This window comes from Gossypium raimondii, chromosome 5, assembly GCF_025698545.1.
Source record: "Gossypium raimondii isolate GPD5lz chromosome 5, ASM2569854v1, whole genome shotgun sequence".
NCBI lineage: Eukaryota > Viridiplantae > Streptophyta > Magnoliopsida > Malvales > Malvaceae > Gossypium > Gossypium raimondii.
The window spans coordinates 24,622,992-24,695,080 of NC_068569.1; the positions used below are offsets into that span (position 1 = coordinate 24,622,992).

At 32.1% G+C, this 72,089-nt stretch overlaps 3 protein-coding genes and 2 long non-coding RNA genes across 5 annotated transcripts in view; 1 reads left to right on the forward strand and 4 right to left on the reverse strand.

Moving 5' to 3' along the window:
• The window catches only part of LOC105770265 (laccase-14), a 1,723-nt gene extending 807 nt beyond the window's left edge, over nt 1-916 (forward strand). The window contains exons 3-5 of the mRNA XM_012591390.2: nt 1-82; nt 186-296; nt 395-916. The exon at nt 1-82 is cut by the window's left edge and continues 139 nt beyond it. Of these exons, the coding sequence (XP_012446844.1) occupies nt 1-82; nt 186-296; nt 395-696 (495 nt within the window). The 3' untranslated portion in view covers nt 697-916. The remainder of the gene's footprint in view (nt 83-185; nt 297-394) is intronic.
• A 5,353-nt stretch (nt 917-6,269) lies between these two features.
• LOC128041389 (uncharacterized) lies at nt 6,270-7,439 on the reverse strand. The gene is made up of 2 exons (XR_008196395.1): nt 6,902-7,439; nt 6,270-6,756 (listed from the first exon to the last, which is right to left on the reverse strand). It is a non-coding gene; the product is annotated as an uncharacterized LOC128041389 (long non-coding RNA).
• A 20,243-nt stretch (nt 7,440-27,682) lies between these two features.
• Nucleotides 27,683-28,651, reverse strand: LOC128041280 (uncharacterized). Its single transcript, XR_008196017.1, has 2 exons — nt 28,152-28,651; nt 27,683-27,910 (listed from the first exon to the last, which is right to left on the reverse strand). It is a non-coding gene; the product is annotated as an uncharacterized LOC128041280 (long non-coding RNA).
• Nucleotides 28,652-47,452: 18,801 nt separating this feature from the next.
• Nucleotides 47,453-48,375, reverse strand: LOC105771102 (uncharacterized). Its single transcript, XM_012592504.2, has 2 exons — nt 48,038-48,375; nt 47,453-47,843 (listed from the first exon to the last, which is right to left on the reverse strand). The coding sequence occupies exons 1-2, from the start codon at nt 48,323-48,325 to the stop codon at nt 47,751-47,753; spliced, it is 381 nt and encodes a 126-aa protein (XP_012447958.1). The 5' UTR covers nt 48,326-48,375; the 3' UTR covers nt 47,453-47,750.
• A 13,230-nt stretch (nt 48,376-61,605) lies between these two features.
• On the reverse strand, nt 61,606-66,572 carry LOC105770274 (hypothetical protein). Its single transcript, XM_012591397.2, has 3 exons — nt 66,325-66,572; nt 65,131-66,243; nt 61,606-64,200 (listed from the first exon to the last, which is right to left on the reverse strand). Exons 2-3 carry the CDS (start codon nt 66,230-66,232, stop codon nt 61,955-61,957), a joined length of 3,348 nt encoding a protein of 1,115 aa, XP_012446851.2. The 5' UTR covers nt 66,233-66,243; nt 66,325-66,572; the 3' UTR covers nt 61,606-61,954.
• Between the last annotated feature and the right edge of the window lie 5,517 nt (nt 66,573-72,089).

The following is a 72,089-nucleotide window of genomic DNA, read 5'->3' on the forward strand; positions in this document are numbered from 1 at the left end:
CATGGCGCCTTTGTCATTTTACCGGCGGCCGATGAAGAGTATCCTTTCCCTACACCTACGTCAGATCAAATCATTATATTCGGTAACATGGTTTTTAATTCTTCCATTTATGGTTGCAACTTTTTGTTTATTATATATATTCAAGGCTTTTGAATCGGCAATTGCATGGCAAATTATTCTTTCAGGAGAATGGTTTAAACAAGAGTTAACGGAAGCTAATGAAACCATTGCTGCTGGCCAAGCAGACGGTTACACAATCAATGGCCATCTTGGAGAAACATATGGATGCAGTAACGGTACATACTCGATACTCACGCCCGAATCCGAATAATATAATTTCATTGTTAAGCCATCTTTGTAATAACAATATTCATAATTTTGTGTTTGAGAACAGATACAACATATCTGCTAGAAGTGGCTTACGAGGGTCTTTACCTTCTTCGTTTAATAAATGCCGTTGCCAACGAAACAATGGTGTTCGCCATCGCGCAGCACAGTTTCACGACCGTCGGACAAAACGCGACATATTCCCAACGCTCTTTCTCAACTTCTCTTACGTTAGCACCGGGCCAGACGCTCGACGTTTTGCTCAGCGCAAACCAAAATGTCGGCCAGTATTACATCACTGCTCAACCTTCCTCTGGCAGGCATAATACCACCGGAGTTATACAGTATCTCACCAGCACTGGTGTTTAATTTAGTTACTTGGTTTTTGGGATTCCATTGTTATAGTTTGTTTATGAAATAAGACATTCAGTAGGGCAGACCACTATATATATATATATAATAATTTCGATGCCCTTTCAACAATCCTGCTGGTGGAAAAAATTTGTGTTTTTCCATTAAAAGGTTGTTCGTTGGTTGTAACATATGTATTTGTTCTTTGAATGATTAATGTCTTATATTGCATTCTTTATTTTTTTCTATCTCATGCTTATATTTTAAAAATAATTAATATGATGCTTCTTTTATTAAATTAAGTGGTACTTAATATATCTTATATAAGACGATAACACAATATCCATTAACGATAGTGATTAAAAAGTTGAACTGATATGATCGATTTTATAATCGACATGGTGATAAGTAATTTTGTATTTCAATCAAATTATTAATGTAAAATGTAAACTTTTAGAATGTAATTTTTTATCAACATGAGATAATCCATTTAAAGAAAAGGATAACGAATAATCTAACCAAAGTAATAGGAATTAGACCTAAGATGATTCCAAATACAAAACTTCAATCATTTCAATTTATTTGAAAGGAGAAAAGAAAGATAATATCTATCCCTAAATATTAATTTCTATTGCCTATGAATATCAATACTTAATAATTGATAATTAACACGGTAAGGAGCTATATAATATATGGAATAGGACAGAAAGTTTTGTTTTTATGAATTGTTTGTTCATTGAATTAATTTTCAAATAAGTCGATCTTACTCAGATCAATAAATAAAGTTGAAGTTAAAGTTAAAGCCGCTACAATAATAAAAATATAATTTTTAAAAAATTAAATTAAAATTTTATCATTTTAAAGGGACAAAAATATACTTTTCAAAGGAGAAAATGAAAATTTTTACATTTTAGGGGCTGAGCCCCTACCATCCCCTAGATTCGGCCTGAGTACCAGTTTCTCATTTACACTCTTAGCTCTAGCAAAACAAGCAATCCAAGGATGCCCGAGAAAATCCTTCACACACAAGGCTTGCAAGCTTGCGTCAAGGAAGAAGCGAGTACAAACCAACTCGAGAGAACTCCCTCAAGAGAGGAACCACGGGAGACCCTAGGCTAGATATATTACTCTGAACAAACTCACTGAAAAAACAGAGGGTGGTCGGCAAAAGGAGGAGGTAGGAGTGGAGGTAAGGAAGGAGAAGGAAAAATAAAAAAGTGAAGGGGGAGAAAGCGAGAGAGCTGTTTCCAGCGAGGTCAGCAACGGTAACCCATTCAAAGACCACACCGAAAGCAACCACGAGAGGCAACAAGGAAGGGGAAAGGAGAAAAATGAGGAGGGGGAAAGAGGAAGGGATGAGAAAAGAAAGTGAAGGAGGGAGGAGGAAAAGAGGTGATCGACACCGACCCTAAGGTTGACAGCCGGCATAATGGAGCAGAGAAAAGGAGCAGGAAGAATCAGAAGGCCAGCAATCGACCTTAAGACCGCTGCCCAACATCACAAGCTCTCCTCGCGATTACAAAATGGGAGAATAGAATAGGAATTTGTAGAGAGATATACAGTAATGCAACCAACATGTTTAGTCCCTACAAAATTGAAGTGTTTAAAATGTCAATTTAGGTACCTTTTGCTTCATCTATCATTGACAGGGGTGACTTCCAGGTAAGGTAGGGCCTTTCCCATTAGGTTCAAATGATTAAATCGTTCTTTTAATCTTTAAAAAAAAGTTACAATTCAATTTAAGTCTTCTTTTAACACGAATTTTATTCCTTTTCCCCCTTAGGTTAAAAAAGTTGTGTTCTTGCATGTTGTTTCATTCTTTAGCTCCTGTTGGTTCTTCGAAAATTCTTTGAAAGTGTTGTTTATTTTTAACATGGTTACTTCATCGTCTACTCCATGTATAAATGATTGTTTTAATTTTTCTAATTTTGGTGCAAATAATAGTTCTGGTTGTAATGGAAGAAGCGGCCAATGAGATATTGCATTGTGTTAGCCCATGAAGAGCGACTTCACATGGGTTTTCTTGTGGAACATCAAAGCTTGGAGTTGTAGCAATACTAGGAGCCTAACAACCTAGTTTCTAAGATGTTATATCTTGATTAAACTCTAATGAGTTTATATTTGAACCCAATGTGTTTGGAAATTCGTTTGTTTTACACTGTAGTTCCTTCTTTTGAAAATGATCCATGCCTTATCGGCGGTTGTGCACTTGGAAATTTTCTTGAGTTTTGAGATTATACATTATTGAAGATCGCATTTAGAGCATTGTAATTATAACTTGTAGCTTTGTTCTATTTAGAAGTCCACATGATCTTTGGTTTAAGAGTGCTAACACCATTTACTACAACTATTGGTGGATCCTAACCAATAAGAACAACTTTTCATGCTTTCACATCTACGAGAATAATTTGATCTATCGGGTGTAGGTGGTTAGGAGATCGAAGTTCCTTCTACAATTTAGCAAATCAACAATAGGATGTTTACCAAATTTGTATGGTGTCACTCTGGTATCTGTTCTAAGTATTATGTTGTTGGTGAAGTTGTTAGTTGAGATCACTAGAAACAACTTAAAATTGGAAAATTAAAAGGAAGAGCACAATCAATTAGTTATGCAATTCAAATTCAATTCTCTAGGTTGTGGGGCTTTATACAAAGAGAATAATCCACTATAATATCAGTAGTACAAGAGATGATTTAAGTTTAATTTCACTCAAACTCGTTGCAACCTCACTCCCATGCTGCAACAGCCCGTTTTTAGTGAAATTGGAATAGTGATTTCGGGACCACAAATCTAAGGTCAAAAAATTTATTTTAATATTATTTTAATATCTAAAGCATGATAGAATTATAGTATAAAAATTTCGTTAAGAAATTTTAGTGTTTACATGTGCAATTTGCTGAAAAGGACTAAATCGCGTAAAGTGTGAAAGTTGTGTTCTATTAGCTAAAGGTGTTAAATAACTATAGAACTTTAAATTGGAGGTTCTTATATGGTAATTAGACCATTAAAGATGATAGTGGATGAGCATGGCTTGACAATTTTGTTATTTTTAAAGTTAGGTAAGGTTAAAATGGTAATTAGGTAATAAATGAATAAAATTAAATAAAACACAAATGGTCATCTCTTTTATACTTGCATGCACAGAAATTTACAGAAAAGAATGGCCATTTGAGAGCTTGAAATTGTTGCAAAGAAAATCCCTTGCATGTAAGTGATCTTTTGTCCCGTTTTTTTTGTTGATTTTTATGTTTTTGGGATCGTTGTAGCTTAATCTAGCTAAATAGGGGACTAATTTGCATGAGAGAATTTTATTTAAACAACTTTGTTAAGTGATTTTTAATGAAATTGTCAAATAGGGATTAAATTGAGAAATATGAAAATTATGTGTTAAATGTGAGAAATTGTGAAATGTATGGGCTGCTATAGGCTTATAAGATATTCGGGTAGGCTTGGATGTGGTGAAATTGCATGAATTTTATTTTTACGAGCCTAGGGACTAAATTGTAAAGAAGTTAAAAATATAGGGGTAAAATAGTAATTTTTCTAAAACTTGAATTTTGGATTGAATTAAATAGAATAAACATTAAATCACTTAATTTTGATTATATAGATCAATAAAAGCAATGTACGGAATTAGATTAGGGGAAATATAAAGTATTGGATTGAACGATCGTTTTTTCGTTGTATGAGTTCGAGGTAAGTTCGTGTAATTAAATCGTGTATTTATATGCTTTAATTGAAATATATGTATGTGAATGGCTTAATTATTATGTATAATTATTGAGCGCATAACCGACGAAGTACGAAAAAAATACCGAGCCCCGTTTGAACCTTAGGAATTCGTAGAATACAATATCGATTCCAGCTCTTATGAGCTTACCGATACTCAACTCGTACGAGCTTACCGTTATTCATCTCAGAGGAGCTTACCGTTTATCGCTCGTATGAGCATATGTGCGTGTGAATGGTTTAATTATTATGTGTACTACTAGTGTATCTAACGATATTCTAAGTGGTTCAATAGGCATAGTGTTATTACGAGATTATACAATTTCGATATGAACTAGTACAAGTATTTACATGGAAATGGTTTATATATTATATACGGATACACGATATAGATGTTACATGTACATGGAATTTAATAATTGTTGAATTCATACATGATTCTCGATTTTTATATGAATACATGGCTAACTTGGTTATTGATTATGTGATAGACTTTGGCCAAATTGAATTGTGTTATGTTTTGAGTTACTTACCTAAATTGTGGTTAAATGGTAAGTTTAATTCTGTGTTATACGAACTTACTAAGCTTAATTGCTTACTCTGTTTATTTTTTCATGTTTTATAGTTATTTGGAAGCTCGTTCGGATTGGAAGTCGTCAGGGATCTCATCACACTATCAAACGTTATTTTGGTACTTTTGACTTTATATTTTGGGTTAAATGGCATGTATAGGTCATTTTGGCTAATGGTAGCCTATATGTTTTGTTGTGTATTTAACCATTCGATTTGGCTTGAATTTGGTATATTTTGTTATGTAAATATGTAAATGGCTTTATTTTATATGATGTATGGTTGTCATGTAAATGCCTTGTTTGTGAATTGGTATTTTGGGTACCAAATGGTTGAGATTGATAAGTGGCATGCATGATAAGTTTTAGGCACAATGATGCATATATGTGTTTGACCATTTAGGTAGATTTTGGAGGCATAATTGGCAAGTTTTAAAGTGGCTAATTGAGATGTCTATTAGTATTATACTTGTATGTGTTGATATTAAATGTTTTAAGCTTGATGTTGGTTGGTTTTGAATGTCTAATTATGCCATGGTTGTATGTAAATTGTTGAGCTTAGGTTGGTACCAAATTGGGTGAGAAACATGGCTTGGAAAATTACCTATTTTTGTCCACACGGGCAGAGACACGGGCGTGTGTCTCAGCCGTGTGTGACACATGGCCAGGTGACATGGCTGTGTGTCCCCTGTAACTTCTATAGAAAGCAAGTTAGTAGCTTCACACAGCCTAGCACACGAGCGTGTGGCTTGACCATGTGGCACAAGTCAGTATACCCTCTAGTTTTCACACGGCCCAGCACATGGCCTGGCACACGGGTGTGTGGTTTGGCTGTGTGACCCAAGTCAGTGAGTTACACGGGTATGGACATGGGCTGGGACACGGCCGTGTGTCCCCATTTTGAATGCCTACACGGGCTGGGACACGTCCGTATGTCCCCATTTTAAATGCCTATTTTGAAAAATTTTAATGTTTTCCTAAAAATTTCTTGAGTACTCGGTTTAGTCCTGAACCACTTTTAATGTCTATTTTGGGTCTCGAGGGCTCGTATTAGGAACTATATGAATGAATTTGAATGATTTTTTATTTGAATGAGAAATGAACATGAAATGTATGATTGTTTGATCTGTAAGTCCGGTAATGCTCCGTAACCCTGTTCTGGCATCAGATACGGGTTAGGGGTGTTACACATTCAATTATAATGATAGCACAATTTGAATACATCACAAACTCACTCACTAATGTTCCTCACAATGAACAGGTTGAGCTTTTTCAAATATGCACCAGAGGCGTATCTAGGGGAGCTAGCATGGCCTCGACCCCCCTAAATTAGAAAAATTTCATTTAGGCCCTTTATAATTTATAGAATTTTAAATTAGTAATGATAAAATTGCACATTGGCCTCCCAAAAATGATAAAAAAATATTTTAGTATTCTAAAAATTATAAAAATATAAGCTATCAAAATGATGAAATTGTATTTTTACTATAATAAAAATATACAAGGTAATTCTGCCCAAAAATTTTTCCTAACTTCACCCCTGATCTGCACCGAAATCCGTAAATGTGTTCGCGTCTCAATCTTGATGAATTAAGCTAGTATGATAAGAACAAAATCTAAAGAGTTCTGGTTCATATCAATCACCTTCAATGTCTGCTTGAGATAAACAAAAACACACCTTTGATCGCGTATCTCTTAAATATAAAAAATAATCGCACTAAATCACTTCAAGTTTTCTTGCTTGATGAAATATCATCTTCAATTATACTGCAATATTTACTACACAAAATCCTTTAAATAATTAAACATAATCAAAAGAGGCCAATAAAAATTAACAAATCTAAGCATCTCAATTACTAATCTAAGCTGCAACTTGCTGTATCAACCATAATAAAAATATAAATGTCTGCATTAGCAAATTCACCTTTTAATCTTTTAAATTAAAAACAAAATGCCGCTGCCAATAGTTTATTCGTTTCTTTCTTCACTTTTGATTCACTGCCTGGCTTAATATCCAATGATTAGTTTTTAGGTTTAAAAGAATAAATAATTAAAATATAACAAAAGTACACAAATACATAATATATTTGACATTCATGATTTACATGAGTAGGCTATAAAATATAACCGTTGAATTGTTAAAATATTAATCATATAAATAATTATGAAAATGTGTAAAATTATTTTAAATATTAATCATATCGACCTTTCCTCGTATAAAAATGATATAAGTACATAAATATTTTTGAAATTTAGATAATACAATCTAGTAATGTACAAGAATTTAAATATATAAAATACTTTTAAAATGTTTATGGCGCTATATATACATATAGAAACAAATAAAATAAAATAAAATAAAAATTGCAAAATGAAAACCGAAACAAATAAAAAGAAAATGTATTTGATGTTTAACCCAGCCAGTGAATCTAAAAAGAAGAAAGCAAAGAAGCTGCTTTCAAATTTCTGAGGAGGAAATTCGCAATGCCTTCCTTGATGGGAACGTATGTATATGTAAACACAAATTGTGGTAACTGCATTAATCATGATTACAAATTATGTCGACATATGGAAATTTTGGTACGCCGCAATTTTTTCCCACATATGGAAATTATGTCGACATGTTTTGGATATACGAGGTTTAAGATTAAATATCTTTTATCTTTTATATATATTTGATTCTTTTGGAAAGTGTTGTTACTGTTGAGAGATTTGTTTCCCAATTCTGCAATGATTTCAAATGCTTAAGAGATTGCCTAAAAATGCAACGGATTTTATAGAGTGAAAACGCCTCGTCGGATGTTTAAGGAGATGATTTGTGTGTGTTTCACGACTATCTATTAAGGAAATCTTAACATTTGTATTTGTAGGTTTTAAATCGAATCTTATTGTATATACCAACAAAAGACATTTTTTTTGTTGAGGGAAGACCAATTTTATCAAGGAAATGTTTCAAAGTGTTGTTTGTCCGGAGCTAGAGAGCTCCTCAATGGGTAGGTATTGTCTCCCAACTCTATAGAGAATTTGAATGCCTGAAAAGATATCAGGTTCAATAGAGTGAAAGTGCATTATCAAGTGCATGAAAATTCTAATTATTTAAAAAAATATATTAATTTTAATAAATTATAAGTATATTAATTTTAATATATAAAATACTCGAAAATTATAATAAAAAAATAGGCGTTAATCCTTGAGCAATGCCTTGAAAGGTTCCCTCTTTCTTTTCTTTTTTTTCCTTTTTAAAATTTTTTATTGTGTGAATTTTGCGTATTTGTTTTTTACTCGTGGTTTTACAAATTGTGTTCAATGTACATAAATGTGAAGATATTGTAAGAAAAGTTGGCAAAGAAGGTGGCATAGGCGACGGCCAGAGGGAACCATTAGAGAGAAAAGGTGGAAAGTTAAAACAAAAAATAACAGTGGAAAGATGGTGGGGGATGAGATGATTTTAGATTGCAAGGTAAAGAAGAGAGTGTAATATCCCAAACCCGACCTAGACATTATAGTCGAATCTTGAGAGTTACAATAATACGTTGAAATCTTTACTTTCCAAAATGTGACTTGACACGAGACCGAAAATCAAAGTTATATAAAACTTGTAATTCTGAATAAAACTTTGCAATGGAAGTTCTAGAGTTGATAATTTGGAAATCGTGGTCTTGATAAGTGAAGGAGTATAGTTCGCCAATTGGGCATATTTTAAAACATTCGTTACAAATTTTCATAAAACTCATTTTAAAATTGCAGTGGAAAATCCTTAACTTGTTTTAGTTTTGAAAACCAAATTCTAATTTGTTAGCCTACCACATGGTCGTGTGTCACTGGACAATTCTGAAAAACAACCCTGTTTCGCAGATTTTCCAAATTTCTGATGAGTTTTTAGGGTTAGGTCACACACCTGATTGTTGAGTTGATAATCTACACAACTAACGTACTCCGAAACCTACGATAAACGTTTAAATGGACTAATTACAATATAATTAAATCCCAAAATCTCATTCAAAAACACCCATTTTTCCTTAAAGAAACTGTCCCAAAAATAAGCTAAAAATAAAAACAATTTCTATTTTGCACACATAGGGACTCGAACACAAGACTAAAAGATAAGCTAAAGCCTTACCACTAAACTAGCAAACTCATTCTTGTTGACACCATTTTTTGGATTAAAAACGGGGTCGACTTGGGTTTTGAAAAATGAAACGAAAACGGGAGTCGCCACCAATCCTTTTTTATAAGGTGTGATTGGATCACCTCGAAAAGTGGTTGTTTTTAATAAACGGTTTGATTTTATTAAAACAACAAGTTTGGTCCACGAAATTCAGAAAAATAGGTTCAAGAGTCGGTTACGCACGAGGAAGGATTAGCACCCTCGATACGCCCAAAATTGGTACCTAGTTGATTACTTAATGTCAAAAATTGAAAACTTTGGAGAATTTTAAAAATACGATCATTGTATTAAAACGTTGAAAATTTTCAGGAAAAGGGCATGTTTCACGTTATTCGAGAAAGAGAACCATATCCAGTAAGTTAGGACACAATGTCTCGAATTCCCGATACGCGAATGAAAATGCTTATTTAAAAGATATTTAACTATCTTGGATTAGAAAAGGGATCACGACCAGTAAGTTAGGACACGATCCTTTTTAATTCCCGATATCGTTTAAAACTTGAGTTTGAAAAAATTTGTGTAATAAAGTTTAAAAGAATATTCAATTGCTTAAATCAAATGAAAAAATCGCAACCCAATACGCTAGGGCACAATTTCACAAAATATTAAACATTGAATATTGCATTTATTTCGAAAAATCCTCTTCTCGAGAAAACAACATGTCACATCCAATGCGTTAGAATACAACGTATTGAATTCTCGATAACGAGCTTTTTATCATTTTTTTTAAAAGAGTAATCTCGATTATTTAGGTTCAACGAAGAAAATCGGAACCCAATACGTTAGGGCTCGATTCTCTCAAAGATTCCAAATACCGAGTATTACTTATATTTTTTTAAAATTTCGCTTTCTTACGAATTTGAATAAAAACTATATATGACAAAATAATTATGATGATGGAAGTAAAAATAATACGAGCAGTAGTAATAAAATGAATGAATAAAAGGACAAATTAATGACATGTAAAATAACAAATACGTGAACGAATTAGATTAAAACAATGATAAAGACGTGAATAAATAATCAAAATGAACATGAACAAAATTATAAAAATAATAAAGTATAAATATGTATGCATACGCACGAGGATATAAAATTTAAAAAGCAAAACAACAAAGATATACGTAAATGTACCAAATAAACATTAAGTAAAACAAAGATACAACAATGAAAGAAATAAATAAATTATAGGAGTATGTGTGTTTATATATACATTATAAAATTATAAAATAATACAAAAATATATGTATATATAAATTATAAAATATATAAATAAAGAAGGAAAAAATATATAAGCGTATATATGTATGTAAATGTTAAATATGTATATATGGATATATATAAATATAAATATATATATATATATATATATATATAGAAGCAGTTATATAACAATAATAATAATAAAATTTATAAGTTTTAATAATAAAAATAACCAAAATGCAAAAACAGGGCCAAATTGAAACTAAGCAAAATCCCAATGGGGTGGGGCTGAATTCAAAAGGAAAACATAAGGAGGGACCCAATTAAAACGCTCAAAAGAATGGGGACTAAATGAAATTTTCTTTCCCAAAACGACATTGTTTCAACGAGGACTAAATCAAAATCGGGAAGAGATTACTGGGCCAAATTAAAAAAACAGAAATACTTAATTAAAAACATTAACATAAGCGGAAGGGCTAAAAGTGCAATTAGCCCTTCCGTCAAAACAGGCGGATCCCCTTAAAACGATGCCGTTTTATGTTTAGTATAAATATTAAAAAAAACCAAAAAACAATCAGTTTCTTCATTTTACAAAAAAAAAAACAGAGAGAGGGAGAGAGAGATGCTCTCTCAGGCCACAAATCTGGCCTGGGACTCCGGCGAGCCTCTACCGTAGCGTCACCGTGGGCGGCAGCCAGAGGCACAAAATCAAGCCTTTCCGGTCCCTTATTGAAGCCGGTGGCCTCTAGAACACGGATTCAAGGCTGAATCTCCTCGAGAAAGAAAGGGGGAACCGCTCGCCTCCCCTCCTTCCAGCGTGATGCAGGTACGTATTTTTCCCTTTTCTTGTTTTTTTCTTTTATTTATCGTATTTGAAAGGAAAATAAACAAGAACCAAACCGAAAAGAAAATGAAAAATCGAAAGATAAAAATCACCTTTTCAAACTGTTTTTTGTTTTTTTTATTTCACTTGATAATGTGTTTTTTTTACAAAAATCAGTAGAAGACCCATACAAAGATGATATTCAGCCTCTTTATAGCCGATTTTGCTTCTATTTTTCTCTGTTATTGCTGCTTGCGTGTTTGCTTCTTTGTTGCAGGGGCTGATGGGACTGTGGTGGGTGGAGAGGTGGCGCGACGTCAGAAGCAGGTGGCTGCCAGGAGCAGGTGCGGCGCTAGGGTTTCAGTCTGGCTTGGACTTGCCTATTGGGCTGGGGTGATATTGGGCCAATTGTATTGGGCAATTTGGGTTAATTTTGGGTTTAAATAATTTGGGTTTTGGGTATCTGCTTGTTGGGCTGTAAATGGGTTTTATGTTTGGGTAGTGGGCAAAATTGGGCTGTACAGCTGCCCCTCTTTGCTCGTTGTCGTGTAACGAGAACAGAGCAAAGGCTAAGAAAGACCAATTTTGCCTAGTCCCGCCGAGTCTTCACTTATTTTGGTGCTTCTTTTCTTCAAGTAGCTTCGTTTCAGTCCATTGTGTCTTGTTGCTTCAATCCATTCCACTGCACTTCAGAGAGATGCGTCTTGTAGCTTCAATCCATTCTGATACAACTTTAGGGGGACGAGATTTGTGGTTTTAGTCTACTCCACATCTTTGATCTGCTCCTCTACTGCTTATGGGGGACAGAAACTGCAATCTTTAACCTATTCCACTACTGCTTAGGGTGATAGGACTAATGGCATAAATCTGCTTCTCCGCTGTATTGGGAAGATAAAAGTCACCATCTTCGATCTGCTCCACTACTACTTAGGGTGACAGAATCTGCAATCTTCAACCTACCCCACTGCTGCTTAGGGTGATAGGACTAATGGCTTAAATCTGCTTCTCCACTGTATTGGGAAGATAAGATTCACCATCTTCGATCTGCTCCACTACTGCTTAGGGTGACAGAATCTGCAATCTTCAACCTGCTCCACTACTGTTTAGGGTGATAGGACTAATGGCTTAAATCTGCTTCTCCACTGTATTGGAAAGATAAGATTCACCATCTTCGATCTGCTCCACTACTGCTTAGGGTGACAGAATCTGCAATCTTCAACCTACTCCACTACTGCTTAGGGTGATAGGACTAATGGCTTAAATCTGCTTCTCCACTGTATTGGGAAGATAAGATTCACCATCTTCGATCTGCTCCACTACTGCTTAGGGTGACAGAATCTGTAATCTTCAACCTACTCCACTACTGCTTAGGGTGATAGGACTAATGGCTTAAATCTGCTTCTCCACTGTATTGGGAAGATAAGATTCACCATCTTTGATCTGCTCCACTACTGCTTAGAGTGACAGAATCTGCAATCTTCAACCTACTCCACTACTGCTTAGGGTGATAGGACTAATGGCTTAAATCTACTTCTCCACTGTATTGGGAAGATAAGATTCACCATCTTCGATCTGCTCCACTACTGCTTAGGGTGACAAAATCTGCAATCTTCAACCTACTCCACTACTACTTAGGGTGATAGGACTAATGGCTTAAATCTGCTTCTCCACTGTATTGGAAAGATAAGATTCACCATCTTCGATCTGCTCCACTACTGCTTAGGGTGACAGAATCTGTAATCTTCAACCTACTCCACTACTGCTTAGGGTGATAGGACTAATGGCTTAAATATGCTTCTCCACTATATTGGGAAGATAAGATTCACCATCTTCGATCTGCTCCACTACTGGTTAGGGTGACAGAATCTGCAATCTTCAACCTACTCCACTACTGCTTAGGGTGATAGGACTAATGGCTTAAATCTGCTTCTCCACTGTATTGGGAAGATAAGATTCACCATCTTCGACCTCCTCCGTTGCTAAATACATGAAGATAAGATCTGCTATATTCGATCCCATCTGCTGCCAAATACAGGAAGACAAGATCTGCCATCTTCGATCCCCTCCGCTGCCAAATACAGGAAGACAAGATCTGCTATCTTCGATCTCCTCCGCTGCCAAATACATGAAGATAAGATCTGCTATCTTCGATCTTCTCCGCTGCCAAATACAGGAAGACAAGATCTGCTATCTTCGATCCCCTCCGCTGCGAAATACATGAAGATAAGATCTACTATCTTCGATCCCCTCTGCTGCCAAATACAGGAAGACAAGATCTGCTATCTTTGATCCCTTCCGCTGCCAAATACAGAAAGACAAGATCTGCTATCTTCGATCCCCTCCGCTGCTAAATACAGGAAGACAAGATCTACTATCTTTAATCCCCTCCGCTGCCAAATACAGGAAGACAAGATCTGCTATCTTCGATCCCCTCCGCTACCAAATACAGGAAGACAAGATCTGCTATCTTCGATCCCCTCCGCTGCCAATTACAGGAAGACAAGATCTACTATCTTCGATCCCCTCCGCTGCCAAATACATGAAGACAAGATCTGCTATCTTCGATCCCGTCTGCTGCCAATTACAGGAAGACAAGATCTGCTATCCTCGATCTCTTCCGCTGCCAAATACATGAAAATAAGATCTGCTATCTTCGATCTTCTCCGCTGCCAAATGCAAGAAGACAAGATATGCTATCTTCATTGATCTGTTTTCTAGGGAATATGACCGTATGTTCTATTTTATAAACCTAATTATGCCTAGTGATTAGGATGACATTATCAGAATGAATCAAATGCTCCTAACTAGATGTGTATGAATGACATTTGGATGAATGCAAAATGTCATGAAAATGATTCATTTTAATGTTTAGGTTATCAACACTCATTGCTTATTAAGGTTATATCAACGTGTTACAACGCTTTCTTGCTCATTGGTATTTCCAAAGAAACATTTAATCTGATTGCCCCCACTATGAACGTCAAAGTTCAATCCATTGAGGCATAAAATTTGTACCATCAATCTCCCACTGTAACCTAAGGGTAGAAAGATATGGCTTTTCTCAATCTTCTTCTATCGCAATTCAAGGATCTGAAATGTGAAGCTCTTTGGTCCTTTATCCCATTCCCAAGGTGTCATACCAAATGCTCATGCAAAATTTTCTTGAAAACCTTTTCTTATCATTTATCATTGTTTTTGTTCATTGAAGCTTTGTCACGAACACGACATTTTGTCATTTTGTTCAATCAATGTTTGGACAACAAAATCTGAAAGGATAGTCTTTAACTTAGACTCTTCCTTTTTAGATATTTCACCCTTTAAACTTGGTGTTTTCTAAACAATAGTCTTGTTTCAGGTTCCTATATTATTTAGAAACTTCTAGAGTAATATGCAAAACTTTCATTGTGAAAGTATCATCATTCCAATGCAACATACTTGCAAAAAACATATAATGATGGATGAAATAGAATTGATTTGAGAGCAAGCTCGAAATAAATGAATTATCAAGGGTAGCAAGAATAAAAGAGGAATTGATTGGAACACGTATCTTGAAAAAGAATGAAGTATTCCAAGAACAACAACAAATTCAATATATAAATAGTATAAAGGTTAGGTGCCCCAGATATCGCAGCTTGAACTTCTCTGTACAAACTTTCTAAAGACTTTCCTGAGTTTGACATGTGTTTAGGAGATCTACAAGACTCTGTCGATGCCCCAAGATGTCGCCTTACCCTTTCAGGTATAGTAAGATCACCACATGCCCTAATCCGATCACTTCATGCACCCATTCTGATCAATATTTGAGCCGCCCTTCGGGTTTTCAACTCAAATCCCCTTTGGCCTAGGGTGCCCTTTCCGGGTTTTCCCCTTAGCCTCTCCATTTTTACTTTTTCATTTTTCATTTTTTTCATTCATTTTTTTCATTTTTTTTTCTTTTTTTCATCATTTTTTTGTTTGAGTCAAAGTGCCCTTTGCAGGTTTTCATATTGGTCCTTCCTTCTTCTTTAAACGAAGTGTTTATTAACTGGATCTGAGTTTATAGGATTGGTAATCTCACTCAGGATCAGTGCTCCTCTGAAAATGGTCTTCTTTACAACATAGGGACATTCCTGGTTTGGCATTCATTTCCCTTTAGAATCCTTTCGTTAAGGAAGAATCTTTTTCAACATCCAGCCCTCTCGTGGAATCCTCTGAGACGAGCCTGTTTATTATGGGCTCATATTATTTATTTATGGTACATCTGACCCTGATGAATAGCTTTTAACCCTTTTCCTATGGCCACCTGATCACATCGCGATTTGATCCCTCCAACAAGCAATGAGGGGATTTTAATAGGTAAAACTACCTCAATCCTGTAAACCAAAAAGAGAGGTGTTGCCCCAGTACAGATGTTTGACAAACAATGAGGGCAAATGGTAATTTCTCATGCCAGTCCTTGTTCACCTCTAGGTAATTCGGTGACAAAACGTGATGTCTGCTTCTGAATTGATTTAAGACCTCAATTATCGTGCTATCATTTAAGTTCAATGCATTTTCCAATACCATCCTCTCTGAAATTCTGTATCGGTATAGGATGATTTTGATCCGTGAAGTAGCCTCTCAAAAAAATGAAGCAATGCCCATTAGAAGTCTTCGATAATGGTGATGTCCATGCCCCATTTTGCTCAAAATTTGAGTCGCCATTTTTCGAGTTTTCAACTCAGATCCACCTTTAGTCAAAGCGCCATTTGCGGGTTTTCGCCTTGACCTCTCCCTTTTTTTAAAAAAAATTTTTGACTTTGATTTTTTTTGATTTTTTTGATTTTTGATTTTTATTTTTTATTTAGTCTGAACTCATGAGATCAGGCAAGTCTTGGTCATGCTTTTCGACCAGAATCAATGTTATTCTAAAGTCTTCCATATAAGATCTTCCACTTTCATCTTGTATGTGAAAAACCTTCTTTGGTACCAAATTTCTTTCATAGAGCCATTTTGGGACGCAACTACGACAGAAACTTTGGATCTTTCTCTTTAATCAGGATAAAATCCAACAACATCTTGAAAGGATGGAAACTCAACTTCAAATGGGTAGAGCTATGCTGACTCAACAAGAGAGAGCATTGCCCAAGCAAAGAATTGCATCTTTCGCACTGTAAATTTCTAACATCGTGCTGTTGTGCAAGTTTTATTATAAGAATCGAGGCATACCATGATATGATCATACAAAGACATCTTTGAACTCTAGAGGTAACTCAACAAGGTCTTGCTTCGTCTCTATGAGCAGGTCAATTCTAGTCTTCACCAAGCTCACAATTTCTAATGATTCATTGAAAGGTAGGATCTGTTTATCCTCTTATTCTACCATCCTCAACAAGTTTGGAGATAAGCTACGATCTATGTCATCTTCAAAGTCGTGAGATCCCTCTAAACACATGTCTTGCTCAAAAGGAGATTCTAAGTCTGTAGCAGTGTCATTCATGTCGTTGATATCCAGGGACCTATTGTAGGTGCAAGAGAATATACAAAGAACATATGAAGTTATGTACGATATGATTATGAATGAATGAAATAATATTTTGGAAGGAAATCTAAAAGAACAAAAGAGTCAACAATAATTATTCGTAATGAATGAAAGAATATTGGCTCAAAACGATTGTAAAGATATATTTCATTAAAATAACGGTGTTCAGACATGAGCCTATTTCACAAAAGAGTTCTTGTTGCCTCTAGGCTGAAAGCAACAAGTGTGTTTTGGATATTACTCTGAGTAAGCTCTAAATGCTACAGGGGTTTCTTTAGAACACTCTCAAGTTTATAAGGGTGAATATCTAATAAGGTCCGTTTTCAGTTGTCTTCATGTATGACATTGATATGAACATTTTTGACCCCTTCACAAAACTCTATCTTGCTGGACCTTAGATTACTGCTCTTGTATTTGTAGTTGTAGTTGGTCTTGCTTCCCCCTTTGGAATGGTTCAAGTTTTTTAATCTTTGGTCCATGTTTTTCTTCGGGTACCACAAGAATGTTGATTTTCCAAATTAGCTGAAGTAATTTTACTCAATTAGGATCTTTTAATGGTCTTTAATGCACATGATGTTATGTAATGCAAATGCATGAAATGAATGCAAAAAAGAGACGTTGATTCTTGGTTCAATTCTATTATATGAACTTTACTAGAAAACAAATCTCTTTACATAAAGCGAATATATATATACGGCTTTGCCCTTATATTCCAAGACAACGATCCTTTTCTTCATTCGTGCGTTAAGATGAATCTCACGAACTCTTCAAAAGGGACATCTCTTTTATCTCCTTTTTGCTTGATCCGGGCCACGACTCGTTGCTCGCTTATCCTCATGATACTCGTTGGCTCCTCTTTAAGAAAGTTCAACGGTTCTTGAATAATCTTCATCATCTTGAATCTTCGGGCATCAGAGCAATAGTTGTGTTGTCCTCTATCATCTTTCTCTTGTTGTGTTTTCTCGGAACATATTCGGGTAACCGTATTATTTTTCACTTTATCAAAAGACCCATTTCCTTATGACAAGCTCTCTATTTAACAATTGAACGTGAATCAACACCTCTTTTTATGATGAAAATGCAATGCAATCATCAAAAAAGGAAAATAGATTAGTATAAAGCAAAAGCAAGCAAGAATAAATAAAACACCTAGTCGGGTGACTACTAGGGGTTTGAAGTGGTTCTACCTGGGGTGGGCTCCTAAGGTTCACTATATGAGGTTTGGCTCTAAAGTAAGGGTACCCGAACCAGCAGATTCCTCGATCCTCACCCATTATAGGCTCATATAGACCGAGTTCGGTTCAGGGGAATACATTTTCCTATGGCTACACGGAGATGAAAATCTCACAAAGACAAAGGTACGGATGTATCCCGAAAGCGATCCACTATCCTGCACGGAGGTGAAAACCTCACGAAGGAGTAACTTCTCACTCTCACTTAAAGGGTGTGACCAACGACATGCAATGCTATGCGAAAGATATAAAATTTAAAATAAATAAAGCACAATGATGACAATTGTAACTCAAAACAAATGAAATGCAATGAAAGGATCATATATTTAAACCAAATTTTCAACTTTCGACAAAAAGACAAGAAATAATCAACTCGTGGCTTGACTCTCTTATTTTTGGTCCCCAATGAGTCGCCAAGTTGTTGACACCATTTTTTGGATGAAAAAGGGGGTCGACTTGGATTTTGAAAAATGAAACGCAGTCGCCACCAATCCTTTTTTATAAGGTGTGATTGGATCACCTTGAAAAGTGGTTGTTTTTAATAAACGGTTTGATTTTATTAAAACAACAAGTTTGGTCCACGAAATTCAGAAAAATAGGTTCGAGAGTCGGTTACGCACGAGGAAAGATTAGCACCCTCGATATGCCCAAAATTGGTACCTAGTTGATTACTTAATGTCTTAATGTCGAAAATTGAAAACTTTGGAGAATTTTAAAAATACGATCATTGTATTAAAACGTTGAAAATTTTCAGGAAAAGGGCATGTTTCACGTTATTTGAGAAAGAGAATCATATCCATGAAGTTAGAACACAATGTCTCGAATTCCCGATCTGCGAATGAAAATGCTTGTTCAAAAGACATTTAACTATCTTGGATTAGAAAAGGGATCACGACCGATAAGTTAGGATACGATCCTTTTTAATTCCGATATCGTTTAAAACTTGAGTTTGAAAAATTCGTGTAATAAAGTTTAAAAGAATATTCAATTGTTTAAATCAAATGAAGAAATTGCAACCCAATACGTTAGGGCACAATTTATCAAAATATTAAACATTGAATATTACATTTATTTGAAAAATCCTCGTCGAGAAAACAACATGTCACATCCAATGCGTTAGGACACAATATATTGAATTCTCGATAACGAGCTTTTATCATTTTTTAAAAGAGTAATCTCGATTATTTTGATTCAACAAAGAAAATCGGAACCCAATACGTTAGGGCTCGATTCTCTCAAAGATCTCAAATATCGAGTATTACTTATATTTTTTAAATTTTCCATTTTGGATAAATTGAATAAAAATATATGTAAAATAATAATTATGATAATGCAAATAAAATAATACAAGCAAAATAATAAAATAAATAAATAAAATGGCAAATTAATGACATGTAAAATAAAAATACGTGAACGAATTAGATTAAAATAATGATAAAGACGTGAATAAATAATCAAAATGAACATGAACAAAATTATAAAAATAATAAAGTATAAATATGTATGCATACGCATGCGAGGATATAAAATTTAAAAAGCAAAACAACAAAGATATACGTAAATGTACCAAATAAACATTAAGTAAAACAAAGATACAACAATGAAAGAAATAAATAAATTATAGGAGTATGTGTGTTTATATATACATTATAAAATTATAAAATAATACAAAAATATATGTATATATAAATTATAAAATATATAAATAAAGAAGAAAAATATATAAGCGTATATATGTATGTAAATGTTAAATATGTATATATATGGATATATATAAATAAATAAATAAATATATATATATATATAGAAGCAGTTATATAACAATAATAATAATAAAATTTATAAGTTTTAATAATAAAAATAACCAAAATGCAAAAATAGGGCCAAATTGAAACTAAGCAAAATCCTGGGGCTGAATTCAAAAGGAAAACATAAGGAGGGACCCAATTAAAATGCGCTTAAAAGAATGGGGACTAAACTGGAAATTTTCTCTTCCCCAAAACGACACTGTTTCAGTGAGGACTAAACCAAAATCGAGAAGAGATTACTGGGCCAAATTAAAAAAACAGAAATACTTAATTAAAAACATTAACATAAGCGGAAGGGCTAAAAGTGCAATTAGCCCTTCCGTCAAAACAGGCGGATCCCCAGCGGTCGGGTTGGGTCAATACGCGGGTCTCCCCCTAAAACGATGCCATTTTATGTTTAGTATAAATATTTAAAAAAAACCAAAAAACAATCAGTTTCTTCATTTTACAAAAAAAAACAGAGAGAGGGAGAGAGATGCTCTCTCAGGCCACAAATCCGGCCTGGGACTCCGGCGAGCCTTCGCCGTAGCGTCACCGTGGGCGGCGGTCAGAGGCACAAAATCAAGCCTTTCCGGTCCCTTATTGAAGCCGGTGGCCTCTAGAACACGGATTCAAGGCTGAATCTCGTGAAAGGTGAGCCCAAACTCGAGAAAGAAAGGGGGAATCGCTCGCCTCCCCTCCTTCCAGCGTGATGCAGGTACGTATTTTTCCCTTTTTTTGTTTTTTTCTTTTATTTATCGTATTTGAAAGGAAAATAAACAAGAAACAAACCGAAAAGAAAATGAAAAATCGAAAGATAAAAATCACCTTTTCAAACTGTTTTTTGGTTTTTTTTATTTCACTTGATAATGTGTTTTTTTTTTACAAAAATCAGTAGAAGACCCTACAAAGATGATATTCGGCCTCTTTATAGCCGATTTTGCTTCTATTTTTCTCTGCTATTGCTGCTTGCGTGTTTGCTTCTTTGTTGCAGGGGCTGATGGGACGGTGGTGGGTGGAGCAGGTGGCGCGTCGTCGAAGTGTGGTCGCCAGGCAGTCTTGGCGCTAGGGTTTCATCTCAAACCCTAGTCCAACTTGACTTGCCTATTGGGCTGGGGTGATATTGGGCCAATTGTATTGGGCAATTTGGGTTAATTTTGGGTTTAATTAATTTGGGTTTTGGGTCTCTGCTTGTTGGGCTGTAAATGGGTTTTATGTTTGGGTAGTGGGCAAAATTGGGTTGTACAATTCTTGTTAGTAATCAAGTAAAAATAATTTATAAACCAAATGTTCAAATATAGGTTTAGACAAAAATAACAAAATTTTAAAGAAGGGATTTGAACACAAGACCTCACACACACAAACACTACACTTAACTACTAAACCAAATCAATTAACTTGTTATAATTTTCATAATCTTAACTCAAAAGTTGGACGTAACCACTCATGGTTTCACTAACTCAGTTTTTTCTAAACCGATTTTTGGGATGTGACAGAGAGAGCTATTATATTAAATAGATTGGAAAAATCTAATACTTGTATGTTATTTTAATAAATGCTTGGTGTGCATTTGTTTTAAGTGATTTGCAGTAGAATTTGATTTCCTAGTTAGTAGCATTATCTAATTAATTAATTGCCTTTGAAATTCTAAAAATTCATAAATTCCCCAATAATTATTTTGATTTGAATAAATAATCCAAATTGACAATGAAAACTTAAACGAAAATTTAATCCATCTTTACAATGACAAAATAAAGTCGAATTTATATAAGCTCAAAATGACATAAAATATTTGAGAGAACGAGGAAGAAAAATTGGCGTTGATCGAGAAAAATGAGAAAGAAAAGTGTGGATTTTGGGAAGGGAGGTGTAAAAATATATTAATTTTTAAACATATTTTTATATATTTTTTAAGTATTCTATTATATATATTCGTTATAAATTTTAATAATTGTGTTGTAAAAGTTTTCAATGATTTTCTTTTTCTTGTTTGGAAGGACACTACAAAATATTTTACTTACTAAATCTTTTAAAATTTAGGTTTCTTTGCCATTCGAAATAGATTTCTTAAATTTTCTCACTTAAAACTTTTTATATATAAAATAATAATTCTCAATGTTTTTATAACTTAATTTTCGAATTTATTCTCAATGATGTTTTGGTTAGTAGAGAGTGAGATGTTTTGGCAACCTTAAGATGATGTTTTTTTTTTTTTTTTGTGAATTGCAAAAGGGGGTAAAGCCCTAACAGTAACGTGATTAGCACAACTCAAACTCAGGTTACACTTGAGGCAGTGAACATCCTTACCATCAGGCTAACACACAAGGTTTAACTTTAAGATCATGTTTAATTTTTAGTATGTGTGGATTTGATATTTGTAATTAAATCTACCTTGTGTTAATCTTTTAAATGGTTAATTCTATCTTAAATATTTCGTTTTTTTGAATTTTTAAGAATATAAAATTAAAAACTAAAAAAAAAGCTTACCTGTGTGGCTCACACGGCCAGGAGACACGCCCATGTTTTAGGCCGTGTGGGCATTCGATGTGAGGCACACGGTCGTGTCCTTACTCGCGTAACTCTTTGACTTGGGTCACACGACCAACCACACGCCCGTGTGTTAGGCCATGTGAAGGGTGCAGGGGTCACACGGCCAAGTCACACGCCCTTGTGCTAGGCTGTGTGCAAATACCTGGGCATTCTGTTTTGAAATTTCAAGGTGCAAGGGACACATGGCCAGATTACATGCTCATGTGACACACGGCTAAGACACACACCCGTGTCTCTGCCCATGTGGACGAAAATAGACCATTTTAAGGCCACTTTTCTCACCCTTTTTGACATCAACCTACATACAACATTTAAATACACTAATATATCCCAACCAAGCAATCAAAACCAACCAATACATGTTCTAAACATAATATAACATTACATATACATCAATTACTTATACTTACCCATTTAACTCATTTCATTGATTTATCAGATTCTACTACTAATTACGCACATACAAACATTTAAGATTCACAACCACAATTCAAACGATTTCATTGCCAAACCAACCATATACATGTCATATAAACCAAAATTTATATTTCAAAAACTACCGGATTAAATTGGACAGTGTGGCTTGATATGTTGATTCGATCTTCCGATCACACGTTAATCTACAAGAACATAAACAACACGAGTAAGTTTAATGAAGCTTAGTAAGTTCAATAGATTAAACATTGATCTTACTGAACTCAATATATTCAACTAAATTGTAAATAAATCATACATTCTCCCTCTCAAATACAACATAAGTCAATGAACACATTTCCTTTAGATCAATATCATTAATAATCAATATATCTTTCAATTCATTCACATAGGTCTTTTACCAATTCTTATTGAATCGAGGAACGACTTATGGATATGAGTACTCGTTTTCTTTATGCCATAGTCCAACTATGGTCTTACACATGCATTGCCATGGCCCAGCCATGGTCTTACATTCGTAGTGCCATAACCCAGTTATGGTCTTATCATCAGAATGCCATAGCCCAGCTATGGTCTTACTTATAAATACTGCCATGGTCCAACCATGGTCTTACGTTCAAAGTGCCATAACCCAGATATGGTATTTTCATTAAAATGCCATAGCCCAACTATGGTTTTACATATAAACATTGCCATGGTCCAACCATGGTCTTATCCGTCAATTCATCCTTTACTATAAAATGATTGTACACTATCCTGCGTTTTACTTGTTTTAAGCATTCATTTCAATTTCATAATTTAACAATAAATTTTAGTTTCAATAATAAGAATATGAATAAATAAATTATATCATTCATAAATTAATAAATAATCATGAAAGTTTAACCATACGAACTTACCTGGGTTAAATTGTGGAATTTGTAGTGGTTCAAAGATTATTCGGCTATTTTTCCTTTTTCGTGTTGGTCTAAGGGCTCTTGATATGTAGCAAAATATGAAAACCAGCTTCTTAAGGGTTCTTCAATGGTGTTTTTGGATGAGAATTATGAAGAAATTTTCTAGAATTCTCTTATTATTTCAATTTGTAAGCTAAATTTTTTATTTTTCTAATTTTGCCCTTATTTCACCTGATTTTTTGATTTTTCTCTGCCTATGCCGCCCAAGCCATCATCTTTGGGCTAATTTGCCTTTTATGTCCTCCCTCATTTAACACTTGAGCTATTTAATCATTTTAGCAAGTTTTGCACATTTTTCAATTTAGTCTTTTTTAATTAATTAACTATCAAAATGTTAAAATTTTCTAACGAAATATTAATACTAACTTAATGACACTCTGTAAATATTTATAAAAATATTTACGGCTCGGTTTATAAAATTGAGGTCTCGATACCTCATTTTTAAACCATTCTACCTAATAAATTATTCTAAAATACAAATCACCAATTCAAAAATCTTTCTAAAATCACACTTGACTCGTAAATAATAAATAACAAAATTTTCAAACTCACTCGTCGGATTTAGTGGTCTCGAACCACTATTTCTGACACCACTGAAAATTGGGCTGTTACATCTACCACCTGTTTTGCTTGCATTATTTTCCTGAAACTAAACAACATTGGCCTATAAAGGAATGCTCGCCACAAACTCCACCTGTCGTGTCTCACAATCTAACAACATCTCAATAAGCACATCCAGAGAAACATTCATATCTGAAGCCACCATGCGAACTTACTCATACTCCACTGGTAATCTTGCCAAAATAAAGTTGACTTATTCGGGATCAGGTACCAATCTAACAACTGCAGTGAGAACATCACATATGTTCCTTATCTTAGTCAAATATTCTTTAATGGACAACTGTCCCTTTTTTTCTGAGAATAAAGACTATGTCTCAGACTAGAAATCTTCATGCTTGACTTAGCAACAAACCGTCTTTCAACTGCGAGCCAGACATCTAGACTCGTGCGAGCATTAGTAAGATAAACAAGGATCTCATCACACACAGTAGACAAAAGCCGAGATGCTAAGAGTTTGTCTTGTTGATTATGTTTCAAGAACACAGTATTTTCCACCAATTGACCATTGTTGTCATCAAGAAACTAAGATGGAACACTGATAGTGCCTAAAACAAAATCTTGCAAATTACAGCCTTTAAGAATCAAAATAATTTGATGTTTTTACAAAAGAAATTTTGTTTCATTGAGCTTAATAGTATTATGCTTAGGAAATTGAGGAACACGTTTACTCACTATGCAAGAATTGCACCCAGGATCCAAATGACAAAAAGATACCTGTGTAGCACCATTATCATCATTAGCAGATTGTTATTGACTACCGCCATCTCCTGAGATTATTTTTAGAGCCATGACTCACCAACGAAACTTCAACGACTTTCCGCACACTACCATCAACAAGAAACCGTAGCTCTTGATACCATGTTGAAACATTAATAGATAGAGAAAGAACACATGAACCTTGTACAGCCCAAATTTACCCGGGTCTCACCAAATAACAAGCCGAAAAATTTAAAACCTACCCAAGCCCAATTACAAAACCCATTACCCAAAACACAAATCAGAAAAAAAGAAACCCTAACCCTAGGTGCACCGCACCTAGGGCCTTCTGACATTGCCGCTGCAACTGCCACCACCGACTCACCCCACTTGCGCCGCGCACGTCCCATCGTCCTCACCTGCTCCATCTTCAAACACGCAAGCAAAGAAGGACAAAACAACAGTAGAAACAATAGAAAAATCGTAAAATGGCTATTTAAAAGCCATTCAAACAGATCTAAGGGGGGATGCTCTTCTTTTTCTTTTTGTAACATTTTCAAGGAAATAAAAGTAAAAAATCAAAGGTGACCCTTTTTTTTTTTTTGCATCTCTTATCATTTCGTATCTGTTCATTATATTTTTATACATATATATATTTTATAAAAATATAGTTTATACTTGCGAAAAATACAAAAAATAATATTTTTTTACCTTCTTGATTTTTCCGGCCACCGCGTGCGGTGACCGGCGTGGCGCCAGTGCGGTGGGCTGACGATCGGCGCGACAGGGGTCTTAGAACCCCATAGGCCGGATGTTGGAGAGAAATAAAATGGATTTTTTGTTTTTTTTAGAAAAACTGTGGCTGAAATGATTTTTGAAGAAAAAAAGGGTTTAAATACCCTGAACAAAATGGCGCTGCTTAAGGCTCCTCTGACCGTCGGCCCGACCCGACCCGGAGGATCCGCGTGTTTTTAAATTTTGGGCTATTTGCGCGCGCAGTCCCTCCTATTTTGCGGCGTGTTGCAATTTGGCCCTTTTTCATTATTTTCTTTTATTTTTAATTTACCCCCATAATTTTATTTTTGCTTCAATTTGGTCCATTTCGACGCTGCGTTTTAAGGCCTGGATAAGTTTACTGTTTTGGTCCCTCCCTTTTTGCGCGTGTCGCAATTTGATCCTTGTCGTCTTTTTATTTTCGAATCAGCCCTGTATTTTTTTATTTTATTTCGATTTAGTTAATATTTTTAGCATTTTTATTATTTAACCTTATTATTGTTATTATTATTACTATTATTAATTATTATTAGTTTTGTTTTCCTTTTTCTTTATTTGTTACTATTATATTAATATATTAATTAGTTTAATATTATTTTCAGCTTTATTTTTATTCTATATATATACATATATGCATTATGCATGTCCATATTTTATAATAACTTATTTTTACATACACACAAACGCATTCTTTTATATTTTATAATTTATATATATGTCTATATATATCTATATACCTTTTATTATTTTCCTATATACATATAGGTACATACATGTATCTTTTATATTTATAATTTCCAAAATATGTATATATACACATATATTTTAAAATGCATACATGCTCGTACATACACACTTTTTATAATGTACATACTTATATTTTATATATCTTTGTATTTTATAACCTATATATATATATGTAAATACTTATATTTTTATATATTATAATTCATGTGTATATCTTTTATTTATTTTCTTCATTTATTTATTTATTTACATGTCCGTTATTATTATTTGTTATGCTTTATATTTGTTTATTATTGTACATACGTGATTGATTTTATTTATATATATATATGTGACTTCTTATTTACTTATATTTTGTTTGCCTCGTGATTATTTTGCTTACACCATCATCATTCCATTACGCCCATTTTTATTTAGATTTCAAAAAAGAAATTTTAAAAAATAAATAAGTAATAATCGATATTTGGGATCTTCAAAAGAATCGAGCCCTAACGTATTGGGTTCCGATTTTCTTCGTTGAATCCAAATAATCGAGATTACTCTTTTAAAAAAAGCTCACAATCGGGAATTCGATACGTTGTGTCCTAACGCATTGGATATGACATGTCGTTTTCTCGAGATGAGGATTTTTCTAAAAAATAATAAGGCAATATTTAGCGTTTGGAAATTCGAGGAAACGTGCCCTAATGTGCTGGGTTTCGATTTTTCTCGTTCAACCAAATAGCTAAATATCCTTTCAAAAATTTCAAAATAAGGCAATGTTTCGCGTTTGGTAATTCGAGGAACGTGCCCTAATGTGCTGGGTTTCAATTTCTCGTTTAACCAAATAGCCAAATATCCTCTTGAATTTTAATCCATGTTATTCGAATTTTTTAAGGATCGTATTTTAAATTTCTTTAAAGTTTTCAATTTTCGGCATTAAGACATTAACTAATCAACTTGGTACCAATTTTTTGGGCGTTACGAGGGTGCTAATCCTTCCTTGTACGTAACTAACTCCCGAACCCATTTTTCTGAATTTCGTGGACCAAAACCGTTTTTTAATAAAATCAAATCGTTTATTAAAAACAACCACTTTTCGAGGTGATCCAATCACACCTCATTAAAAAGGATTGGTGGCGACTCCCGTTTTCATTTTTCAAAATCCAAATCGACTCCGTTTTCATCAAAAAATGGTGTCAACAAACCTCAAAGAATCAAAGAAGAGAGAATATCAAAGAGAAGAAAGAAAGAATGATTTCTTCACTAAGTTCAACATGAAGAACCTACAACCATAGTATTTATACTAAGTTTTAACAAAGAAGATGAATAACAACCTGAACCAACTAACTCAATAACTTATTAACAACCTAATTGTTGCAGCAGTTCCTTAACATTCATCGAACCTCCTGGCTGCTGCTATTGAAGCTTGCGAACAGCTCAACTGTGAACACCTAGACTGCTGCAAATCAATCCTTAACACATTAAAATATTTAAAAGTTTCACTTAACCATAAATTAAAATTAAGTAATAAAATTCAATAAAATTTAATGTTTAGGAAAACCGAATCCTATAAAACTAAAATGAAAAAGTTACTTTATACCAAAAAATATGGAAATGTTTTGTTTATTGAATAAAAAAACAAATATTAAACAAAATAAAATATAATTATGAATTTGGGTATCCGATAGAAAATAATTCACCTTATCATCCTTTAAAACTTTAAAATAAACAAAATAAAACAAAAGAGACTGTCTATTATTTATTCATTTCTTTCTTCTCTTTGATTCATTAGCTGAGTTAATATTCAGTTATTTGGTTTTAGGTCTTAAAAATATGACACAAAATCTCGATGACTTTGACGATGTCGAGTTTAAAATTCTTTTAACCAACTTCTAAAAATAGACAAAAAAACAATAAATTAAATTCCAAAATAAAAATAAACAATATTTGGGTAGAAAGGTTTTTTAATCGCATATTTAACTTTAAAACACTAGCGTTTTCCGTTATTTTTGCGGAAAAAGAATATTTTTAAGTTAAAAGTGGTTTTTCACCTGCATATAAAATCCTTGACCCCGAAATTTAAAAAATAAAAAAAAGTGCTTCTGTTTTAACTCAGCCAATGAATCTAAAGAGAAGAAAGTAAAGATGTATGTTTCAATTTTCAAAGGAAATTGGCAAAGGCTTTCTTAGTAGAAATGGATATTTATACCACACAGATTGTACCATATTTCTTTCTTAATTCAATTTTATATCACAATATATTAATATTAAATTACAAATTATGTCGACATTTTTGGTAAAAGTACATTAGGAAATTATGTCGACATGTTGTGGATAATCAATAAATGCATTTCTTTCTTTTTGACAGTTGTCCAAGTAAACAAGTAACTCTTTTTAGATTTTATACGAATGGTTTGAATTTTAAATTTAATCTTTTAACTTTTATAATGTCATAGTTAGTTTGAATATTTTATTATGATTAAAATGTTGATATATATGTGTCTAAATATATAATCTTTTACTTTTTTTCTTTGAGATTATATAATAATGATTAATTTTTAATTTTGGTCTGTATATTACGTTTAATTTAAAATTTAATTTTTAAACTTAATTTTTAAAATTTATTTTGGTACCTCAACTTTTATAATATTATTGTTAACAAAATATTTTATTTTGAATATATTGACGTACACATATTCAAATACATAACCTTTTACATTTTTTGAGATTATTTAACAATCAGTCCTCAGTCTCATATCACATAATAACATTTTATACAATCTATTTCAGTTCATACAGACCCTATAGAAGATATGCATTCGTTTCAAACGACGCAAGCAACCTGAGGGCGAAGTCCAGTTCTTGATCCACATGCCCATGTGGTTCCACACGACCCGGACAGCTGGCCCGTGTGGCATTACACGACCTAGCATATGCCCGTATGCCTACCCGTGTGTCGCACATGGCCTGACACATGTCCGTGTCATCTGTTCGTGTGGTCCTACTACGTAAACAGTAAATCACACAGCCTGAACACTCGCCTGTGTCTCTTGCCCGTGTGTCTCTAAGTCATAAATCAATAAGTTACACAGCTTGGACACACGCCCGTGTCCCTGGCCCATGTGAACCCTGTATTAAACATTTCCACATACGGCCTGAACACACGCCCGTGCCCTTGGCCCGTGTGTCTCTAATTCATGAACGGTGGATTACATAATCTGCCACACGGCCATGTGGCATCGATAGCCATATTTTTTGGCATCTAAAATTCGTAGAAGGTCTGGTTTTCGATACGCACCTGAAGTAGTTTCGAAGTAGGATCAAGGTAGAGTACTCTTGAGACCTAAAACGAACATTCAATAACTAATCAAACAACTAAAACGACAAAAATCACACAATTTAATACTCAACCACTTATATCAAAACTTTGATGCAAACTTCCAACAAAACCAACGCTTATCGACAACTCGACGGAACTATCTCGAAACAGTGTGAGGAGGATTACTTCTTTCGATATTCTCGCCTAAAGAAAAAAGATCAACGATCACTTAGCAGAGAATTCAAGTGAAACAAACATAGAAACCCCATTTCTACACATAAACAAAAAATCAACAAAAACTTCACGGAACCACAAGAATTCACGACAAAACTTACACGGAGACCTTCCAACGACACAATGAACAACTTAAACCCTCAATTAGCTCTGATAGCCACTTCACTAACGAAATCAAAGAAGAAAAAGAAAGGAAAAACAAGAAAGAAAAAGAAAGAGAAAAGAAATGGAAAAGGAAAGGAATACGTTAACTTTTATTTTAACCACCTATTAGACTTCTAACATTTAGTAAAATATTTGTAACGCATATGTTAAGACTTTAACACACTAAAGAAATTAAAAAAGCTTAAACATTGAACCGACAAGCTTATTCTTGGCATAAATTCGTACAAAATTAAAGTTAAGTCAGCGACTTAGAATTAGAGGTTAATCTAAAATAAAGTAGCACAAAAACTTCCTAAAAACACTACTCAAACCCCTAATCTCAAACACATACACAGAACACATAACCATAGATATAGAGACTTAATTATGATAGAATTCAACGGTCAAACATTTAAATTTTTGGAGCTTTACACATCAATTTTTAATTTTTGTTATCTATTTAACTTTAATGACTAAACTATCACTTTTCGTGTTACTCTTTTTATTATTTTGAGCAATGAAGCTTATTCAACATTTCAACATGCTTAATTCAATAGTTGTCATTAATTAGGAAATCATTTAAAATTATCTTTTAAGAACTTAATCTATGAACTATATATAAATGGAAGTTCTAAAACATTCTCTATTGATACCGCCATTCCTCATATTTCAATTTTGATTCTTATATTAATTTCTAACATAAATTAGTTCCTATACTTTTATAATATTATTAGTTAATCTAAATAATTAACATCATTAATTATTTAAATTAAAATAATGATGTAAATTCTTATAAAAAATACTATTTTAACAAAAAGGGTTATATTTTGACATTATGAGTTGGAACAAGTGTTTTAAAAAAATCTACGATAGCTACTAAAATCATTAAGGATGTTAATTATTTATACTAATTGATGATATTATAATAATAGTGGGAGAAATTTAGATAAAGGGTTAAATCATTATTTTGGGCCTGAACTTGACAACTATTCCTGTAATAGCCCGATTTTTTAGTGGTGTTTGAAACAGTGGTTCAAGGCCACCAAATCCGACGAGTAAGCTCGTAAGTATTATTATATATATTTACGAGTTAAATATGGATTTTAAAATGGTTTTTGAATTGATAATTTGTGTTTTATAGTAATTTATTAGGTCAGGTGGTTTTAGAAAATGAGGTATCGAAACCTCGTTTCTATAAATCGAGCTGTAAATATTTTTATAAATATTTACAGAGTGACATTAAGGTGCTATTAAATTTTTGTTGAAAAGTTTTAACATTTTGATAGTTAATTAATTAAAAGGACTAAATTGAAAAATATGCAAAACTTGCTAATTATAATAATTAAGTGATTAAATGACATGAGTAATAAATAAAAAAGGACCTAAATAGAAATTATGCCTAAATGAAAAGTTGAGCCGCCATATGAAAGAAAAAAAATTAAATAAAGCTATTAATGACAAAATTGTAATTAATTGAAATTAAAGTAAAATAAATGTGAAATTAGAAAATTTCTAGGCATTTCTTCTCCCATTTTCAGTTCAAACAGACCCCAGGAGAGCTCCTTGAGCTGGTTTTGCATATTTGTTTCATGTGAGTTCAATTCTTACTCGTTTCTTGTAATTTTTATGTTTTGGAGATTCTTACAATTAGGTCTAACTAAACTTTACCTTAGTTTTTTATTTTATTAAAAATTTTGGAAGTTGATATTGATTAATATTAGATGTTTTTGATGAATAACATGGATTTAGAGCTTTCATTATGTTGTATGATGATTTTATAAAGTGATTTTGTTAAATATTGATTTTAGGATTAAATTGTTAAAATAATACAAATACAAGGGTTTCTTGTGAAATTATTGGAAAAATGGGTGTATTGAATGCCATGAATAATCATCTAGCATGGGTTTGCATTAAAATGGCTAATTTGTATGTTTTGGGCTCAAGGACTAAATTAACTAAAAGTAAAACTTTAGGGCAAATTTATAAAATGTAAAAATGACCAAATTGCATGAAATGAATTTTTTATTGTTTAAATTAATATATTAAATGAAATTATTAATTTATATCAAGGTCGAGTAGAAAATCGAGGAAAATAGAAAATTTCCAAAATGCCTCTGAACCTTGGTATTTTGGCAATTTAACTAGGTAAGTTCATACAGTTAAACTTTAATATTTATATTGATTTGATGAATGGTATTATGTATTTATTCTATTGTTGAAAATGAATTATTGTTGGAGATATAATTTTGAATTGAATATTCGAGTTAAATGGAATGCGAGATTTGAGTACATTTGTTTTTTGGCGCATGACGACATTGGAGGAAAATGACGGAAAATTACTCAAGTAAACTGAGGTTCAGTATTTTTTGCGAACTCTCGTGTATTACTTTCCGTTTAGCTCTTACGAGCTTCTGTTTAACTCATATGAGTTTCCTGTTCAGCTCTTTCGAGCTTCTGTTCAACCCTTATAGGTTTCTGTTCAACTCTTACGAGCTACTGTTCAGCTTTCAAGCTTCTTTTAACGATGTACTCATATCTGTAAGTCATTCTTGAAATGGTAAGATATCAAGAGTTGTCTTGGATGATATATGTGTAACAACCTGATTTTGACCCTAATCGGAATAGTGATTTTGGGACCATAAATCCGAGTCTGAAAAATATTTTAACATTATTTTCTGTGCTAATTATGTGTGAATTTACATGTGTGAAATTTTCGTGAATTAATTTTATTGGTTGTGTGATTAATTTGAGAAAATGGCTTAATCGCGTAAAATGAAAATTTGATGGTTAAATATGAAAGTGCCTAATTGTTGTTGTCTTTATAATTTGGAGGTTTTATGTTGTAATTTAGCCAATAATAAAGGTAGTGGACGGTATTATGGTTAATATATAGTTTTTATATATTAAATATAAAATTTAAAATAATAAATAACATATTATAAAGTTATTATAATAAATAAAACATGAAAATCTTGCATGCCCATTTTCCTATTGCCTAAACTTAAAAGAAAAAGAAAAGAAAAGAAAAACACTTCCTAGGGTACGGCCTTGTTAAAGCTAAATTAAGGTATGTATTTTACTCGGTTTTTGATAATTTTTACGTTTTTGATATCGTTGCTAAGTTATCTTCGAAGCCCATGTCTTAATTTTTGAATTTGATGATGATTTTGTGTTTAGCCATTGATGATTGCTTTTGATTTTTGTTGTTTGATGGTGAAATATTAAAGATATGTGTTAAATTAACATGTTTTGTCTTGGAATTTTTGGTGAATTTGAGTAATTAGGGCTAAATTAAAAAAATAATATTTTGAGGGACTAAAATATGAAATAAATGAAATGTGTGGACTTAGATGGACTAGAGGAAGATTCGGCCTAGCTATGGTATATACAAATTTTGTGTATTTTGTGTTTTATGCAATAGGGACTAAATTACAAAAAGTGTGAAATGTCAGAGGCAAAATGGTAATATGCCCATTTATGTGTTTTTGGGATTAAATCGAATGAATGTGTGTTTAAATTAGTTAAATTTAAATTTATTTAGATAAAGAACGAAAGAAAATAGAATTAGATCGGGGGAAATCAAAAGTAGTTGAATAGTCAATTATACCATACGACAACATCCGAGGTAAGTCTATAAGCATTTAAATGTTGTTAAGTTGAGAATATATAAATGTTGTGTGATGAATTGAATTATTCGAATATATATATATGTGTGTGTGTGTGTGTTTTGGCCGAATGTGATTATGAGATAGGAAACTATGTTTCGAGTTCAATTCGATCGAGATTTAATGTCTGAAAGTCCTGTACGAACCCTAGGAATAGATAGGATACATATGTCATGACATAGGATCTTCGATATGTGCTTTCGTGTAAGACCACGTTTGGGACGTTGGCATTGACTTGTGTTTACGTGTAAGACCCTGTCTGGGACAGTGACATCGATATGTGATTACATGTAAGACCACGTCTGAGACGTTGCCATTGTACGAGCTTTCTGATTATCCATGTATCCTTTTTAATTCCGAACGGTTCAACGGGCAATGTGAAGTAAAGACCAAATGTGAAATTGAATTACATGTTTAGGTATGTGTTAGTTAATTGTTTATATGAAAACATGGTAAGTTGGTTACTTAAAATGATAAAAAGTTATGTGAATATGAATTATGTGTTAACATATTTGAACATATAAGTGATTAGGCCTATTGATGTGTTTGTAATAATAAAAGTGAATATATATATATATATATGTATATGATTGATTATATTCGGCCATATGGTATATGCATGTGAGGTTAAAATGTGATATAGTAATAAATGATAACTTGTATTTGATATTATGCAAATTCAGCCTTGTTAACAAAATGTTAATATGTAATTGTTGTTATATATGTTTTTGCTTAAGACTTACTAAGCTTAAATAGCTTACTCTGTGTGTGTTCTTGTTTACCTCTATTTTACAGATTTTGGAGTCACGTTACGAGCTCGGGGATCGTCAGCAAAGTCTATCACACTATCGACTTCTTTTGGTATTTTGTTAAAGTTTGAACTCAATCTTATGGCATGTATAGGCTTGATTATGTTTTTGGTTAGTTTTGGATCATGTATATATAAATAACCATGCAAAAATGGTTTAATTTTCATACTTGTGTTCGGTTTGGTTTAAAAATGTCTTGTCCATGATCATTTTGTTTAAATTGGGTTTTATGTGTTTTTGAATGGATGCTTGATGAGTTTAATTTTTATGCTTGAATTTGACTACATTTGATCATGATTTGAGCTTGCATTCAAATGAGATATTCAAGTTACATGTATGTGATAAATTTGGTTTATGTTAGATATTAAAGTCTTGTGATATGAGTTGAATAAAAGGTGATATTTAGTTATGTGTTTCGCAATAAGATTAATATTGGATGTTAGTTGAATTAAGATTATGTTATGTGATAATCGGTATTTAGAAATATTGTATATACATGTGGTGTATTTAAAATATGTTTGATTGGAAAATGTAAGTGATTATATGCTTGGTTTTGGTGTTCATATTTATATTGATAAGTATGTGTTTTGGAGAATATTAAGAAAACATAAATATGCTACGGTTTGAGTGTTATAATGACCGAATATGTCTTAATTAGTTTTGTAGTGATAATGAAATAAGGATGTTCCGAAATGACCCATTTGGATTACACACATGCACAAGCTTGTAATAGGTTAATAAGTGTTTAATATGTACATAATAAACCGTTATGATTGGTGTATTAAGCCTACTTACATACGGCCATGTTATATATATATTAGTGATGAGTTTGTTATAAATTGCTAATTATGGAACGATATATTTTAGTTCGGTACTATGCAATATTAATTAGTGCGATGTAATTTAGTTGAATGAAAATAGATATTTACTAAAACATATGAATTAACATGTTTATTTTCGACTCTTGTATTTGGGTTTGACCATTTGAATAGTGACTTGTGTTATAATAAAACTAGAAGGGTATATGTGTTTTAAGTAAATTGGTTTTTTATTTGTATTTTAATGACTAAGTTGTATATAGAAATATAATGATAAGTATATTAATTTCGGTCAATGTAAGTTATTGAATGTAAACGCATGATGTGCCGATTATGACAAAGTGATTTTTCATTTATTTGATATTTTTGCTTATGATTTATGTGACTACATATATGTTCGTTTTAAAATATGGAATAATTCATAAAGAGTTTATTTTAGCTTTATGATTTAAAATTTGATTGATTTAAGAGACTTGTTTATGTGTACTTGTAAATTGTTCGGATGTGTGCTTTGTTTAGTAATGCCTCGTAACCCCATTCCGACGACGAATACGGGCTAGGGGTGTTACATTTGATTGGTATCAGAGTTATGGTTTAGTCAGTTCTAATACTACCATAGCGTATGTGAGTCTAGCTATACATGTCATATTTTATATTGCAGTAGTGTGATGACTTCTGACATATGAAAATGTGTTTTCGTATCTGAGTTATGGTTTAGCTGATGATGTTGAGAGTATAGCGCCTACTCCTGCGCAAGGGACAGCGCCAGTTGATTCTCGACTGACTTCGAGTAACCAAGAGGGAGAGGCTAGACAAGTCTTTTACCAATTGATGAACGACTGGTTTACTCAATATATCTGGACTAATCCAACTGCACAACAACCTCCACCCCCGACTAATCCACTTCGATACCTGTTATACCTCAAGTGAGTGATCTGTTGAGACTGCTTAAGCCTTCTCTTGATAAAACCAGAACACACGAGGCTGAAGAGTTTAGAGCCACTGATGATGATGATGCTGAGCGAGCTGAATTTTGGCTCGATAATACTATTCGAGTGTTTGACGAGTTATCTTGCACCCCTGACGAGTGCTTAAAATGTGCCATATCTTTGCTATGGGACACTGCATATCACTGTGGAATACACTAGTATCGGTGGTTCTGAAAGAGCGAGTGACTTGGGAATTCTTTCAGACTGAGTTCTGTAAGAAATACATCAGCCAGAGATTTATTGATCAGAAACGTAAGGATTTTCTTGAATTGAAACAAGGTCGAATGACAGTGGCAGAGTATGAGCGGAAATTTGTGAGACTTAGTCGGTATGCCCGAGAGTGTGTTTCAACCAAAGTTATAATGTGTAAAAGATTTGAAGATGGGATAAACAATGAAATTAAATTGTTAGTTGACATACTTGAGATAAAAGAGTTCGTAGTACTTGTTGAGCGAGCTTGCAAAGCCGAAGAGCTTGGGAAAGAAAAAAAGAAAAGCTGACTCTAAAGTTAGAGATTCACATAAGAAACCATTTAGTAAGTCATTCCAGTTGACATCAAAGAAGTTCCGAGATGATGATAGCCATTCAAAGGCTGCTGCAGGGTATTCTAGACGAGATCGGGATAGACCACCTGTGAGTTCGAGAGCTACCTTAGTAGCTAGTGTGGGGAATGTTAGATCAAATCAACCCGAGTATAAACATTATGGTAAACGACATTCCGGTAGTTGCAGATTGCATGATTGGACTTGATTTAAATGTGGATCGACGAATCATTATGTTCGTGAGTGCCCAGAGTTGGCGGAGCAAAATCCGATACAGAATACGAGATCGGGTAACACTGCAGCACGGGGTAGACCACCCAGAAATATGGGTAATGTGAGTGGCAGTCAAAGAGGGACCAAAGATATAACTGTTAGATTCGAGGCTCGTGCACCTGCCAGAGCCTATGCTATTCGAGCTTGCGTGGAGTCCTCATCCCCAGATGTTATTACTAGTATTTTCACTCTCTATGATACTAGTGTTGTTGCATTGATTGATCCTGGTTCGACTCATTCTTATGTGTGTGAGACTTTTGTAATAACCCAAAATTCACGGGCATCGGAAAAGTATAATATTGGGCCTCCGTCTTAGTAAATTGAGTTTGAAAATAATTATTAGAAATATTTACTAGGCTAGTTGTGTGTTTAATTAGGTTTTAGATAGGTTAATTTAGTCTGATTAAGAATAATTAGGGAAAATGATCAAATTGAATAAAGAGTGAAAGTCTAGTTATAGATTAAAAGAAAGTAAAAGGGCTAAAATGGCAATTAAGCCATTTATATGAAATGTGGCATATATGCATTAAAATTTAAGATTTTATTTAAGTTATATATAAATATTATATGTATATAATTATTATAATTATTAAACATTATTATGGTTTTATATTATTATTACTATTATTATTATTATTATTATTAAATAAACCAAAATATGCCAATTGTATGGATATGATAAAATACATGTGTAATATAAGTATTTGTACATTTGTAATATAATTGTATATTTTCTTATAATTGAAGTAAAAGATATTTATTAATTAAATTATTATATTAAAACATTTTTTTATGAAGTAGTTAGATTAAGACAAATGTAAGGTTATGATATGGTACAAATGTATTAATTATATTTGTTATTAAAATAGATATTTTATAAATATTAATTAATTAAATATAAAAGAAATAAATCATATGGTGCCAAATGTAGGGTAATAAAGTTGTACAAATGTAATAAAATATGTATATACACTTGTATTATAATTAAAAGATATTTATTAATTAAATGGTTATTAATAAATTATATTAATATAATATAAAGTAAATGAAATAAAAGGAAATAAAAACAAAGCAAAAGAAAAGAAAGAAACTCATATTAAAAGAAAAGATTTGGGTTTGACCATTTGAATAGTGACTTGTGTTATAATAAAAATAGAAAGGTATATATGTTTTAAGTAAATTGGTTTTGTTATTTGGATTTTAATGACTAAGTTGTATATAGAAAGATAATGATAAGTATATTAAATTCGGTCAATGTAAGTTATTGAATGTAAACGCATGATGTGCCGATTATGAAAAGTGATTTTCATTTATTTGATATTTTGCTTATGATTTATGTGACTACATATATGTTCGTTTTAAAATATGGAATAATTCATAAAGAGTTTATTTTAGCTTTATGATTTAAAATTTGATTGATTTAAGAGACTTGTTTATGTGTACTTGTAAATTGTTCAGATGTGTGCTTTGTTTAGTAATGCCTCGTAACCCAATTCCGGCGACGAATACGGGTTAGGGGTGTTACAATATGTATATGAAGAAACAATAAGAGAATAATATGTATCATGATATGTATATATATCAATATCTTGATATGTTGATACATGTAAATTATGTTAGTTGGGATGAGTAATAAACTCAAGTGTGATATGTTGAGAAAATAAGTTTATCAATGTTTAATTTATATGAAATATGTTCAAGTACATTAATAAGTGTTGTTTGATGCTTAGGCAAGTACCAAGCTATTGGTTGAATGGTAATACGTTTATTTATAAGATGCATTGAAAGGGTAAGTACTCAATGAAAATATGCTAGTGCTCATGAAAGAGTGGTAAGGTTTAAGTTATGCAATTTATTATGAAATGATTTATCATGTGGTTAATTCGAAAAAGGCTATGTTTAAATGCACTAGCTTGTAGCTATGGTTGAATGATATGTTTATGACTGGTGTGTTATGCATATAGAATGAGTGTGGAAAGTAAAGAAATGCAAATGAAAATAAAGAAATTTGGAAGAGTTAAACTTGTTTAAAATCCTACTATGCTAGGAATAATATGTATAATTGATACTGTAGATTTATTCATCTTGTTAGTTGTTGAATATAACTTTATGAGTATTGTGGTATCAATATTGGATTATTCTTGATATGTATAAATTTCATATTTTAAATGAATTGATATGATTAAAGTTTATACAAGCTTACTAAGCATTCATTGCTTACGTAGTTGTCTTCCTTTACTTTTCAGATTATCAGAAGCTCGATTGGGTTGGAAGCTTGTTGGAGTTATATCACACTATCCATCGGTTCTATCGGTACTTTTGAATATTTTTTATTTTGGTTATAATGACATGTATAGGTATTTTGTTTAATGTTGGCCTATATGTAATTTGTTGAGATGAGCCACTTATTTTGGCTTGTTTTAGATGCCTATTTATAGCTTGTTGATATGTATAATGTTGATTGTAGGTTGACACAAAATTGAATGAGAAATATGACTTGTAAAATGGCCTATTTTTGGTCACCTGGCCGTGTGTCCCCTGTATCTTAAATTTGCACAAAACAGAATACTCACACGACCTAATACACGGCGTGTGGCTTAGCCGTGTAACCCAATTCAGTATACTCACACGGGCACGGACATGGGCTGAGACACAGTTGTGTGTCCCTATTTCGAATGCTCACACGGCCTGAGACACGGGCGTGTCTCCTGACCGTGTGAGTCACAAGGCCTGGCCACACGGCCGTGTGACCCCTGTAGTGTTGAAAATTTTAAATATTTTTGAATTTTTTTTTGAGTTTTTGATTTAGTGTCGATTTGTTTCTGATGCATAATTTGGGCCTCGAGGGCTCGTATAAGGGACAATATGCATGAATTTGATTGGTTTTTAACATGAATGCTATATGATATGAAATGTTTGCATTTTCTGTTTGTTTGATTTGTAAACTCCGGTAATGCTCTGTAACCTTATTCTGGCAACGAATTTGGGTTAGGGGAGTTACGATTCCTACATTGGGACCTAAACTTTTTTTCTCCAAGTTAGGCCCTAAACTTGACAATTATTCCCATAGTGGGGTGAACTTTTCTATTGTCCAAGTTAATCATTGAACTTGACAATAAACTAAGAAATCATTTATCCACACAAAATAATTGAAATGATATCATTTTAAAAATGAATCAAATGGAAACAACTTTAAAATTATCTGTAACACCCCAAACCCGGCCTAGACGTTATGGTCGAATCTGACGACGTCACATGGTAGTGTTTTTCGAAAGATATGTCGTCGTTAAATCATCTTTTCTATTTAACCATTTTTTATTATCTTATGTTAACCTCAAATCGTGTCGTTCATTTGCAAAATATTATTTATTTACAAATCATTATTCAATTTCAAAACGTTTTTTTTATTTTTACTGTGGAAGCTTTTAAACAGTTTGCTTATTTGTGGTATTTTTGATAAAACACTAATTTCAATTGAAAACCCAAGTTTTAACTAACACTAGCAGATTTAAATCATAAAACCGTATAAAATCTAAATTTTAAACCAAAATTTGTAAAGACCATAATTATAACAAAATACTCCCAAATAAAAGTAAAATTATAAATAGCTAGTAAACAGTGTAAAAGAAGTCGTGTGGCCACCACTGAGTCTTCCATTGCACCGATTTGCTTATATTTGGGAATTACCTGTACAAATTAAACAGAAGGGGTGAGTTTACGTAAACTCAGTGTGTAATCCCCGTACAAATGAACAGACAGTAAACAAATAAATACAATCTGGGCTTAAGCCATTTTCAGTATCAGTATTAGTCCAGTTTGGGCCTTAGCCCATCTCAGTACAAAAATAGTCATGCAGTAGGGCTTTAGCCCATCACAATATCAGTAGCAGTAACAGATATGCAATCACAAAACTCCTACCCATCCAGCCTCTACACACCATCTCCGTCCAACCCTACATTCCATGTGGGGATATAATCAACCCACCCATCCCTACATTCCAAGTAGTACCGAATGCGGCACTAGACAGTAGTTGCAGCTGAGCTGCCAGTAAATAGGCTCGAAGCCTTTCAGTACACTTCCTCCGAACATTATAATCCCCCAACTCAATGCAATGCAATATACAGATATGACATGCTATAACATAATATCATGCATGTAAACAGGGCATACAGTATCAAATCAGTGGAACATCATCAGGCTTAACCATATCAATCATACAGTCATTTCAGTCAATTAGGGGTCTAGGTAAACTTACCGACCCTACAGTAGGTTCACAGTCGACGTGGGTGACCCGTGCAACCTTATCAGTCAAACAGTAAAAATAGGCCTACAAGCCCATGATGTTCGCCCGTGTGGGCCCACACGTCTGTGTGGCCCACATGACCCAAATTGGCCTTGGCCTCGTGATCCATTTTAATGTAACCCGTGCTAGTTAAATATTCATATGTGTTTCCACTATTTACTTATATGATCCTTCAAAGTTGTCTACTTGAGTCACTATTACTAAACTATTTGTATCTTAAGCTATAGAATTCTGAATTAAGATCCGCAAATTTTCCCTAAAACCAGAACCACATATCTTCTTACCATAAAATTTTTAAAATTATTGGTTTAGCCAATAAGTACATTTTATTCTTTAAATTTTCTCATCTTCTCTTGTCGACAGTTTGACCTTTCTACACTAAAATTAATTATCTTCTTATACAGAAATTAGATGATGTTTTGTTTGTTTCTCTTGAAAGTATACTCATTCAAGATTTTAAACATATACATTATAGCCCATAATTATTTTTATAAAATTTTAATAATTTTCCAAAGTCGGACAGGGATTCCAAAACCATTCTAACCCTGTCTCACTAAAATTAAAATATCTCATAATATGAAATTATTTTTCTTACTTTGTTTCTTCTATGAAAAACTAGACTCAAATATATTTAATCCCATATTTTTTTCATCCTCTAATTCGATTTCCACAATTTATGGTGATTTTTTGAAGTTAGCCTACTGCTGTTGTCCAAACAACAAGTAATTTCAACTTTTCACCGAATCCCTTATTTTTGTGTTTTGGGTACACACTTGGTTTTTTTTATGCTAAAATAGTCCCCGAGCACTCCAAAACCTATAATTGAACAAATAATACCATAATCAGTCTTACCTTACGATTAATCAAAATCCCAAAACCAAAATACTTACCCATAAAACGATGAACACTTACCGCAAAAACTTCAAATTGGTACGTTTACGAAAATCATGAAGAGAGCCTTAATCCTTACGAAATGATACTGCCAACACCCTGGAATTAGACTATTGAACAAAAAATAATCTCTTAAAATGATAGCCAACAACTTACTGAATTTGCACAAGTGCTGCTTAACGCTATGAAATTAAGAGGAAAGAATGGTTTAGGGGGAACAAGGGAATTTCAGCAGTAGAGGAAAGAAAAGAAAAGATAATCGAGTAAGAAGCAAGGAAGGAAAAAAATTTGGTAGAGATGGGGGAGAGAAAACGTCAGAATGAAGGAGAAAAAAACGACTCTCTTTTTTTCGAAAAAGGAAAAAATGATCAGATTTTGGATATCCTCCCCCATAATCCCCTAATTCACTCTTAAAATCGCTCCCTCACTTCCCACTATACATCCACTACTCAGAAACCCAGTTCAGCACAACTCTTGCCGAAATTAAAAGCAAAAATACAACATTTGTTGTCCCAAAGATTTGAACCCATGACCTCCCTCACACCAACACTCCACTTATCCACCAGACCAACAAACCCATTCTGTTAATTATTTGCCAACTTTTACTTAAAAGCCTACTGACCAAAGATATTAGTCATTAAAATACCAAAATTTGCCCAAGTCCTGACTTAAACTTGGAACCTCCCAAACACTCCCAGAACACATAACCACTAAAGCTGACAGATGTTTGTGTCACACATTCACAATACGCAAAATTAAAATTTTGGGGCGTTACATTATCATTAAGTCCAGACAGAATATGGTGTCTACAGTCTTCAATTTCTATTAATTATATAGTGTACCTAGATACGTTTTCACAAGATATGCAAAGTAGCAAATCTAAATTATGGTACGATGCTATGCATGATGAGACAAAATCCATGTTGGATAATCAAGTTTGGGATCTTGTTGAGTTGCCTCAAGAAAAAAAAACCAATTGATTGAAAGTAGGTTTTTAAGACAAAAAAGGATTAGTTAGGCTATATTGTGAGATACAAGTCTAGCCTTGTTCTTAAAGAATTCACTCATAAGGAAGGGATTGATTATAAAGAGATACTTTCTCATATCTCTAAAAAAACTCCTTCCATATTATTATGGAATTAGTTATCCATTTTGACTTAAATTTCAAAAAAACTCCTTCCATATCATTATGGAATTAGTTATCCATTTTGACTTAAATTTCAAGTGCATGTGAAAACAACTTTCCTCAATGAGATTTAAACAAAAACGTATATATAAAGCAACTTGATAAGTTTATCTCAAGTGGTGGTGAGCATTTACTTTGCAAGCTCTAAGAGATTTATTTATGAACCCAAGCAAGTCTCCTACCAATGTTATTTACAATTTCATGGTGTTATTTCTTCCTTTGGTCCTATAGAGAATCTTGTGGATTAGTGTGTATATCATAATGGTAGTTGGAGTAAAATCATATCTTTTTGTGTGTGTTAATTATAGATGATAAAATTTTGTTTATAATCAATTATATAAGTTTGCTACATGCGATAAAATAATTACTCTTCAAAATTTTAGTATGAAAGATATGGATGAGGCATTTTGTGCTATTGTCATTTAAATCCATAGGGATAGATTTTAACACATGTTAGGATTATACTAGGAAACTTATATTAATAAAATTGTTAAAAGCTTTAGATGAGGGCACAAAGTATTACACCTATTGTTAAGTGATATAACTTTCTTAAACCAATGTCCAAAGCTTGAAATAAAGAAATAATAAGGGGAGAATATTTCATAAGTTTAAGCTATTTGAAGTTTGATTTGTGCTAAGTCTGTACCAAACTTGATACTGCAATTTGTAAGGGGAATATTGGGAAGATAATAAATCAATCTTAACTTAGACCATCAAAAAGTTGCAAGTAAAGTAATGAGATATCTTTAAGGAATCAAAAATTACATGCTTACATATATATGATCTGATAATTTAAATATTCAAACTGACTTCATTGGCTATGTTGGTTCTTAAAAATCAACATTTGAATATATTTTGTGTTTGTTGGAGGAGCAATAACTTAAAAAAATGTCATACAAACGTTGGTTAATAGTTCTACTATGGAAGCTGAGTTTGTTTCCTATTTTGAAAGTAATTCAGAAGGTATTTGATTGATAAGTTTCATTGTGGGGGCTTGAGTTATTGTTTGTATTTCTAAGCCGATAATGATAAATTGTGACAATATAATAGTTGTGTCATTTGCTAATAATAACAAAAAAATGTAAGTTCAAGTAGATACATAAACACTAAATACTTAGCAATTAGGAAGCATAAGCTAAGTTTATGAAAATGCTCAATCATCTTTTAAATACACAAATCTTTCAGTTTCACTTTCATGATGTTTGTGATTTATTTAAAGTTTTCTAAGCATTCAAATTTTATGATAATCAAGCGTTATAACTGAAGGTTATAAAATTATTTGTATTTACAATGAAATGCTTGTATATGGTTATAAATTTAATTTTGAATATATATATTAAAGGCGTTAGTGAGTTGTTATCAACCCATTAACCGTATTCCAACTTAGTTAGGAAATTACTAAAAGTCTATTTTTTCTATAAACTAAGAAATGTCAATTTGAGAGTATTTATATCTTCTTCTTTTTTGTTGATAAATCTAAAAAATAGATACATATAATAAAAGAAAATAGGATTTGAACCCAAGTCATCATAGCTTTTACGGTAAATTATATCATTAGTCACTCAATTATGAGTAAGTTTTTGTTTGGGTCACTTAAATAAAAAAAGATACAATTTGATCACTAACATTTTTGTAACTGTTTTTTGGTCACCCGACATTAAGTGACTAGCAGTGACACTTTTTTAATTGGTATAATAATAATTATAGTCCCCAGCTTTTATACTTTCATCAATTTGACCTTGATTTTATATAAAATGATAAAAATGAAATTCTTTTTAAAAATTTATTACTTTCTAAAAGTTGTAAAAGTACGTAGAAAATTCAAATATTAAATCAAAATAGATAAAGTGAGAAATGAGGAAAATTGATGTTCACTGTATAAGAAAGGAAAAAGAAAAATATTTGGAATATAACTTATTTTTACAATTTGAGTTTTGAAAAATGATTTAAATGAATTGAAATGTTTAATTGAGTTTGAAAAAGAAAGTTTGTGATTTTTTTGTTAAAAATGGCATCAAAGTCATTTTCACAGTATCTGTGATATTAGATCTGTAAGAAGTCCTTCAATAACATGGAACTTAACTTGAAAATACTATTAATTTAGTTATGTTATGTTTTTAATTTGTTATTGGATTGTATTAAATGATCATTTTGTTCTTCTATCTCAATATTAATTAATCTTGAGCTTTACTACAATAGAATATTGAGTTTTCTTGTATGAAAATTAGTTTTTAATCATATTTAAGATTTATACCATATTAATATTATATTAAGAGATTGACATTGATCTAGTTTTTTTATTTGTCTTCATGATTTTATGGCAATGATGAAGATTTGTTGAATTTTTACATAGGTTTTATTTAAATTAAAAATAATTTTGAATTCTTTAAATAATTTTTATATAGAATAAAGGTAAAATTAACAGAAAGTATAAAACTGAGAATTAAATTTATTATTATACCAACTAAAAAGTATCACCATTAAAAAACAATTTCAAAAATATTAATAATTAAATTATAACATTTTTAATGAAATGACCAAAATTAAAACTTATCTATAATTGAATGGTTAATAACATAGTTTACCCTAACTTTATTATTTCAACCAAAATCAGTTAACTTTTTTTAATAAATATTTTTGAGTATTTATAATTGATTTTGAACTTTATATTCAATATCTTCTCATTATTTCACAGATGATTCTTAGCTATATGGGAACAAGTAGAAGAGCACGTAGTGAAGGCGATAAGTAGAAAAGGTCAACAACTATGGACGACGGAGTGTGTGTATTTGCACCGTCATATGACTTTCTTGGAATTATAAATAAGCTTAACTCAATGTCCAATTCGCAACAAAGGTGATGTATGAATTTGTAAATTTTACGCCACATTTTGTAAATTTTTTACAATTACCTCTTCTTTTAATTTTAATTTTAATTTAATTTTACTTTTTAAATCTGGAATTTCAGTATAGATTGCAAATATATTTAATGTTACACTCTTAGTAGTTTTACAATGTATATCAAAAAAATTTTGATGCAAAATGATATGGCAAGGTTTAAACCTTAATATTTAAGGTGTAAATAAAAATTTAACCACTACTTCCCCATGACTCTATGTTATTTGAATATGGGTATCATGTTATCTATGTGAAGTTAGACAACTTTTGGGGTTGAAATTGAATTGTATATTTTATGATAGTAAAAATATAATTTTATCATTTAATTACTTATATCTTTAAAAATTTTAAAAGATTAAATCAAAACTTTATAATTTTGAGAACCCATGTGTAATTTTAAAATTTCAACATTTTTAATTTAAAATTTTATAAGTTATAAAAGAATTTAAATGGAAAGATTTACAGGCGACACTTTTTTTTTTTTGAAGTTATAAGTAATCACAACGAATTAATTCAATTCTAACTAATTAAAAATAAATTTGAAGACCTAATAATATTAATATTTAAGTTTGATCAAGTCAACCTGAACTCAAATTAAATAACTATTATAACTATTTTTAAATACAAATATTACATAGACAAAAAGTTCATATACCAAATTAAAAGAAAAATCAAACTCAAATTAAAAAATCCTTTTAAATTAAAAATCGATTTAATAGAAATAAACGAATGCTTCAATGGAGAACCTGTTTAAAAGAAACAAATAAAATGAAGATGAAACTTGAAAGGCATGAGATGAAATTGTTTGAAATTCTCTGGAAATCACCTTTTTTATTTTGCCTTTGTTAGAAATTCGTCTATGATTTTTTTCCTCTCAATTTCATGTCGTTGACTGAAGCAGTGCCCCGGCCATAAATGAATAGTACAGTCCTAAACTCTAAAGCACCCTGTGGAATTGAAATCTAAACTATAAACTCAAACACTAATTCATAGGCACATTTTCTGCAACGTTACTGAAATTAATATACTCTTAAAATACATGGGTTTATGATATTTTATACAAATTATTCACAACTCACTCGATTTCCCATTCTCCTTAAAAAAAAAAAAAAACACCCAAGAACAAGATGAAAACAACAGTCAAGGACCCCATATAAACCTCTCTTGAATATCGTTGCGGTTGCCAAAGCTTGTTTTTGCCCACAAAACGTCGATCTTGACAGCTCAAGTTAATTAATCTGAGGTCCACTGCCGCCGCTTGTCCCTGGCCTTTTAGGAGTAAAGAGAGAAACCATGGGAAGGCTGCCATCGTTGGTGTCTCCCTGCATTAAAGATACAAAGAAAACAACGCCTACATAATTGAAACCTTACATCTTAAAATTACATGCATAACTGAAACATGCATCTTAAGTCAAGGACTTGCTTCGGAAATAGTGGAGACCAAATGTGACCCACTGCTGGGTCAGTTTCAAAGATATCAAAGAAGTTAGCTAGCAAGCAAAGCAACATATCTTACAGTGGGGGAAGGAGGAGGATCAGCTGGTGGGTCGATCACGGTGGTTGATGGATCTGAATTGTCTGTTGATGAAGGTGGATCTGCATTTTCCTTTGGAGAAATAGGTTGATTATGATTGGCTTTACTGTCATCTTCTTTTTTTGGACATGGATTAGGGTTTTGTTGGAATCCAGTTTCAAGTCCCAAACACCTGAGAATGGCACCTACAACTTCATGGAAGGACCTTGGGAAGTAATTAGCTGGAGTTCCTTGCAACGTTACTTCCTTTGCTGGTGAAGTATCTTCCATTGCTTTTTGAGACGAGAGAGATAGCTTCTTCCTTGTACTGTTGCTGGTTTTTATTAGTCTTTATAAATGCCTGGTTTGGTGGACCAGCAATAGTATTGACGAAAGTACAAAATTATCCCCTCCCTTTGTCACTATAAATTTCTTTAACAATTGCAATCCGTTTAACTTTATTCAACATTTTGTATAAAACAAACTTTATTCGAGATTTGATTTTTTCTCTTTTTTCTTTTTGCTATTCAAATATGCATTTTATTTAAAGAAAATCAATATTTTTCAGTGATTATAATATTAAACCATTCTCTCATTATATATGTGATTTAGTTGGTAAATGATGAATTTATTATTTTTAAATATAAATAATAAAAGGTTTCACGTAATATTCGATATCCGAACTTGACATTTTTGATAATTTGACATTTAGAATTTTTGTTCAATTTGATACAAGAATTATTAGTAAAATAAATTTTCGGAGATATAGAAAGCTGCAAAATTTTATAGTTCTATTCTATTTTTCTCTATTTAAACTCTCTATTTAAATTATATATACATACGTAATAGAGGAAGATAAAATTCATTTTATTTATCTCTCCAAATTCAATTTCATTTCATAGAAGGAAAAATTCGTTTTTTATCTTGTTGCTAGAAGTTTACTCATTATTAATATCGGGTAATGATAATAATAATAATTATCCATATAATTTGCTTTTCGACAATTCCTTTTTTTGTCACAAAGTCAAAGCTCGACTTTGATTATGATAAACTAACTAACTACCTTTTCACTACAAATAAAAAAAATTTCACTTAAGACTCTACTTGATTGAATTTTGATTCAAAGGAAAAAAACTATGGATCTGAACTAACTCACTCAGAACACCTTTTAAAGAATTACGTGGTACGATTGGATCGAATAAACCCTTATGGAAAATATTCAGCCGCCTGTGAACCTTCCGATATTGTTTTATTCAATGTTTGCTCAATTACTCTTTTACCCGCAAATGCAATATAGGCATTAGGTTCAGCAATAATGATATCCCCCAACATACCAAAACTCGCAGTCACTCCACCAGTAGTAGGAGATGTAAGAATTGATACATAAAATAACTTTTTATTTGATTGATAATCATATAAAGTGGAAGATATTTTAGCCATTTGCATCAAGCTCAACTTGAGTTTTTTTTCTTAACTTGGTATTTAAACTTGACACTTATTCCTAATTTGGTACTTAAAAATGTTATTTTTTATGCGGTACGTAGCAAAAATAATTAATTATGAACGATATGTTGCAGATGGCATGAAATTTCATTTTTTTTATTTTAAATGTTCAATTACTTTTATTTTATTTATTTTCTTAATTTATAATAATGATTTTATTTTATTTTGAGTTTTTAAAACTATTGTTTTCTTATTCAATATTAATTCATTAAGCATAACTTAATGCATAATTTTTAACACAATTTTCTCTAATCTTGATAATATTTTTGTGGAATTAAGGGCTTTATGAAAACCAGAGTATACTTTAAGTATCTCGCCCCTTTTAAATCATTCTTACTATTAACAGTCAAAATAATCCCAACGCTAATAGAAAGTAAAATTTAAGCATAATGTTTAGCGAAACATAGGAACCTCCAAATAAATGAAATAATTTCTGCTATTAAGTTCTCGTCATCTATCGCATGTCGATTATACATTAGCTATTTCTAAAAAAAACTAACACCATTAGTGTTTGGGAGGTAATTTGTATAACATTTTATAAGTTTAGATACCAAATTTAACCTTAAAAAGAATAGGATCAAATTAAAAAAAAGTTGCCAAGTTCAAATACCAAATTGGACAAAAAATTTTAAGTACCAAATTAGAAAAAGTGTCAAGTCCAAATGCCAAATTGAGTCAAAAAATTTTAGGTACCAAATTAAGAAAAAAAAGTGTTAAATTTAGGTACCTAATGTATATTAAGCCATAATAAAATTAAATAAGAAGTAGATATTTAAATTGATATCAAATTTAGAGAATCAAATTTATTGTTTATCTACACGTATATTAAACTCCTAATTGAGTTGGTCTCATGGATTGATTAGGTGCCAATTCAATTAGAAAATTACTAAAATACCTTTTTAGTTACAAAATAAGTTATATTATTATGAGAGAGTTTTATTTTTTACTTTTTATAGATCAATAAAACTCAATCATAGTAAGATTTGAACCCATGGCACACTAAATTTTAAACATTTAATTTTACCACTTTTATCAATTCAACCAAAGCACATTTAGTTTTGGTATGAACTTCAATAGATATATTTGTTCCATAATTTTGTTCTCCCACATTGTGCATGTGTCATAATCTAGTAAAAATAAAGTAAATTTAAAACAGATTCAAATATTTGACATGCATAAAAGCATGAGTTTGAAGAAACTTTTGAATTGATTGATATAGCCTTTATTATTCATTATATTATTGAATTTTTATTTTAAATATTTTTAATTATTTATTTTTTATAAAATAATAGGGTGGAAGTTGAGGGTAATATAGTTTGAACTTGTATCAAATAGGTGTCTGACAATAGCTTTAACTACCACTCCATATAAGTCAAGACTTTTAATTATTTATAAAATTTATTACATTTATACCAATATATCATTTGTTATTTATTACATTATTGAATTTTCATTTTAAATAATCACTTTTATTATTTATACTTCCTCAGTAAAAATGTCACAGTAGATCTTTTGATACCAAATTTTTAGACTTTCACCTCAATTATTTTAAATTTTTTATTTAATCAAATTTTATAAAAAACCTATATTTAAAAACTATTTCATGATAATATATATTTAAATATTTATCCGCAATAAATTTAAAAATAAGAGGTTAAAGTTGAAACATTTTGACCATTAAAAGCCAAAATATGACAGTTTAGTTGAATGGAGGAAATAATATTTATCATATTTGTAAATAAAATTTTAATTTTATTAAAATATTTAGTCAACTAAATCTACTTGATAAAAATTTATCATTTTATAAATAAGAATTTTGATTAAAGTTCAATTTTATACAATGGCTTTAATGATGATTAATGATTTTTTATTAACACTATATCTAAATTAACAAAATAATTAATATATTTTAATTATATTTATTAGTAATTATTTTGAATAATATTGTTTTATATTAATTACATGAAATAATATTATATTGTAGGTACAAATCCTCTCTATGATTTTAATTTTTTAATATTATTAAAAAAATTTGATCTACGTTATATTTATTTTTTAATATGATATAAATATTTTAATTATAATTTAAATTGTTAAATAAAATCATATATATTGACTATGTTCAACCATTAAGAACTTTTGAGAACAATTTGTACGAACAACACCCTTGAAAAGGCATAGTAGAAAAATAGAGGAGAGAAGCATAAATCGGAAAGGGAAGGTTTCCCATTGAAAGAGGAAGAGAAATGGTGGCTGGCAAGCGACCGGCAGCCTAAAAGAAAGAAACAGATAAACGTCATTTTTTAGTGTACTTTGTTGTAGTTTCATAAGCAGAATTAAAAAGTTACCTTTTTTATTAAAAAAAAAAAAGAACTATTATGTGTGGTCACCTCAATCATACTTATAAATTTAAAAATTGTATTCGTGTATTAAATATTTTTTTTTTAAATTTTTATTTTTAATCTACCTAAACTAGTTTTGCATTTAAAACACTTTGGAAATATATATATATATATATATATATATATATCTCCAAATACTAATTAAATAAGATAAATTATATTTAAGGTGACTAAATTATTAATAAGTTTACGTTTTGGTCATTCAACTTCTAAAAGTTACAAAATAATCATTGAATTATTCGAAAGTTGTCATTTAAGTCACTAAATTATTTGAAAGTTTTTAGTTAAGTCACTAGACTATTAAGGTTTTTCTTTTTTTTCTTTAAAATTCAACTAGCTAGCTCCTAGCAACTATTTGGTGATTGACACGGTGGATGAATACCTATCGACGAGTAGAAGAAAATACCCTAAATCCAAGTTAATCTGATGATTAGTGTTGGAGATCAGAGGAAAAAACTATTTAAATTTTAATTCACAGATTCGTGATATTCAAAGTTGTTTAAAAATGGAAAGGTGAAGTCACGCATATTATCCTCCGATTTTTAAGAATTATATTGAGAAAGGTCTTAAACTCATATTAAGAGTTTAAATGTAAGGGAGAAGTTAAGAATGACGTTGAAAAATCAAATAAAAAGAAGTTTGTATTAATAATATTAAAGACAGTGACCAAGTTTGGTAGCAACTCCAGATGTCAGATGACAGGTAATTAATTCATGGCAGTTATCTTTCACACCTAACCCACATATTAAAGGCTTAAATTAAATAAATAGAAAATTCCTCCATTTTGGATTTTTAATTTGTCCTTTCTGTACTGAGATTTCAGGTCCAATCTAAGAAGAATCTCACGAATAAAATAAAACATACAAGGTTATCTTAAATTAATATACGATCTAAAAATTAAATAGATGTATCAATAATGGTTATAGTAATAAGATATATTGTAATTTTAGGAAGAGAACTTAAGTTTAAATTTTGAAAACGATATTGTTAGGAGAGGTAACCATAAATCTTAAAAACATTAGTTTCCATGAATTGTAAAATGAACATGAAGGATAGCTTGGTTATGCAAAATAAAAAAACGATTTCAAGTCACTTAAGTATTTGTTTTACATTCATGTTATAACCATAAATAACCATATAAAACTCATCCATGACAAACACATATTGGGACTAAAGATTCACACATCGCAATTGCTTATGATGAATGGTATTTTATAACCCAAAAGATCAAACAATTACAGTGTCGACTCATGCTACTTTTCTTGAGGAAAGTTAACAACTTTAAACATTATAGTAGTTTGTTACTTGAGGAACTTTCAGGAAATAATGAAAACCCTTCAGCTACGATTTTAGATTCTATTTCGAATAGTAAACCATCAAACAGACAGTAGAATATGAAGCCTCATCGCAGTGGGAGGGTCCCCAAAAGACATGATTTATTTGTAAGTGGTAGTAGTGTTTTTAATAGGGAAACTGTTGAATTCGAAGATAATGCTCCTCTCACATATGATGAAGCTATACGGAGTGTCGATTCCAAGCTCTAGGAAGTAACTATGAAAGCTAAAATGGATTTAATGAAATCCAATTCAGTGTGAGAACTTATAGACTTACCAGAAGGGATAAAACTCATATGGTGTAAGTGAATCTACAATAGGAAAAGAAATGTGGAAGGAAAGGTTGAAATCTACAAGGCCAGACTCGTAGCAAAAGGCTAGACACAAAAAAAATGTATCAATCATGAGGAAACCTTCTTTCCAGTAGCCATGCTAAAGCCAATTCGCATTCTTTTGTCCATTGCGGTGACTTTCGATTATAATATTTGGTAAATGGATGTCAAGATGCCTTTTTTGAATGACTATCTTAAAGAAAATGTTTGTATGATGCAACTCACAAGATATATAGTTTATGGAAACAAGTATAAAGTTTGTAAGTTGCCAAGGTCCATAAATGGACTTAAGCAAGCAACCTGCTCATGGAATCAAATATTTGATCAAGTGATCAAAAGTCCTGGATTTGAGTAAAACATTGTTGAACCTTGTGCTTATAAACGTATTGTAGATGGAAAGGTGATCTTCGTAATTTTATATATATGTTGATGACAGTCTACTCATTGGGAATGATGTAATTTTATATGTTGATGAAATTCTACTCATTGGGAATGATGTAAGGACATTGTCATCGATTAAAATGTGGTTAACCCAACAGTTTAGCATGTAGGATTTGGGTGAAGCTAAATATGTTCTAGGAAATCAAATTCTTAAGGATCGAAAGAACAAAGTGATAACTTTATCTCAACCTTCATACATAGATAAGATATTAGAACATTTTGTGATAGTCGACTTAAAGAAAGGATCACAACCTTCTATTTTAGGCTTTCATCTTTCTTTAGAGGATTGTCTTAAGATAGAGAAAGAAAGAGAGCATATGAGAAAGGTTCCTTATGCCTCGACAGTAGAATGTTTCATATATGTTATCTTGTGGACATGTCCAGATATTTATTATGCAATAGGGATACTAGGTCGATATCATGTGAATCTCAATCCAAGACATTAACAAGAAGTTAAGCATGTACTCAAGTATTTACGAAGAACAGATGATTATATGCTTGGATATTTTGAAGGAGATTTAAATCCTCTCGAATTTATAAATTTTAACTTCCAAATATGTTTGGATTCGAGGAAATCAATATTGAGCTGTGTCTTTATCCTAGACAACGGGTCTATAGTGTGGAGAGGTGTCAAGCAAGGTTATATTGCTGACTCCACTATGGAAGCCAAATATGTGGCTACTACTAAAGCAACAAAAGAAATCTAGCTTCAAAAGTTTTTATAGGTCTCAAAGCCATTCCTAGTATGGTGAAAGCTATTATACTGAATGACTCTCAAAAGATAGAGACATAGATGTGATTGTTTGAATTGACAATACATCGGACATGACCCAAGTTGAATTTATCCTAGATCTGTTTATAGATTTATTCAACTTAATCTTGAGTGGACAATGAACTATATATACGACTTCTGTATGATGTAGCATCACTACACAACAATGGAATCATAACCTTATAAGGTAAATGATATCATTTCATTGACATTGCATGATTGATAAAACGAAACGTGACCACGGGTCATTTGTCATAAGACAAATGATTTAATTACTATGTGTTAATAATTGACTTTTTCATATTGGAAGACGTAACGGAAACCATGAGATAAAATAAGATCATATTGTAAGAACAAATTTTATTCCGAAGAGATTAAGGGTAACACACTTATGATAAGGTCATTGGATGAGCACTTGATAAGTACCTTTCGTAATGGTATATAATAAGGGAGAGTTCAATCAAGGTACTATAGTGAAATGACTCAAAGATTAAAAGATGTTGTAACTAATAGATGAATAGTAGGAACTTAATTACAAATTATTTGAGCTCTAATTATATATGTTCAATTGGTCCCTCTGCTAGCTCGGGATAGCCCAAACGGATTGCATGTAGAAGCGATAACTGTGGAATGAACGAAAATGATAAGTAAGAGAAATGGATCACATGTATTCATATCTGCAGTGAATGAATTTTCTCACTTAGTACAAAAGATGACTTAGAAATTAATTTTATTTCTTCGAATTATTATTTAATTGGTTGTAATTAAATAATTGAAGTTTGAAGTGAGAATTAAATTAATTAGTCATCGTAGATTTATTGAATGAGGCAATTAAACCTATTTCCTTATAAATTATAAAATGGTAAAATTACCATGACTTTGATGGAATTAGAATTGAGTTAAGAAAATAATTTAATTGAGAATATTAAATTAATTAATTAATTAATATTTTTGAAAAACATAAAAAATAGCTATTGGGTTGGATAACTCATAAGTGTTAAATAAAAACCCGGATAACACATATAATTGTACCCAACACGTAAGTTGGGCCTGAAAGCCCATCTCAAAGAATGAGGGAGGGCAAACCCTAGTATCATTTAGGATTGCCGTCACCCCTTGTAATGTAGAAGACCGTATTTTAATTAAAACATTATTATTTAATTACCCCTTGTTGAAGTAAAACTATGAGCTAACCTAATTACATAAGTTTTGAGTATTCTATTGAAAAATAGTTACAATTTATTTTTAGAATAAATTTTTTTTTTCGAAAAAGCTCAAAGTTTTCGATTCTATAGAGAGAATTAACTTTCCTACTAAATGTTATTAAAAGTTTTCATTTTGTGTACTTGGTTCGTTTTGTTTGAGCCTACACTCAAAGTAATATAAGGTTCAAGAATAACAGGGAAGATCGTTCAATAAAAAGTCAGGAAATAACCTAGACCGCCTCATACAAAGAACATGCAATAATTCAATTAAGGGTTAAATACTATAAATATCACTTGATTTTAATAAAAATTTTAAACTTTCATTGTACCTAAAAACACTATTTTCTAAACCATTTTTCCAACACTATGCACTGGCAGCTTTTTGTAAACACACCAAAAAGAAACTCCTCCATGTACATTACTTGTTTAGTGTTATTTTTAGTTTTGTTCTTCCTGTTCATGTTATTTATTGGGTTGGATATTTGAGGATATGCTATGGGTGAATTATCCTTAAAGATAGTATTCTACACACCTCAAGTTTTAGTGCTCAAATTTTCGAATTCTATTTGTTGTTTAATTTTTTCAATGGTATTAAGTTTAACAATTATAACTATGGATCTCATTGCCACTGTGGATGCTTTCATCCCTCCTACTACTGCCAATGCTACCAATCCTGTTGTTAATGCTACTACTAATGATGTTGTGATGCCGATGCTACTTGTTGTTTCATACACTAAGCCTTTCCTTAACATCTCAAGAATTGAAGTGTTCGATGAGGATAATTTCAAAAGATGGTAGGAGCGCATCTTCTCAGTGTTCGATATGCATGGTGTTGCCTTCACGCTCCCTAAATGCAAACTTACAAATTCTTTTGTTAAACAATTTGACTTATGAGGTCATACTAATAAGGTATGTAGGCACACTATTGTTTTTACACTTAAATGGTGGAAAATAATCCATTAGCTTATTCATATATAATTTCTTCTCTTAATGCTTCATTTGAAAACTGTCATTAAAGTAGAACTTGATTCTATTTTACAAAATGATACTTAGGAAATTAGTTGATTTACCTCATTTAGAAAAAAAACTAATGGTCGTAAATATATTTTTAAAAGAAAATTTAATCTTGATGGTTCTATTGATAATAAATATAAAGCTAGACTAGTTGTAACATGTTTTACTCAAAAACAAAACATAGACTATTTTAACACTTTTGCTCCTATAATTAGAATTTCTTATACATACATTTTTTATACATCAAGTGGATGTTAAAATAGCATTTTTAAACGGTGATTTGAAAGAAGAAATTTACATGGGACAACTTGAGGGTTGTTATTTCGGTTCAAGAAACCAAAGTTTATAAACTTCTCAAATCCTTGTATGACTTGAAACAAACACCTGAACATTAGCACGAGAAATTAGATCAAATATTGCCAAGCCATCATTTCTTTTTCGTTGAAGCAGATAAATATGTTTATACAAAATTTATTAGTAGTGACTGTGTGATCATATGCTTGTATGCAATGATATGCTTATTTTCAATACAGTAATGAGTTAATATTTGAAATAAAGTGTTTCTTGCTTCTAAATTTGACATGAACAATATGAGTAAGACAAATGTTATATTGAGTGCTAAAATCATAAGGAAAAGTGATAGTATAATGTTATCACAAAAATATTATGTTGAGAAACTTTTAAAAAAATTTAGACATTTTGATGTCAAACTAGTGAGTGCTTATGATGCTAATTGTAATAGGCCAATTTAGTCTGGGCTCACAAAAAAAATAATAAACCCAAAATAATAAAACAAAGTCCAAGTCCAGTTCAAAATTATATCATTCGGCCTGATAATAATGACCCATTACTTGAAAAGGTTGAAGGTCTATCTACAAGCTTGACGCATATGAAAACATAAAATTCAAGGATATGCAATCTTAGATATGATATACAATCTTAGAAGATGCGATTTTGTAATCTTAGAGATTTAATTTGTAGATACCCTTTAATCTTGGCCGTTGATGTAATTTAAATGTACCGTTGGATTTGGGGAGGCTCAACTATAAATAGAGGCCTCTCCCTTCATTGTAAAACACTTGAGTTTGGAGCAATAATAATTCTTAAGAGCATTCACTCAAATTTCTCCCTCTCTTGTGTTCTTATTTTCTGTGGCTTGTTCATTCTTTTATTTTCTTCCATTAATTATATACTTTATTTGTTTTTAATATTATGTCACACATGTTGTTTATTTTTTAAAAACTCGTGTTATAAATCATCCATTTTAAATTGTTTGATTATTTGCTTTAACTTTTTTTCCATATATTATCAATTGCAATTTTTTATACTATCTATTTTATATACAATTTATTTTTAAGATGTTTTGTGTATAACTTGTTCTAAATTCCTTATTACACAAGATTTATTCTTAAACTCATTTATATATTATTAATTTATATATTACCTATTTTCATTTTTATATATTATTTATTCCAAACTTATACATATATTACCTACTTTTTATATATAATTTATTTATTTATTTATTTGTATATTGTTGATTTTAAATTTCTTTTTCCTTATTATTCATTTTCAAATTCATTATTTTTAAATTTGTTTACATTTTATTTTGCCTTATATTTTTTATTTTATACTCTTTGTTATAAATTCATTGGTCTTTGATTATTGATGCTAGTATTTAAATAATTGCCATTATGTGTTTTATAAATTTTTTATTTGTATTTTCATGTTGCCTTTTTTTTAATCAAAGTTTTTACGCATCGTTTTAATATTGCGTCAATTTTTTCCAATTTTAAAAAAGAAAACTTTTAAAAATAAGGCAATATTCGGTACTTTAGAGCTTTGAGAAAATCGTGCCCTAACTTACTGGGTTTCGATTTTTTTATCCAAATAACCAAATATCCTTTTTTAAACTTTAATGCATGAGACAAGCTTAGTTTCGAGGGTTAAAATACCGTATCCTAACTTACTGGATGTGAAATCTTATTACTTCGGGACAAGGAGGTCTTAACATCAAATTCGATTTATTCAGGTTTTTAAAGAGGATCGTATTTTAAAATCTTTTCAAATTTTCGACATTAGGACATTAATTAATCAATTAGGTACCAATTTTTGGGCGTTATGAGGGTGCTAATCCTTCCTCGTGCGTAACCGACTCCCGAGCCCGTTTTCTCGAATTTTGTAGACCAAAATCATTATTTTAACAAATCAAAATATTTTATTAAAATGATTAATCTCAAGGTGACCCGATCACACCTCGAAAAAGGATTGGTGGCGACTCCATTTTCGTTTTAAAAGTCGACCCCGTTTTTCAAAATAAAAATAGTTTCGACACTAATACTCAATTAAAAAAATAGAGGTGACCCTATTGCTTGCATATCATTGAAAGTTAGATGCATTTAATAAATTTTACTCGATATAATATAACATATATTGTACGTAGATTGAACAGATACATACATAGTCCAAATCCAAATCATGAGCATTAGGCTGCTATAGTCAGGCTAGTGAGATATTTAAAAGGTATTATGAATTATGTTATTTAGTTTAGTGGATTTCCTACTATAGTGATGCTAATTAGATCCAAATTTAGATTAGGCAAAATCTACTAGTGGTGATTTGTTCACCCATAGTAGTGGTAGTTTTAAAAATCATCTAAACAAACTGTTACAGCTAATTCTATCATGAAATAATAATTTATTACTTTAGAGTTGGTTGGTAATGAGGTTGAATGGTTAAAAATTCTTAAAAATAAAATTTTAATGGTAAAATAGACATATTTCTATGAAACATAATATGATAAAACAATTGCAAAAAATGAAGTCATATCCCTTGATTATGTGAAGTGAAAAGTGAATTTGGACCATCCTCTAACTATACATGTAGGATGAAAACTAATAAATGAAACATTAAGAGAAGTAACCCAATCTATGAGATTGTAATCCTATGAATTAGGTTCATATGACTAACAAGTAATTAGTTTATTCATTGAGCACTATAAAATCATGTTATTCCTTTAGTGTAAATAGTGTTAAAACGGTAAAGAAAGTGAGGATGAATAAACTTTTAATATCTTTTATAGGTGGCGAGCACTCGCTTTTATGAGATTTTTAAAAATCTTTCAAAGTACTCATGAAAATTTAGGTACATACATGGTTTATTAGTGCACAATTGTATTGAAGAATAAAATTATAAATATAATATGATTAATGAGAATTTTAATTTACATGATAGAATTTATTATTCATTGAAGGTACTCTACAATAGGCTTTCCATTTTTTTTTTTTTGGAAATATATGGAGAATTGTTGAAAATTAAGGGTATTTCAAAATAACTTATGTCGCATCCATTAGATAAACCTTTTTACCTTTTGTCTATATAATAATAATTTATTGTGTTTGTACGACCTTATGGAAAGGAGGGTTCGCGTGCACGATAACTGGGCTCAAAGAACCCATCTTTTTTACTTAAGTCTTAAAAGCATTTGACTTCCCTTAAATTCTCTGCACGTTCAACAACAATTTTGACTAACCTTACTTTGAGGGCTATATATATCATGCACTGGCAACCTTTTAAAACTGTACCGAGACTCCTCCCTCCTGCATTACTTGGTGAGTGTTAGTTCGTTACTATTTTTTGTTAAAATAGAAGAGCTTATTGGATACTGAAGAATACTCTAATAGTGTTCTACACACCTTAAATTTTAGTGCTCTAAGTTTTAGATTTCATTTTTTGATTACTTTTTATAACGATGTAAGTGTTCAAGAACGCTGGGCGTAAACCTTGTTTTAATGAAAAGAATAATACTTTTCTAAAATTTTGCTCAGTGCCTATTTTGATGGCCCAATAATATTGAATTCTCCACGGCTTGAGCTTATGGACTCATTCCAAAATGAATTAAAGAGATACAGGTGTTAGAACAATATAAGCAGGCCACAATTCAAATCTAAAAGGGCCAAGCAACCAGTGTATGATCAAGTGCCATCATTAGAGTAACCCCCCTGACATAACGCTACCAAGCAGTCTGAGAATGCCAAGTGAAAAACTGGCCCTGGAACAAGGTATAAAGATCTTACAAGTACGTTACATCACCCCCCTTTAATCTTTTACAGCTGTGCTCTTTGCCTGTGCCTTACCATTATCCGTCCCTATTCCGAATCCTAGTTTCTTGTCCAGAGCCTTGTCCAGCAAAGCCCAGCCTACCTAACCCAGACCAGCATGGAATAAGATGGATTCACCTCGTTGCCTACACTTGTTTGGTGGGACATGAGGTGATTCGTCTTTTCCTATCTAAATCTATGTTTTTGGATTTTAAGAAAATGCACCAACCTATAAGAAATATAGTCCCACCATTTCTAGTTTGGATAATGTTTTTTCTGGTAAGAAAAATTTCAAAATAAAAGCAAGCTGATTAAAAATTTTGAATAAATGCATGAATCAATATTGAAAATCGGATTGGCCAATTATCATTTGATTTCGAATTTAACCACTGGACAGTACATATAGATATTTCTGTCCATTTACTTTCGTAATTTATTTGTTGTACGAGTTGAATGAAATCACCTACGAAATTAGAACACATGCTAATTCATTACTCGTCACACAAAAAAGAAACACAGACAAGCAGTTCAATTGGAGGGAGGGGGAAGTAGAAAGGCTATAAAAAGACAGCACAGGTGACTTTGAAAACCAGTACACAACTGGAAGCACCCAGCAATACATTTTCCAACAAAGAGTACATAAAATTATAAACCCACAAATGGGATTTTCTCGATTGCACTCTCTTTAAACCCCGTCGCACTTGTGGTACATTTGCGCGAAAATCAGAATCATGCTTTCCTCGCAGCAGCAATGGGGAGTAACGGTATCATCTCTTCGATTTTGATCCAACATTAATTTGGGTCGCCCTTTGTTTAATCAAAGAGGATGATAAGGCACATAGCCCAACATGCTCGTTACGTTTGTTACGACATCGTTGCACTTTGTCAGGAGGCTTAGCATCTGCTGTGAAATATCCATGCTTGTTGTACTACTAGCTGGTGGGGTGGTGGTTTGAGTATTAAGATTGTGAACATTTCTGGGAGCCACTTCGGTGGGGGCTTTCCCAAATTGAGGAATAGGGGGATTAACAGGAAACGAAGACGAAGATTGAGGAATGACCTTTTGAATGTTCTTAGTATTAAATTCCATTGCAACAGAAGGTGCAGCAGTATCACCAAAACTGGGATTGTTGTTGAAGTTTCTATTACCAACCATCAATTGATCTCCCCTACTAGTTTCTTCCCCACCCAACATGAATTTTACACGCGCTGTACCTCTACCTCCATTACCCCCACTTGCCTGCCCTGCCTCTTCACTTGTTGGTTTCTTCAAGCAGGACTTCAGCTGGACCGTTGGTTGTGGAAGTGGCTGGTGTGCAACCACCGGGGCTGCTGGTCTTTCAACCACAGGATCCTTAACTCGTATGGTTTCACTGCCAGTCTCATCTCCTCGTGCCTTGTCAGAATCTAGTGCTTCAGCTGTAGGAGCTTCCACACTTCGAAGATGGTATCTCACGTTCACATTGCCAAAAAGGGAGTTGGTTCCATTAGCATATCTATATGCAGCCTGAGCATCAATCTTGTGTCTGAACACAACACGGCATGTTGAGGACTTCCAAAACACACGGATAGCTGACTGATCTAATGAGCCGAAGCGTCCAAATCTTGCCTTCAATTCTGCAACTGATGGAAGTGATACCTGAGGAGGAAAGTTCATAACCAGCATTGTAGGCTCAACAGCCCTAGGTAGAGACTCCACTTTCCTTAAAGAATCTGGTTTTTTAGTCGGTCTTGCTGGGGGCCCTGTAGTTGGCTGTTCTTTAACTTCAACTTTTGGAGCTTCCGAAGCCCTCAGATTGCCCTTCTTCTCTGCAGTTAATGATTTCAACTGACTAAGTTTTTTCAACCTCTTTGCAGCAATTTCTTCTAGACGATCAGATGGGAGACGCTTCAGTCCAGCTTTTGTTGGATCATCAGGTCTTGCAAGGGGTCTCACTGGTTTTGAAGGAGTCGAGTCTCTAACATTCTCCTTGGTGTTGTCAGAGCCTCCAACCAAAGGAGGTTTACCAGCACGAAGCTCAGTAGAATCCATCTCTGATGTTGGTAACACAACCAAGCTTTTCTGATAAACAAGTGACCGGTATCGCAAAAAGCATTGCCTAACAATTGTTGGGCTATTCCTTTCCACACCATGAAAGGGATCAAGAGCCAGAGCATGCAAATCACTCAGTAGTTGTGCAAGTTCAAATCCAGAATTTCCCACACCAATGGTTGTGGAAGCCCCAACAGAATTGAATGAGGAATGAGTAGGATCAACATCTTTCTTCTGCTGATTCACCTGAGACTCTTCTCTAGGACCCAAACCAATGTGAGCGGATTTGGCCCCATCTTTTCCAAGGAAAGAAGGCTTCTTTGGTTTATCAGAGTTTGTTTCTGAACCAGTCTCTTTCTTCTTTTTCTTCTTCTTTTTCTCCACCAAAGCAGAGTTCTCAACACCTATATCAGCTGAAGATCGCTTTTTCACTTTCTTCACCCCACCCTCAGCACTCACGCCACCAGGGCGCTTTATATCAACTGGGTAAGGATGCTCACTGGTAAGACCATCTCGAACTTGATCTAATCCCTGGCCTCCTTCCAGTTTTGCAGTGGAATCCATATCAGGTTTCTGAACTACTTCATATGATCTGGACAAATTTCCACCCTCAGATTTTGGGTCAAATATAACATCACCTTCGGACTGAAAAGTTGCAGACACACCATCACTTTTATTCAAAGACGGCTTTCCATCTATAGCAGCAGCGGGGGCTGAAGTCTGGTTTGCAGATGGAACTGCATTTCCAGATAAATCTCCACTTGAACTTACATCCTTGCTCATAACAACAGTCTGCTCTTGTTTTACTGGAATCTGAGAAACTGGAGCCCTCTTCTGCAACACATAATCTCCAGCTACAAATGTTGGTGATCCCTCTCTGAAAGTTGATGGCATTGTTGGACTAGCTGCTTCGTCTCTTCGTTTGAATAGGTATCTGTCTTTCTTTGAATGGTCCTTAGCTTTTACAGGTTTTTTAGAACTCTTCCCACCACCTAAGGCTTCTGCAATCACCAGTGGTCCACTCAAAGGAGCTGGAAATGGAAACAAAGAAGGCAATAATCTAATAAGAACAAGACATCACAGTGTTCACGATTAAATCAATAACCAAGACAAATGCATCAAATATTATCGCAGGATGCAAGATGCAGAGGGGCACAAAGATTGCTTCCATCCTTTCAGTGTTGTGTGATACTCAACAATGATATTGCAAACCTGATAAGCAACTTTTCTGTTACTTTTGGTGGTTGTTCTTTAACAGAAAATGTGTAAAAGAGAGACTTAAAGATCAATCACAAGGCTACAAATCCAAATACAAGTTGTTGCAGTTGCAATATCACAAAATCAAGTCACATTTTACCGTTCACATGGAAGGCAGAGTTATTATAGTGTTCTGACCCCTCCAATGAGAAGTGTATAGACCTTTTCCAAAATAGTCAACATAAAAGAAAATTTTTAATAATGGAAAAAGAGAAAGAAGAAATATTTTGATAAAAACCAAAATCTACAGTTAAAAGACAGTTTTTGAGAGATCAAAATCATAAAAGAAACTCATTTCATGATTGTATTAAGACACGTATGACAGATATCATACTGGCACAAACCTGCATGCATTGAATATCACCACTAACGCAACAAAGTCATTAGAAACGCACATCTGACTTTAACCATGCATCATTCAATAAAAAAAATGTGATATCAAAAGAGATACTGTAGAAATTTAAAAAAAAAAAAAAGGGGATTAGAAGCCATGAAATGAATGCAATAAAATACCAGCTTTAGCCATGTGAGACTTGTAACTATTTCAGCCTAAAGTCTCATGAGTGCAGGCAATACTGCATTCAAAAACAACACAACATTTGAATTTTAATGTAACAGAGAAGGCAGAACAGATTGCAAAGAAATCCATGAAATTAAAACCTGAAACAGTTTCCAAGAATCAGCAATGCAGATTAGACAAGTACCTCGCGGTGCCTCTTTAGAAGGTCGTGTTGGAGCATCAACAGCCGAATTAGAAGGGCGTGATGGCCGCACCCCAAAAGCCTGCGCATATGTCTCATCATACTCCTCAAACACAGCCTTCCGGAAAGAACAAACAGTAGCCTTATTCTTAAGAAACTCAATGCTCTGCTGGTCAAAAGCTCCAGTGTCTGATGCCAATTGTTTCATAAATGAAAGGGTCTCACTGGGCTTAAAACTATTTCTTGCATTCCTAATCTGATTCACTGAATAAACCCCATTTGGTTCATAATCAGGCACATCAACTACAAAGTACCCTTGGACATTTGTGGGCCGAAAATTATATGGGTTCCTACATTTACAAGCCAAACCAAGACCACGCCTCCGACTTGCCTCATCCATTGCCTCTTCCACAGCCTTGACAAAAGTCCTCGAGTTTGTCTGCTGTGATTTCTCCATAAAATGACGATCAAAAGGGACAAGCTCAGCTGGGTCGAACCATCCATAACTACTATCCCCAAAGAACGCAACTAACACATGTCCCTCTCTCCTTGTCCGGCGTACAGATGAAGATGCAAATGCTTCATTAAATATATGCCCAGGCCACCAAGGATGAGATTTCACCTTTCCCCAAACCATATCACCCACTTCAAACCCATAACTCAACGCCCTTGAAGTCCCTCCACCAATTCTATCATTGGCTACATAATCATCGAACTCAGATAACAAGGACTTATAGTCTGAACCAGTATCCTTCTCCAGCTTCTCTGAATTCTCTATTCTATCATTCTCATCATCGTTTATCATATCATTCTGTTCCACTCGATCATTTACATCAAAAACCCTAGATTCGTCGCCTATTCTTCTATCTACACTATTGGCATTACTCTCCCTAACCTCCTCAGATCTATTATTCTCTGAAACCCTAAAATCTTTCAAATCGTGCTCCATTGGAGAAACCCTACCTTCTTCATCAGAAACTCCTAAGCTCAATCTATTGTCCTCATTACGGCTACCAATAGCTTCATCGGTAGAAACCCTAGCTTTCTCTTCGATTGTATCCGATCGTTTATCAAATTCAGCATCGTCGTTCACAACAGATATCATTCTTTTAATAGCTAAAGCAAAATAAATAAGCAAAGTCAAAGCCCTGTAAAATTCTAGAGCTTAAATGAGATACATGTAACTGATAAACATACCTTTATTAGAGAACGATTACAGAAGGTGTTCTTTATTTTTTTCCTGGAAAGTGAGAGAAAATTAGGGAAGAGAGATTTTTCTAGGATAATAATTATAATAGATACAAATGAAACAGTGAAGATAATAAACCAAAGACATAGAGAAAGAGGTGTGTTTGGATGGAAAGAAAATCTGGGGATTTTGCGATTTTCCCTTTCTCTACTGCCTTCGTTATATTTTCCTTTTATTTTACTTGTAAAAAAGTTCGGAGAATATTACGGCTGGTTGATTGTATATATGGATTTTATAGGGCACAACAGCGGTGTACAAATGGCTTAGTACACATCAATCATCGACCGTACCTCGCTTTCCAGAACCGCCTGATCCATTATACTTCGAAACGGTGATATCGATATTATAAGGGTTTCTAGCGGTAACTGTGAGATTATATTAGTAATAAGATGTATGATTAGTTAAAAGTTGGGTAAATTGTATAAGTAGTCATTTAATTATTATGTGTTTTTGTTTTAGTCATTTAGTTTAAAAAATTGATTTAATTATTAATATTATCTACATTTGATATTTTTGTCGCTTTTCTTATAAAATTATTTTTAATTTAAATTTTCGATAAAATTATTAACAAAATGCTAACATGGTCTTTTGTTATTAGTATAATAGTAAATTTAGTCTTCAATATTTGTGAATTCTATTAATTTGATCCAGTTCTAAAAACTAAATAAATTTAGTCCTTAACTTTACATATTCTACTAATTTAATATTGATTTTAATTTTTTAAAACTAAATAAAATAAAAAGTAGGCCTTTTTATAAAAATAATATTAAAAAATTAATTAATTAAAAAATGAGATGGAGAACAAATTAATTATAAAAATAAAATATTTGTTACAGTAGTTTTGAGTGTCGCTTGACACATTAACGGCACAATAAAATAAAAAAGCTAAAAAAGTGAAAAAAATTTGATGACACCTGCCAGATTGGTGGCACCAATGAATTTTAAAAAAAATTCTGATGGCAAAATAAAAATGAAAAAGTAAAAAATAAAAAAAGTTAGTTTGTGGTTCCACAAATAGTAGTCTTTTCCCTGCATTTAATGACTTAATGGCTTTTCCATGCATTTAATGTATTTTCCCTACATTTAATTTTTTTCTCTACATTTAATCCTTAAAACAATAGTTTTTATTTAATCAAGGTGTGCCTGATATATTGGCGACACCAATTAAAAAATTATTTTTTATTTTTCAGCTTTTTTTCTTGTATATTTTTAAAAATTAAATTCATTGATGCCGCTAATTTGTCTAGTGATACTCCAAATTATTGTAGTAAACACTCTATTTTCGTAATTAATTTATTCTCCACTCTATTTTTATAATTAATTAATTTTTAATGTTATTTTATAAAAAACCTAAAAAGTATTTAATAATTCACTTTTGATAAAAAATACGTAAAAGGTTTTAAAAATATAAAAAGGTTATAAAATTAAATTTATTTATTTATTTAAAAATGTTTTTATATATTTTTCCTATGAAACTTGCAAAGTAGTTCTTATTTGTTTCTCATTTATAGTTTACAATAGGATTACTAGAAGCGAAGCCATTGAGTCTCTTTGTTCTCTCTTTTCCTTCAACTTTGGGTATTAATTTATAGTCAGATGTATAGAGCAAGACAATTGACGATCCAAGGCAAGGTACCTATGCAATTCATTTTCAATATCTTGATTCTTTTAAAAAAAATTTTGATTTTCGATATTTAAATTAAATAATAAAAAGTTCAATGTTTTTTTAACAAAATTTCAAGTTTGAGTCTTATGAATAAAGAAATAAAACTAAAAAGCATAGCTATGTTTAGCTGTCTAGCTCAAATTGACTCCAAATTATAATTTTAGGATATGTGAAAGTATGTCTCGCATTTCGACCAAAATAGTGTGTGATGTCGTAATGAGAAGAAGCTTTTTATCCCGATGAGCAACTGACATCATGACAAGAAGAAAGACCTCGTCCCGACTACGCGATTATTCTTCGTCCCAAAGACCAAACACCACGTCATGACGTGGCGACGTGTTCCTCAAGTTTCTTAACTTTCCTCTCTTAGTTAAACTTTGTTTCAGTTTCTCACTTAAACTTTGACTAACCTAGGATATTCTAGTCATAAGAGTTACGAATTTTAGCCTATAAATAGGCCTTAGTTACTTTAGGTTTTACACAACAGAAATTTTTAGATTGGGAGAATTTTGTTCTTTATTTTGAAGGGTCTTTCTTTCGGGGTTGTAGGATTGTCATTGAGTCAAATGACTTAAAAGTTTCTTGTGAAGCTCTCGTTGTAATGAGAGGATAGAAAAAAGGCAGTATATATGTTCTATAAGGGTCAACAGTTACTGGTGTGACTGTAGTTACCGAAGAAGAGTCGAAACCATCGTGATGAGAACCAACCTGACATTGCGACAATGCGATGTGATTATTTCTCTACAGATTCTGATTCAACCAAACTTTAGCACAAGCGACTGAGTCATATAAGCGAGAAAGGTATGACAACATTGTGTAAACAATGTCTTCTTGGAGACTCTGGAATTGATAAGTTAGGTTTCTGCGAACATTGCACTTACGGGAAGTAGATGCGAGTAAGTTTCAATTCAATAATACACAGAACAAAAGGGATTCTTGACTACGTCCATTTCGATTTATGGGGTTCGACTCTTGACATCTCAAAAAGAGGTAATAAATATTTCCTAAATTTTATTGATAATCATTCCAGAAAAGTTTGGGTTTATTTCTTGAAACAGAAAAACGAAGTTTTCAGAATCTTCAATGAGTGGAAAACGTTGATAGAAAAATAGACCGTGAAGTTCGTGAAGTGGTTGAGAACAAATAATGGACTTGAGTTCTGTTCATCCGTGTAACACCCCTTACCCGTATTCAACGCCGGAATAAGGTATGAGGCATTACTAGAACACTTACACATGTTAGCTGAATAAACATATAGCGTAAGCATTATAAGTATGGCCGAGTTCAACATTTATTCATGTATCAAACTTACCAACATGAGTTAATCCATAAATCATTCATGTCCTTACTTCATACCAAATCATATACCAAATATACCACACTCACATACTATGAAACTTTATTTTCCCATATATGCTTAAACCATGATCATCACATATCGAAGACAAATGTTCTTGACATTTCCATCACATAAACCGAATTAATCAATGCAACTCAATGATATAATCATCCATATATTATTATTATCATACACACACACACATATATATATATATCATGACTAAATTTCTTAAACATTTGGTCAATTGCTTTTCAAAAGCGCAATAGTTCTTCAAGACCAATACGTATTTACCATTCAATTTAACATTTACCAATTAAAATTGGGCATATGACCATTTATACACAATTCATTCATACATTTTATTGTCCTCCTCCTCCTCTTCATTCCACATCCTTAATGTGTATATCACATTTAAACAACATTAACTATAATTTCACTATTCACTAACATGTATATTCAAAGCTATCTATTCGAGTCATAGTCACTAAATTATTTTTACCCAGAGTTACAGAACTCCAAATTAAGATCCGTAAATTTTCTCCAAAACTAGATTCACATATCTTCTTACCATAAAATTTTCAGAATTTTTGGTTTAGCCAAATAGTACAGTTTATTCTTTAAAGTTTCCCCTGTTTCACTGTTTGACAGTTCTGACCTCTCTTCACTAAAAATTAATTATCTCACTGTACAAAATTTGGATATTGTTTCTGCTTGTTTCTATTAAAAATAGATTCACTTATAATTATAAACATATAAATTTTATCCCATAATTATTTTTGTACAATTTTTGACAATTTTCCAAATTCAAAATAGGGGATTCCGAACTCATTCTGACTCTGTCTAATTAAACTTCAAATATCTCAAAATATATAACTCTTTTGTTTTCTCTGTTTCTTTTATGTTAAAATAGACTCATTCAGATTCAATTTCATATATTATTAAGCCTCTAATTCAAATTCCACCATTTTTGGTGATTTTTCAAAGTCACACAACTGTTGCTGTCTAAACTGTTTTGTTGCTAAATGTACTCTTTCATAATTTCACTTTTTCACTTTCAATCACAATTCAATTCAAAATTCACTTTTCCATTTTTAAGTCGATATTCAACTCAGTTCCACACCTATATTCATTATTCAATTACATTTAGTCAATTTCCCGTTGAACACTCGGAATATACATGGATACGTAGAGAATTAGCACATAAGTGCCACACTGATATGTAGCCGAAGCTACCACTAATACGTAGCCGAAGCTACCACTGAAATGTAGCCGAAGCTACCACTGATATGTATTCAAAGCTACCACTGAAATGTATCCGAAGCTACCACTGATATGTAGCCGTAGCTACCACTGATATGTAGCCAAAGCTATCACTGATATGTAGCCAAAGCTACCACTGATCAATAACACTGGAAATGTCCACGGGCCTGCTCACACAATCTGTCAGGTGTCTGCAACACATGCTAGATCATCCAGCACCCGGGACTCACTGTAACACTGTAACACTGATCTCTAGTGACATGTCACTTGTATCCACTTCTATTCCTAAGCTCAACCGGGAATTTACAGTTAACACTTTATTTTAAACACTTTATCACTTGAATAATTCATAAATAATCTTCATTTCTCATTCAATATTAATTCACATATAAAATATAATTCACAATTTATAAAAATATAACTATTATTTACACTTAACTTATTTTGATGCAACAATATAAAAATTTAGCAATTTAGTCTTTAATCTTTCCTTTTCTCCGGTCAAGGTCGATTCCACTTCTTTCTTGATCTATAATAACACATTTGACTTATTTAGTACTCACATTTATCAAAACAGTCCTTGACTCAAACTTTTTCAAAATTATAATTTTGCCCCTAAACTTTTACATATTTACACTTTTGCCCCAAAGCTCGTAAATTAAACTTCATCCCTTATTCTTATGTATTATGACATGCTGAACAATTTTCCCTTCTATAGAAACATCAAATTCCAACTCTAACACTTACTTATGAACATTTAGTATTTGTATCGATTATGTCGTTTTACTCGTTTTCACTCAAAATCGCTTAGCAAAAGTTGCTTAACATAATTTCTAGCTTCATATTCTACCATAAAACATCAAAATAAACACATTTCACATATGGGTATTTTTCCAAATATAAACCCTATATTAAATTATTGCTAGAATAAGCAAAATCAAGTTACTGGGACTCCAAAAACGTAAAGAACATTAAAAACGGGGCTTAGAATCACTTACTATGGAGCTTGGAAGCTTGAAAACCCTAACAATGGCTTCCCCCCTTGCTGATTTCGTCCAAATGAAGAAGATGGGCACAATTTGCCATCTTTTTCCCTTTTAATTCATTTTAATTACTAGATTACCAAATTGCCCCTAACTTAAAATTTTCTTATTTCACTTATCTCATGCCCATTTTTGTCTACCAACTTAACCAATGGTCTAATTACCATATAAGGACCTCCAATTTAAAGTTTCATAACAATTGAACACCTCTAACATGTAGAACTCAACTTTTGCATTTTTTACAATTTAGTCCTTTTGACTAAATTGAGTACCCAAACGTCGAAATTTTCGAACGAAATTTTCACAAAATTATTCCATGAAATTGTAGACCATAAAAATATAAGAAAAATAAATTTTTCCTCGTCAGATTTGTGGTCCCGAAACCACTATTCCGACTAGGCC

Coding starts and splice junctions, on each gene's coding strand:
- LOC105771102 (XM_012592504.2), bottom strand. CDS start 48,325: ATGGAAGATACTTCACCAGCAAAGGAAGTAACGTTGCAAGGAACTCCA. Junction 47,844..48,037: donor ATCCTCCTCCTTCCCCCACT/GTAAGATATGTT, acceptor TCTTTAATGCAG/GGAGACACCAACGATGGCAG.
- LOC105770274 (XM_012591397.2), bottom strand. CDS start 66,232: ATGATATCTGTTGTGAACGACGATGCTGAATTTGATAAACGATCGGAT. Junction 64,201..65,130: donor TTCTAAAGAGGCACCGCGAG/GTACTTGTCTAA, acceptor TTCCATTTCCAG/CTCCTTTGAGTGGACCACTG.